Raw genomic sequence first — 72,089 nt, forward strand, 5'->3', positions numbered from 1 at the left:
ACAGGCACCTTTCTTCTTCTGAACTGCCTCAACACCGCCAGGTTGTATTTATCCAAATCCTTCAATAGAAATTGCCGCTCAAGTGTCAAGGATTATCCACTAATATCTTCTTTTTCTTCGATCTCTCCACACTCGTGGATGTACCATCTCCCCCCTCTACCATCATTGGGGATATCCTATATAACCTATGTATCTGTGTCTAGGATCACTGCTGGCTTAGAGGTTTAACTAGCTCTTTCCGACCCCTAGGAAGTGTTGTGAGATGAAGAGACCTCATCCATGAGCTAGAATCGCACATGTGGCCTAGACTGTGCGGTTGTTTGCTCCTCCTTAATAGAGGCTGATTTGCCCTCTGAAGCTTCCCTAGACGGGACATAGGAACTTATGGATGGAAATGGTGATGATAATGTAGATTTGGCTGCAAGGGAAGCAACCTAACAATGAGAAAAAGTTGCACAGGATGCTGAGGAAGCAGCTATTAGAGATGCATAGATTATCTATCAAGAAGAGAGGGGTCGGAGAATTGCTCAAAATCAACCCTTAGCTGCAAACCAGTTCGGGAATATAGCTCCCATTCCTGGGAGATCACTGGGCGATTATGCTAGAGCGATGTACAATCAAGGCTTATCAAGTGTTAGACCACCTCAAATTGTAGCTAACAATTTTGAGTTGAAGTGAGGGTTGCTTCAAACCATTCAGAACTATTGTGTCTTCATAGGAAAGATGAGCGAAGATCCAAACACACATCTAATGAATTTCGAGAAGATTATAAACAGTTTTCAATACAATGGGGTGTCACAAGATGCAGTGTACTTAAGGGCATTCCCCTTTTCACTTAAAGATGATACAAAGAAGTGGCTTCAAAGCTTGCCCACGGGATCGATCAGAACATGGGAGGAGATGACCAGGAAATTTCTTGATAAATATTTCTCCTCATCTAAAATGGGCAAGTTTAGAAGAGAAATCTATAACTTTTGTTAGAAAGAGACTGAAACTGTTTTTGAAGCATGTGAGAGGTTTAAGGAGATTGTTAGAAAGTGTCAACACAGTGGAATTGAATTCTGGATGCAACTCCAGGACTTTTGGGATGGATTGACACCGGACTCGTGTAGAATATTGAGAAATGCAGTTGGAGGCCCTTTGATGAAGAAGACTCCAGAGGAGATAGTTACAATTCTTGATGAGTTATCTGAATATGCTAATCAGTGGCCCTCGGGGAGTGCTGAAAGAAGAAGATCAACTGGTGTTCACCAAGTTGATGCTAATACATCTGTGCAGGCATAACTTGATACTATGACTAAAGAAATCCGGAAGTTGACCTTAGCCACGATACAAAGTGAGCCTCATGTAGCCTATGATATATGTGGAAGAGGATACCCTACTCATGAGTGTCAAGCCTCAACTAAGGAAGTGAATGCTGTGGAAAATTATAATTTTAATGTAATGGGTCAGAAGCACCCCAGTTTTTCATGGAGTTCACCTGGGGGTAGCAAATGCATGGCAATAAAACAACCCCAGATTTCAGGGATAATGAGCTCCTGGTTTTATGAATCAGCCGTGGCAGCAGTTTCAGCTTTAACAGCCCAATAAACCTAGTCTAGAAGATTTCATAAAGGCCTTCATTGTGAAAATTGATGAAAGATTTGAAGTACAAAGGGCAGCAATTAAAAATTTAGAGAAGTAGGTGGGACAAATTGAAACAATATTATTTGAGAGGGTTCCATGCACTCTCCCTGCTGATACTGAAAGAAATCCTAAAGAAACAGTGAATGTTGTAACCTTGAGAAGTGGACAAGTGCTGAAAGTCCCCACCTCGATCCAAAAAGATGTGATACTTGAAAAAGAAAGTGGGGAGCAGCTGAAAAGTGATGATGACAAGAAGAAGAAAGGCCTAATGAAAGCTGAGAAAAAGAAGGAAAAAAAATCGAGAAGGGAGGAACATGAGGAGAGCAAGCATATGCCTGCGCTACCTTTCCCTCAAAATCTATGTAGAGAAACGCCGGACAAGTAGTTTGAGAGATTTCTGGATGTGCTGAAACAAGTTCATGTAAACTCACCATTCATAGAAGTGCTCTCACAAATGCCTTCTTATGCTAAATTCTTGAAAGAGATCCTTACGAAGAAGAGGAAAATAGAGGAGACCTCTGTGGTCAAGCTCACAGAGCATTGCAACATGATATTGCAAAATAAACTCCCACAAAAGTGTGGAGATCCAGGGAATTTTACTATACCTTGCTCTTTAGGAACTATTAATTTTGATAAGTCTTTATGTGATTCTGGTGCCTCAATTAATTTAATGCCTCTATCTATTTACAGGAAATATGAGAGATAAGGTATGCACCAATATCATTATAGCTGGCAGACCAAACGACTTTAATACCCGAGGGGATAGTGAAAGATATGTTAGTTCGGGTGGATAAGTTCATAGTTCCTGTGGATTTTATAGTGGTTAATATGGAGAAAAACAAGCAGGCCCCCCTCATCCTAGGAAGACCATTCTTAGTGACGGACAGGGCGATATTAGATATACATGAGAGGAAACTCATGCTTAGAGTGGATGAGGAGACTGTGACTTTCAAGATGGATGTATAAAAGGGGGTGCAAAAAGGAAAACCAGCTCCAAGTGTTGAGTGGAAAGTAAAGGGCTCGAAAGAGAAGACTGCAGTGAGCGAGAAAGATAAGTGTGGGGTGTTCCCTGAAAAGGCTGAGAAGAAGCTGTTTGCATGGAGCCCGACTTTGGCTCAGACCCCGACTAGATATTCAGGGAAGTTTTCTTTATCTTATGCTTTTTAATTGTGTGTCATGGGGAAATGCCACAACTTAAATGTGGGGTGGGGGATATTTGTATATATGTATATTAGTTTTTTTGTTAGTTGTAGTTAGTAGAGATAGAAAAAAAAAAGAGAAATATTTTAAAATTTTCGATTTTTCCTGATGATGGATACCATCGATGGGTTTCTTGAGGGATTAAAGTCGAAAGAAAAAAGACAAAAAGAATTTCGTTTGTAGGTAGTGTAATAATTCTCCCTTGATGTTTTCTTTGTACCGTTGTTTTTTCCAAGAGGTTTGTTTGAATCGGGTGTAGTTAGTTTTTATTTTAGGAGAAGGAAACCTTGTGTTGTGATTTGAATTGAAGGCAATATGTCATGACTTTATTATACCTTTAGAATAGTGAGTGCTTTAATTGTGACGCTTAGGCTCAGTTTTTTACTCTTGTATAAATACCTTAAATTGTATGATCTTAACTTTGCTTAATTGCTTTGACTAGAGTGTGTTGATAGTCCAATCCTGAGTGAGTTATGTGCCATGTATGTGTGAGTTTTTGTGTATTCTGTGCATTGCATTTGATGCCTAGAACTTGCCCCGTGTGTTTGCAAAGCAAAATAGTAGTTTTATTCAGTCTTGGAAGTGATATAGGCATTTCTTTGTTGAGCCATATGTATGCTTTTACCCGCCTAATTGTTGTGTATCTTAGTTAACCCTGTTGAGCATTTAATCCTTTTTCTTTGGCAACCACATTTCAAGCCTGACCCATTTGTTTAAATTGACCATCTATTTGAACCTTTTACCTCTCGTGAGCACTTGAATTTGTCATGAACTTTGTAAAAGTTGAAGTGTGGGGTATTGGTTTGGCTTTTGAGTGGAACTATTGAAATAAAGAGAAAGGTGCACTGCTTTGAAAAAGTAAGAGCCACTTGAATTGAAAAATAAATGAAAAAATAGTTGTATTATTATGCAAAATATTCCTTGATATTGGTGACTCTTATGTATTTGTGCTTAAAGAAGTAGGGAGTTAATGTATATTCATGTGAAGGTAGAGTTATGGTTTGACATATGTGTGGGGTATTGAACGATTAAGTGTATGTATTAAAGTGCTTAGGGAGGTGTAGTCACTCTTATATCCAAATGTATCCTACCCATCTCGCAACCTACATTACAACCAAATAAAGTCCTACTTGATCCTTGACTGAATGAGCTCAATTAATAGAGTAGTACATTACAGGCAAACCTATGGTACGTCTGTTGTGGCACATGAATGTTGTTTCTGAGAGTGAGTGAATTCTTTCTATCTTGAGTTCCTAATTGTTCTTAAATTTTATTGTGTGTGGAACTACTCTCTATTACTGTGTGATGGCACTTGATTCGTGAAGGAAAGGTAATGTCGTTGATCTCTGTGTTGGAGTAAGTGAGTGGTTGTGAAAAATGCGTGGTGCTTTTGAGTCAAACCTGTTTTAAATATTCTTGGTATGATGAGTTATGAGAGTTGTTGAAAAAGGTCGTGCCTATATGAAGTGTAGTTTGATTTCTCGAGGACGAGCAATGGTTTAAGTGTGGGGTGTTGATGGTAGGCTATAATATGGTGTTTTAGTCGCTTATTTCACTCTAATTCACTGTACTTTACTTGTGTTGAGCTTTAATTAGTAGTGTTTTGCACTTATTATGTATTTTATGCCTTGTAGATGTGATTTCGAGCTATTTAGATGTTGTGGAGGTAATTCGATCTATTTGGAGCTTTAAAGTATGAGTAAAAGCCCAAGGGATTAAGCCGGTATCATGATCAGGGGTCGAGGACCAAGTCTAGACGTCAAAAATCACGCAAAAAGAAACACTCTGAGAAATTTGCACTGCTTCAGCGCGTGGTGCGCCGCAACAATGTATTTTTGTTGCCTGGTGAATTGTTGAGCTCTCTGGATTTCCCCAGTAATTCCCTGCATGGCGCGTCGCCCCATGTGGCGCGCGTGTGCAAGTTTTACAGAGTGAAAGTCCTATTTCGGCTAGGAAAGGGTGATATCGTCTGGGGCCGACCCTATTTGGTATAAATACATGGAAAAACACTATTTTCTAGACTTTTAGACATACTTCGGACCTAAAGAGGAGTTGGAAGAACACAAGCACAAGGATTTCATCATTCCTTCCTCACTCAAGACCCTAGTTTGGATTGAATTTATGTTTTCCTATACTTTAATTTTATTTGTGATGAATTTCTCCATATCTATGGAGTAGTTACATTTAGGGTTTAATGGATTTGGTGTATTGATGATTGTTTGTAGATTATAACTCTAGTTTTATGTATTGAATCGTTTTCAGATGAATTAAATGTTACATCTATATTCACTTTTTTCATGTAATCGAAAGAGACATAACTTGTGATATCTTTGCATTATATTTTTGGTTGAGTTCATAGATTCTTCTAAGTAATCGAAAGAGGCTAGTTGAATCATTGATTAGACCTAGTTAGGAGAATAATCGAAAGAGGTTTTCCTAAAGACCAATCCATTATGCACTCTTGCATATCTTCATGTGCTTAGTTCCAAGGTTTAAAGCTTAAGTTAAAATAGTGTCCGGATGTCGATTTATGTGTAAATGACCCCGAAATAGAGTTTTAATTATTCCAATAGCTCCATATGGTGATTTTGGACTTAGGAGCGTGTCCGAAAAAGTATTTGGAAGCCCGTAGCTAAATTAGGCATTGCACCTTAGTCGTGCTTGGTAGCGCATGGCACTAGTCGTCTCCCCAGGGTTATATTCATACACTTGGAGTGCTTGTGGTCAACATTCGGGCATTTCCTAAGTATAAGCATTTCGGTGTGATGGGTGGTTCCTTATTGATTGTTATGTGTAGATCGGGTGGCACGCTGCCATAGGTATATTGGTTTGGATCAGGTGGCACGCTGCCATGGGTATATTGTTTGGATCGGGTGGCACGCCGCCACAGATATATTGTTTGGATCATGTGGCATACTGCCACATGTATGTTGTGTCGATCGGGTTGCGTGTTGCAATGATGTCATATTTGGATCGGGTTGCATGCCACAACAATGTCTTGTTTGGATCGAGTTACACGCTGCAACAATGTCATATTTGGATCGGGTTGCACGTCGCAACAGTGAGATGTTAAGTACGGTTCCTTATACTTATTTTGTGTGTCTTGTTTCTTATCTCTAAGATGGATCCATAACATCGGTTTGGCCGTTTTATTCGCTACGCGTGCTGGATGGTTGTTTGCCTGAGTTCGTTCTTCCCTATGGGTCACATTCGAGTTGTAGCTTGTTGGCGTTTTGATGGCACTATATGAGATTTTAGACAGTGTATGAGGTGGCTTATTGCCCGAGCAACTTGTACTGGGTGAGACAAGGTTATTTGACCTGAGATCATTGCGATCGAATTATATTAAAGAGAAAATATCGTTATTCACTTCAAAATGAGGTAATGATACTTGACAGGTGGAGAGACTCCATGATTTATTGATTTGACAGGTGGTTATGAGTTTCTGCACATCTCTTTCGTCGTGGAAGTATTGCGAGAGTTGGAACATGACATATATGTATTATGAGGTGTATTACGGGCACCAGATTTGTGAAATTGTAGCGATTTTGGTCGGAAGATGTTATTATGTGCAAACGACTTATGTGGTGCAAGGTGTGATTTCAACATAGGTGCATGATTATGTTTAGGTCCAGTGTATAGTGATTGATGCGGTGTTTGTATGTTAGAATAGGGTCTCGTGGAGAATTCCAGATGTTGGAATTTGGTTCTAAGGCTTGTTAGCTAAGGTTATAGGAAGGATCTTCAATCTGGCTCGAGCTAATTTGCTCACATGGGTCATGGTGGCACGGGTAGGCGCACGAGGTGTTAAATAGGGATTTTGGACAACTCTGGGATGATTCTTGGCATGTTCAAGGACGGACGTATGTTTAAGTGGGGAGAATGTAACGACCCGAACAGTCATTTTGAGCTCTAGTGCATCGTTCGGTGGTTTGCGGTCTAGAGTAGCTTCACTTCATGTTTTGTGACTTGTACGTGTGGTCAGAATTGAATTTCGGGAAGTTCGAAATTGTTTCGGACGGAAAATTATCAATTCAGATGCTTTAAGTTGGAAGAGTTGACTAAAGTTTGACTTTTGAGTAAACGACCTCGAAATCGGGATTTGAAGGTCCTGATAGGTCTGTATGATGATTTCAAACTTGGGCATATGTTCGGGTTGAGTATCGGGTAGTCCGGGAGGATTTCAGCGCTCAATTTGGAAAGTCAGCATTTTGAAAGTTTTAGAATTTCATAAGTTTGGTTTGAAGTTGATTTTGATGTTATCGATGTCTGTTTGGGATTCAGAGCCTTAGAATAGGTTCGTATTGTGATTTATGACTTGTGCGTAAAGTTAGCGTCATTACGGAATGTTTAAGTACGAATCAGATGCGTTCGTCGAAGTTTGAATGTTTAAATGTTGAGAGGAAGGTTTTGATCGTTGATTCGTAGTTTTGATGTTGTTTGGTATGATTTGAGGCCTCGAGCAGGTTCGTGTTATGTTTTGGGACTGGTTGGTGTGATTGGATGGGGTCCCAGGGGCCTCGGGTGTGATTTGGAGTGGTTTCAGACCATATTTTCTTGTTTTGCAACTACTGGTGCTGGTGTCTGGTTTTGTTCTTCGCGAACGCTAAGGGTCTCATGCGTTCGCGAAGAAGGATTTTTGGGCTATTGGGATTTGCTCATCGCGAACGCGGCACAGAGGTCGCGAATGCAGAGAAGAGCAGAGGCAACCTACGCGAACGCGACACGAAGGTCGCGACCGCGAAGAAGTTTGGGTGGCTGCGAGGCAGAAGGCCTTTGCAAATGCGAGGGGCAAAGCGGGAATGCGAAGGGCAGGGGAAGCTGGGCATCGCAAACGCGATCAGGTGATCGCGAATGTGAAGAAGAGCGGGCCTGGGTAGACTTGATACTTATACGGGATTTGGTTCGAGGGGATATTTTCGTCATCTACGGCAAGGTAGGTAATTCCCACATAATGTTAGTTAATTACATGGATTCTACAAGGATTTAAACATGAAATTTTGTAGAAATTGTGGGATTTTGAAGAAAACCTAAAATTTGGTATTTTTAGATTTTTGCCACGAAATTGGACATGGAATTAGAAATAAATTATATATTTGAGTTCGTGATATTATGGGTAATGATTATCTTCAAGAAGTTTCGAAATCCGGGTACGTGGGCACGAGGGTTGACTTTGTTGACTTTTCGAGTGGAGTTGGAAATTATTATAAATTATTAAATTATACGCATTTGGAGTATATTTTGATTGAATTGCACATTGTATGACTAGTTTCGGATCGTTTGGCTTTGAATTAAAGAGTTAGAGAGGCATTGCAGCCGGTTATGGAACTTCGGAGCGAGATACATCTTTTGTCTAACCTTGTGAGGTAAAAACTACCTCTAGGTGATGTACTTATTATGTGCTACTTATTGTGGGTGCTACGTACGCACGAGGTGACGAGAGTCCGTATGTAGCTAAAGTATGTTTATGTCCGGGTAGACTTAAGACTTTATCATGTAATATTTGTATTATTTGAACTCATTTTTGCTAGCTTAATTAAGTGAATTTATAATTGAAATTGATTTAGGAATATACATTAGGCCGAACCTTATCAACTTGAGTTGTTGGAAAAATATCTGATAAACGGTAAATGGTATATCCACTTTATGCTCATGTACTGTATTGTAAGCATGTGTCTCGTAATTTGATAAGTTCCTTCTTTTCTTATGGAGCGGGCCGAACGTCTCAGCAGTATAATGAAATGCATCTCTAGTTCGTGCCGGTCGACCCTCGGCAGTGTACACACCACTCTGGATCGGGTCGTACGATCTCAGCATAATCGTGCGTTATATCGCTAGCAATTTGAATATTCACGATTATCCTTCCACTGATGCCTGGCATTTTATATGGTATTCCTTATCCGTTTGATATTGGAACTTGATATTTTCTGAGTTGTTGAGAGATATGATACGAGATTGAGAAATTTATATCGTAAAAAGAAATTTTGAAAGATCATGTTAGTTACATGTGTTACCTCACTGCTACTATTGTGCTTGATATCTGTTTATGAATTATCATACTGATTTATTGGACCACTAGTAAGTGTCGATGTCGACCCCTTGTCACTACTTCTACGGGGTTAGACTAGATACTTACTGGGTACGCATTGATTTACGTACTCATGCAGCACTTCTATACTAAATGTGTAGGATCTGACAGGTTCATCTGGCGGACATATTGGCGCGTAGGCGCAACTGCTGAGGAGACTTTATGGTAAGCTGCATTCCAGATTACGTATCGCAGCCCACAGAGTCTCCATCGCACTATTAACTTTATCTGTCTTATTTGCATTCCAGACACAAATGATGTATTATTATTGTACTCAGTAAATGCTTATCCACTTGTGACACCGGGTTTTAGGATATTCTAGTTGATGCTTACGAATTTGCATATTATTATCACCCTTTATTTTTATGCATTACTAATTATGTATTTACCCGTGATTTTAAAGGTGTAAATTTCTTTACTTAATAAAATTTATGATTTTGAAAGTAATAAAATGAATAATTAACGTGATAGTTCACCGTTGGCTTGCCTAACGACGACGTTTGGCGCCATCACAGTCTATAGTAGGTTTTGGCGTTTCTCTTGATCTTATATACAGAAAGGAAACAAATTACTTTTAAGTGATTCTTGTAAAAATAAAATAAAGACATTGATTATCGGCAGAGGCGGGGTCGAGATTTGAAATTTATGGGTTCTGATTTTGTCATCGAACCCACAACTCATTTTAGTTACTGGATTCGTAATTAAATATTAATACATATTTACTAAAAAATTTAATACAAATATAATATTTAATCAAAAGTTATTAGATTCATCCGAACTTGTAGTTAATCATCTAGCTCCGTCTTTGATCATCGGGGAAGACATATCCTTACAAACTAAAAAGAGGGTAAATGCAATAACAAAAAGGTTTTAAGACTTTAAGGTGGAAAGATGTCATATAAAAACTCCCCGGGTACATTCAGTTACTGCGACATAAATTAAACTTTACAGTAGATAAGATAAAATATACGAAAATTATCGTACTATATCATTATCTGTCTTGAAATCAAGTTAAGCTTTTGATAAAAATATATTCATGCTAGAGCTGGCATCTATAGTCCTTACCTATAAATTAGCACAAAATTATTAAAAAAATTAAAAAGTACTGTAAAAAACCTCATTCATTCTTCCAATCTTTTAGATTTTAATAAGCTCATTCTACTAACAATATATTACTTTGCATATTTGTTCCTCTTAATGGTAGTGAAGATACATTTTATGATTATTGAATCCCGACTTGCTATTCTAGAAAATTTTCTGTCTCTTCTTCTGGAAAATCTAGAGATAGAACCATCCTTCTTAAGAAATATGCCATATTTTTCTTTATTTAATTCTTATGTAACTTTATTATTTGTAACCGTATGATCCACTACAACAATTTATTTCACGAAAATTCCCATATTCTGATACAATTCTTGCAATTTCTTCATATCTTATAATTTATATATGTTATTTAACTTTTATGATTCATAACTCATCAATATCTAAACTTAATTATCACCACCTAATTTCTCAAGCTAAGACACTATTATTATCCAACTATTATCATAATTGGCTTCTCCTTAGGTTACAACTCAAAAGTAAATGCAAAACATGATTGTCTTTAGGTTACAACTCAAAAAAAATAATTACGTATAGTATGTCTAATATGGGCAAATATCTCCTTTTCTCACTCACCATCATTTATTCTTAAAATAATCTTACTTTCTTAATTAATTATTATTTATCCCTTCTAGTTAGCTGCATAAAAACCAATCAATAGATAGAAGGGTTGACAATTGTAACAAACAATCAAGTTATTACTTATAAAGGGATAACTCAGAAAAAAGTTTGACTTTCACAAGTAATATATATACCTTATTGTTTTAATAATGCCAACTAGGGTGAATTGAGTATCATATTATCAATCCATTAAAAGGATAAGAATTTCTAACTCTCAAATCAACACATTACATAGAAACAATAGTAAAATTATTTTAAAGACAGCAAGTTTGAGAGTACTCCAAAGCACCTTTAAATAGTCCATATTTTTTACTTTGAATGTTAACTCAAAAACCACAAGAATTATCTCTAGTATTCTTTAGTTTCAGCCATGGCAAAGAAACCTAGCATTGGTCGTCAAAAGATCAAAATTGCCAAAATAGAGGTGAAAAATTATCTCCAAGTTACCTTCTCAAAACGTCGTTCTGGACTTTTCAAGAAAGCTAGCGAACTATGCACACTTTGTGGTGTTGAAATAGCTATCATAGTTTTTTCTCCTGCAAGAAAAGTTTTTTCTTTTGGTCACCTTAATGTTGAGTCCATTATCGAAAGATTCCTGTCAAGAAATCATAATCCAATTTCTAATTCATCACTTCATCTTGTTGAGGCTCATCGAAATGCTAGTATTCGTGAGCTCAATTTGCAATTAACTCAGATTCTTGCTGAGCTTGAAATTGAGAAGAAAAGAGGAGAATCACTTGATCAAATGAGGAAAATTAGTCAAAGTCAATATTGGCGGGAAGCTCATATAAGTCAACTTGGTTTGCATGAACTTGAACAATTAAAGGAATCCATGGAGATTTTAAAAAATAATATGACAAATCAAGCAAGCAAGTTTATGGTTGAGATTACAGCTAACTCTTCTTTTTATTTTGGTGTTAATGGTAATGGAATATTTGACAACTATGATATCAAGCCAGCTCAAATTATGGTTGCTTCAAATAATCTTCATAACCATAACTTTGGTTTTGATTCAGCTGGATTATTTTAATTATGTTCTAGTTTCCCTCTTATTATTAACTAAAGCCAACGAGTACCTCACTAGTTGATCTTTGATACAAGTTTTTCAAGTTCTCAGTTTGTGTATTGATTGCCTATATATGAGCAACAATAAATGGTTGCCCTTATAAATCAATATGTTAGTAATTGCATAATATTTTGCAATCCTTCTATTGCTATTATCATGTTATTACTTCCCCAGCAATTACCTTCATCCATTGCTTTTCATTAACAAAATCATGTCTTTATTTCTTAGTGTGAAGTTGAGTTCTACCTTCCCTAATTTATACAAATAATATATATCCGTCAAATAATTTCTCTGAAAGAACATATATCAAGCATTCTTACCATGTAAAATAATTAATGTGGAAAAGATGAATACATTTTCTTGTAAGCAGAATAATAAAACATACGGTTGTTATTACAATTATAAGCTTAAGTAATAAACCAAATAAAAATCATATTAAAGCTTTAGTAAATCAATGGAAAGTGGCACTAACGTGTGACCTCACTGTCAATAAAAGGTGGAATAAAGACTATAAGAAACCACATTCAAATTTTAACAATGAAATAAAATACTAAGAAAATGTAAAATAAAGATTGCAACATGACCGGTTTAGTTTTAGCAATCTTTCTCAGCTTCTTCACCTTGACTTTGGCAGCAATATTATTCCTTCTCTTCTGATGTCGCTCTTCCTTAAACTTCTCCCGGGTCTCAACTCTTTCTTTCCATTTCTCCCTACTTTTCTCATTCCTCCTCGTCTCCTTCTTCATACTTTGCTTCGGTTTAGAAGGGTTATCATACGCTTCCACTCCCATTGCCCTCTTTGCTGCTGCCTTCCATAATTCCCTCTCTGCTACCTTCCGATTCTCCCTCTTTACCTTTTTCTGCCTCTTCACTCTTTTTAATTCTTTCGCTTTTGATGCTTTCCTCTTCTTCTTCTTATCATCACCATCGTCTCAGATTTTGACTTTTCCAAACTCTATTTCCTTGCCATTCACTCCTCTTTCTCTTCTTCGATTTTGCATTATTTTCAACTCTATGGCTATTAGGTTTGTTGTTCTTGCCAGTACCTCGGTTGTTACCAAAGAGCATTTCGATCTTTTTGCGTAGCCTTTGCATCATCTGTTCGCGAGTAACACATGAGGGATTAGGGTTACCATTAATACTATTAGGCTTATTGGTTTTTTCAGTTTCTGAAGGGAGTGAATGAGGAGTCGGAGGATGGAGAACTGATTTTTCTTATCAAGGTCAAGAAGGTTGCGATGGGCGATTTTGAGGTATGCTTTATTTCGTTTCTTTAAGGAGGCCTTTTCAACTTTGGAGAGGTCGCCTTGGTGCTGCAGTTTGCTGTGGGAGACAGGAGTGAAAACTCAAGGACAATGTGTCCTAATGAAAATTACTTGAATGAAGTTTTATATTCCAATTCCTATTGAATGTATACAATTCATGAGTACCAGCTCACTCTCTACGAACTCTCTCGCTAAGAGTACTTCCAAAATTCACGACAAAAGAACTCTGTAATCCAAACCCTAAATCTTAACATTATTTGAATAAATTTTGAATTTTCTGTTGTATATAGGTTAGTAAGATAACTTCGGACTATGTCAAAATCTTTATTTTGATCAAGGGTCTAGTGCAATGTCTTTGATGCTAACTATCCTTTCTTCCTTCTTTGCATTGTTGCTGCATGAAAGAATTTAGTATTTACATCTTGTATATGGTCGAAGTCGAGCTCGATTTCGATTTCGTAGATTAGGTTTGAAACATGATAACCACGGACTGAAGACCGACCTCGAGTCTCACCGAGCTAGTACCCGAGGTCGGAAAACCTGCCTTCGAGGAAAATTGAGTCTGGTGTCGACCTTTGCCTCGAACGAGCTCAGGGATAAATAATAGAATACCAAAATATCTGCGAACCAGACGAATATTACGGCGAGAATCTCGGCACGTATCAGCAAGAAACCGGTAATCAGCAAATCAAGAGATTTTTACCTTTTATAGAAATGTACCTAGAATAGGACTCATTTACTATATAAAGGGGGTCTGATAATTCATTCAAGAAAGTCAAACTCTTTGAAGTGTCTTTGGTTCCAGGCTAAAATACAAAAATGTCAAACTCTCAATCAGTAGTTATTCATGTTGACAACGAGTCCGGTCACCAAGGTGAAAATAACAACATAGCGCCTAGTAACGAGATACCACCTCCTGATCCCGTTGGAATTCCGATCGCAGATCCGATTGACGCTAATTCACATGTGGCTATCGATATAAACTTGCCTACTGACCCCGAAAATAGCGTTCGTGGTGTAGCCCGATCGGCAACTCGAAACATGCAAAACGCTGAAGGAGACGGGATCAGTCTACGAGTGATCTTCGAAATGTTGCAGGCTCAACATGCGGTGATAGCTTAGTTATAGAACTAAAGCCATCCACCGAGTAGGGTTGAGCCCGATCCTCCCCAGGAAGTCACCTGCAGGGATGAACCAGTCATAGAAAAGTCGAACGAATACGAATAGGGGGCTAACCCCGAGATCATAAAAATGCTCGAGGAGATGACAAAACAGATAGAATTAGGGGAGAAGAAGATCGTGGCTAACGACAAAAAGGTGGAAACCTACAATTCCAGGGTAGACCAAATCCCAGGAGCACCTCCGATATTGAAGGGCCTGGATTCCAGAAAGTTCGTGCATAAACCTTTTCCACCGAGCGCGCTCCGAAGCCGATCCCCAAGAAGTTCCGTATGCCCGAAATACCCAAGTATAATAGAACGACCGACCCAAACGAGCATGTAACCTCTAATACATATGCTATCAAAGGGAATGACCTGGAGGACGATGAGATCGAGTCTGTTCTGTTGAAAACATTAGGGGAGACCCTGTCGAAGTGAGCTATGATATGGTATCACAATTTACCTCCTAATTCTATTGACTCATTTGCTATGCTTGCATATTCTTTCGTAAAAGCACACGCAGGTGCCATCAAGGTCGAGACTAGGAAATCAGACCTTTTCAAAGTCAAATAGAAGGATAACGAGATGCTTAAAGAGTTCGTGTCTCGTTTTCAAATGGAACGAATGGATCTGTCGTCGGTCCCTGATGATTGGATTGTTCAAGCTTTCACTCAGGGACTTAATATTCGAAGCTTGGTGGTTTCACAGCAGCTGAAGCAAAACTTAATAGAATACCCGGATGTTACATGGGCCGACATGCATAACCGATATCAATCGAAAATCAGAGTCGAAGATGATCAACTCGGGGCTCCTTCGAGGTTTGTCTATCCTGTCAGAACCCTCGACGGAGTCAAGAGAGATGTCGATCGCGAACTGATGCCAAACTTGAATCAGTATCAGCCATATAACGGAGATCTTAGAAGCAGCGGGTCCGGGCAACTCCATGAGAAATGAAAGGAAAAATGAGCGAGGTCAAAGCAGCCGGGGACTTATAAACAAAAATGGCTTCGACAGGTCAAAAGACGCACAGAGGCTATCAGAATATAACTTCAATGTCAATGTTTCCATCATTATATCAACTATCGGGTGCATCAAAGATACCAAATGGACTCGACCTCTACAGTCTGATCCAACCCAAAGGGATCCTTACCAGATGTGCAAATATCATGCCATTCACGGTCACAGAACAAAAAATTATCGACAGTTAAGAGAGAAAGTTGCCCGTCTATTTAACAATGGGCACTTTCGGGAGTTCTTGAGCTACCGAGCCAAGAATCATTTCAGGAACATGGATTCTAACAAACAGACAGATCAAGAAGAACCTCAACATGTCATTAACATGATCATTGGAGGGGTTGATATCTCATAGGGGCCGATGTTGAAACGCACCAAAGTATCCATCACTAGGGAGAAACAAACTCGAGACTACTTATCGGAGGGAACTTTATCTTTCAACGACAAGGATGCGGAAGGGATCATGCAGCCCCACAACGATGCACTGGTAATATTTGTACTCGTAAATAAAATTCGGGTTAAACGTATGTTAATTGATCCATGTAGCTCAGCCAACATCATTCGATCATGGGTCATGAAGCAGCTCGGTCTACAAGACCAAATCGTGCTTGTAGTTTGAGTTCTGAACGGATTCAACATGGCATGTAAGACTACTAAGGGTGAAATAATGTTACTTGTAAACACCGTCGGGACCATCCAGGAGACTAAATTTTATGTGATCAAAGGGGACATGAGGTATAACGCTTTATTCGGGAGGCCATGGATCCACAACATGAGGGCGGTACCCTCGACAATACATCAGGCACTAAAATTCCCAACACATGATAGAGTCAAAAGAGTCTATGGATAATAGCCGGTTGCGAAGGAAATGTTCGCGGTCGCGGAGGTGATACCGACATCTACAATTTCAACATCTAAGGGCCCAAACCAGATGGTAAATAACGGGGCCAAATAGAAGTCACTGATACTATCTTCTACAGATTCGGACAAACAAAAGGAAGTCGAGGATGATGATTATGGGGTTTCCAGATCTTTCATAGCCCCCGATGATTCCGATGCCACTAAATCGATGGTCGAGGAGTTGGACCAAGTCATATTGAGAGAAAGCTTGCCCGATCGAAAGGTATACCTGGGCACGGAGCTAAGCTCCGAGCTAAGGGAAAAACTCATTCAATTTCTTATAACTAATGAAGATTGTTTCGCTTGGTCCCACCTCAATATGACAGGAATCCCGCCGGAGATAACCACTCACAAGCTAAGCCTGGACCCAAACTTTCACCCTGTTAAACAGAAGAGGAGACCCAGTCCGAGATCAAGCATGCTTTTATCAAGGATGATGTATCTAAACTTCTTAAAATAGGGTATATTCGGGAGGTTAAATACCCGGATTGATTAGCAAACATAGTGGTAGTCCCTAAAAATAGGAATAAACTAAGAATGTGTGTAGAATACAAAGATTTGAATAAGGCATGCCCGAAAGACTCTTTTCCTTTGCCCAACATAGACCGTACGATCGATGCCACGGCCGGCCACGAGATCCTCAGTTTTCTCGACACCTATTCCGGGTACAACCAAATATGGATGGACTCGGGTGATCAGGAAAAAACTTCCTTCATAACTAAATAGGGCACATACTGTTATAACGTAATGTCGTTTGGATTAAAAAATACTGGTGCTACTTACCAACGCCTAGTAAATTGGATGTTCGAGGAACAAATAGGAAAATCAATGGAAGCTTACATTGATGATATGTTAGTTAAGTCCCTGCAAGTAGAGGACCATTTAAAATATTTGCAAGAAACCTTCAGCGTACTGAAGCAGTACAATATGAAGCTGAACCCAGAAAAATGTGCGTTTGGAGTAGGGTCAGGTAAGTTCCTCGGATTCATGGTATCCAATTGGGGAATCGAGATCAATCCCGATAAAATCAAAGCCATTGAAGATATCACGGTTGTGGACAGCGTAAAGGCTGTGCAAAGGTTAACCGGACAAATAGCCGCCCTGGGGCAATTTATTTCGAGGTCGTCTGACAAGAGCCATCGAATCTTCGCATTGTTGAAGAAGAAGAACAACTTCTCGTGGACCCCGGAATCCCAACAAGCTTTGGAGGAACTTGAGGTATTTATCGAGCCCGCCCCTACTTTACATACCGAAGACAGACGAACAACTGTACTTGTACTTTGCGGTCAAGGAGATAGCGTTAAGTAGAGTCCTAGTTCGGGAAGAGCAAAGTACGCAATTTCCAATTTACTATGTTAGTAGGACCTTAGGTGAGGCCGAAACTAGGTACCCTCACCTGGAAAAACTGGTGCTCGCTTTGCTAAGAGCCTCTAGGAAGCTAAAATCGTACTTTCAATGTTAACCCATATGTATCGTAACTACTTACCTATTGAGGAACGTTATGCATAAGCCCGAACTCTCGGGCCGATTGGACAAATGGTCCATAGAAATAAGTGGGTACGATATTGAGTATCAACCTCGGACCGCCATTAAGTCTAAAATTTTGGCAGACTTTGTGGCCGACTTTACACCGGCCCTAATACCCGAGGTCGAAAGAGTGTTATTAGTTAACTCAGGAACTTCCTCGAGAATTTGGCCTCTTCATGGACGGTGCCTCAAACGCAAAAGGGTCTGGACTTGGCATCGTACTAAAGCCACCAACAGGTAATATAATTAAACAATCTACTAAGACTGTGAAATTGACTAACAACGAGGTCGAATATGAGGCTATGATTGCAGGCCTTGAACTAGCCAAGATCTTGGGGGCAGAGGTGATCAAAGCCAAGTGCGACTCCCTCCTTGTGGTAAAACAAGTCAATGGAACATTCGAGATCAGAGAAGAACGAATGCAAAGATACTTGGAATAATTACAGGTGACATTACATCGGTTCAAATAATGGACTTTACAACACGTACCTCGGGATCAAAACAGTGATGCCCATGCGCTCGCTAACTTAGGGTCGTCGGTCGAAGACGACGAGTTCAACTCGGGAGAAGTCGTACAACTTATGAGATCGGTGGTGGAAGAAGGCCACGCCGAGATCAACTTGACGAGCCTAACTTGGGACTAGAGGAATAAGTACATGGAATATCTCAGATCTGGTAAACTGCCCTCGGATCCAAAAAAGTCGATGGCCCTACGTACAAAGGCGACCCGATTTAGCCTTTCCAAAGACAAAACCTTGTTTAGAAGAACATCTGATGGTCCACTTGCAATATGTTTAGGGCCAGGTGATACTGAGTATGCTTTGAGGGAAATCCATGAATGTACATGTGGAAATCATCCGGGCGCCGAATCACTGGTTCGGAAAATAATCAGGCCGATTATTACTGGATCAACATGGAAAAAGATGCAAAGGAGTTCGTTCGAAAATATGATGAATGCCAAAGACACGCTCCGATGATCATTGATCCGGGGAGCTGCTGCATTCGGTTTTGTCAACATGGCCATTCATGAAGTGGGGAATGGGCATCGTTGGCCCCCTTCCATGGGCACCCGGTAAGGCTCAATTTATATTGTTTATGACGGACTATTTTTCTAAGTGGGTGGAAGCCCAAGCATACGAGAATGTCAGGGAGAAGGAAGTCATCAATTTCATTTGGGACGACATAATATTCCAATTCAGAATACCGGCCGAGATTGTATGTGACAATTGGAAACAATTCATCGGAAGCAAAGTAACCAAATTCCTTGAAGAGCACAAGATCAAAAGGATTTAGTCAACACCCTACCACCCTAGTAGGAATGGAAAAGACAAATCAACCAACAAAACCATACTCCAAAACCTTAGAAAGAGGTTAACCGATGCCAAAGAAATATGGAAGAAAATACTACCCGAAGTCCTATGGGCATACTGTATGTCCTCGAAGTCCAGTACCGGGGCTACCCCGTTCTCTTTAGGTTATGGCACCGAAGATATGATCCCGATCGAAGTAGGAGAACCAAGTATCAGACTACGATATGCAACGAAGTAATCAAACGACGAGGCTATGAGTACGAGCCTGGAGCTATTAGATGAAAGGCGCGAAGCCTCCCTTGTCCGATTGGCCTCCCAAAAACAGCGGATTGAAAGGTATTACAATCGAAGGGCCAACCTTAGACATTTGAATATTGGGGACTTGGTACTAAGGAAGGTCACACTAAGCACCCGAAACCCGAACAAAGGAAAATTGGGGCCAAACTGGGAAGGACTGTACCAAATTGTCGAGATCACCGGAAAAGGATCCTACAAACTCGGAACAATGAACAACGAGCAACTACCGAACAACTAAAATATAACTTACTTGAAGCGATATTACTGCTAAGGTACAACCCCATTCTTTTTTTATTTACATTTTAAACTAACGCTTGCAGGTAACCAACAAGGGATGATACGAGATTTTAGGTCAGAAAGCACGTGTTGCACTCTTTTTCCCTTGAACCAGTTTTCTCCCAAATGGGTTTTCCAGCAAGGTTTTTAACGTGGCAACCAGTAAATCATGCTAACTTAAAGTTGAAGACCGGCTACAAGCCGATGATAATCACAACAGCATTCAAGCCATTTCTTCGATCAACCCCGAATACTGGGGGGCATTACCCTCAGATATCGACTTTAGCATGGAAAGAGATTTCAAGATTGAAGGTTCTAGATCGATAGAATTCATTATAAGGGCCAAACGGTCAAATGAACCGTGCTCACATAGACTGCTCGGACCCTGGCACAAAGACAGTATACATGTGTAACTATTATGCACAAAAATGAAAAGAAGTCTCTTCCTTGCGCATACACCTCTTGTCCTATAAACTTTTTCTTACATTTCTCGAAGAATTTCCTACATATGAATCCCTAAAGGTATTGAGCCCAAGGGCCACCTTAATCCGCGTTCGAACAATCATGTTTACTCGGGGACTACCGCCCGAAAACAAACTCGGATGGTCCAAGCCATCAGACCTCGGGGGCATAAGCTTATTTGGCATTCCCCGAATTAAAAGGCTACAACTGTGACAAGATAATAAAATCCGAGGGCGCAAAGCTTATTTGGCATTGCCCGAATTCGAAAAGACTGATTATATTAAAATAAGTTCGGAGATGTTCGAGACTTGTAACAAAAACAAGGCCTTCAAAAAATCTTCATAACCGGTTCTAAAGGCTACCTTTGGCAAACTATAAACCTAAACTACTTTGGGAAAAAGTTTTCGGTAACATCGAATCCCCACGATGCCTTAAAACAAAATAATTTTAAAGGCAACATTTGTTCGATCCTTCAAACATAACCTAACTATTTCATGCTAAGGCATTTCGATCTTTGCGAATACAGATAAAAAAGCAAAGGAAAAATTCAAAAGCTATGAAAGGGAAAAAGCCTTATATATATATCAAAAATTCTTTTTACAAGAGCTGAATAGACCCGATACAATTCTTTTACAAAGGCGGAACGGCCTCAACAAAAAGATGATACAAAAAACAAAAGGCAAAACGCCTAAAAAGATCCTAAATGGCCTAGTCTTCATCGGGGGCCACGTCATCACCTACAGGGTCTTCGCCACTATCAGACTCACCTGAATCTTCATACCCCTCGAAGTCTTCCTCTTCCGGATAAGCCAGCTTCCTGACCTTGGCTTCATATATCTTGGCATTCTCGATTTCAGCCAATAAATCAAAATCCCGAGCATGGACTCCCTCGAGGGGCTCCCTTCGGGATTTCCACTTTGCGTGCTTCACCATATTTCTCGCTTGGTCCTGAGTCGCCTCGGCATCATCCTTGTGTTGAGCCACCCTATCATCGACCTCGACAACCTCTGACTTGGACACCTCAAGATCCTTGGCCAGATTTTCTTGATCGGACACAACCGAGTTCAGCTGAGACTGGTCCTTTTCTTATTTGTAGTTTATCTATCTTTAGTAGTTATTGTTCATTAGTTTCTTTATTTTTGTAGTTTAGTTCTTGTTTTGTTAGTAGCTTCTATTTATGTTTTTGTAGATAATAAGCCTTTGATTTTCTTAATGCTACGGTTATTTCCAACGGTAGTTTTTGTGTGAACCGGGTGACTCATCCCAACGATGGATGGCGTGACAACCTTCTTAAGGGAATGAATCTATTTTTGTGTTTAGGTAATAATAATAGTAGTAGTAATGAATAAAATGCCTAATCAAATCATTCTCGAAAAAGAGTTATTCATGCTTCATTTGGTACAACACACTTAACTACGTGCTTATGGCTTGAAACTAGATTTTTGAAAGAAATTTACTCTAGTTAGTGACTTTGAGACTCTTTAGTTGACTTTTGTAATCATCGAGTGGCTTATTGGACCATAGTGATCTTTAACTTGATTGTGGTTATTGTAGGCTCTCAATTATATCCTCTTTTATGGTCTAGTTGTGTGAGGGGTGAGGTGATTTGTTGCTAGTCCAAGTATCTGTATGAATGGTCTATAACTTGCCCCGAATGTGCTTCAAGGCGAAATCCTAAGTTTTTCTTGGTTTGGGAAATGATTGTTGGCTTTACTTGGTCCGTTTCAGCTTTCTACTGCCAACCAATGTCATTACCCCTAGTCAACCCCCTTTGGAACTCTCGCCTTTCTCATTTGATAATCATGTTATAAGCCTTTACCCGTTTTGTCGTGATCCTCTCTTGGCACCCGGACCATCCTTAACACTCTTGTGAAATAAGTGGTTTAAGGCATAAGTTTAAGAAAAGGTTGGGCAATATTCAACCAAAGAACTTATGGATGGAAATGGTGATGATAATGTAGATTTGGCTGCAAGGGAAGCAACCCAACAATGAGAAAAAGTTGCACGGGATGCTGAGGAAGCAGCTATTAGAGATGCATAGATTATCTATGAAGAAGAGAGGGGTTGGAGAATTGCTCAAAATCAACCCTTAGCTACAAACCAGTTCGGAAATATAGCTCCCATTCTTGGGAGATCACTGGGAGATTATGCTAGACCGATGTACAATCAAGGCTTATCAAGTGTTAGACCACCTCAAATTGCAGCTAACAATTTTGAGTTGAAGTGAGGGTTGCTTCAAACCGTTCAGAACTATTGTGTCTTTATAGGAAAGATGAGCGAAGATCCAAACACACATCTAATGAATTTCGAGGAGATTATTAACACTTTTCAATATAATGGGGTGTCACAAGATGCAGTGTACTTAAGGGCATTCCCCTTTTCACTTAAAGATGATACAAAGAAGTGGCTTCAAAGCTTGCCCACGGGATTGATTAGAACATGGGAGAAGATGACCGAAAAATTTCTTGATAAATATTTCTCCTCATCTAAAATGGGCAAGTTTAGAAGAGAAATCCATAACTTTTGTTAGAAAGAGACTGAAACTATTTTTGAAGCATGGGAGAGGTTTAAGGAGATTGTTAGAAAGTGTCAACACAGTGGAATTGAACTCTGGATGCAACTCCAGGACTTTTGGGATGGATTGACACCGGACTCGCGTAGAATATTGAGAAATGCAGTTGGAGGCCCTTTGATGAAGAAGACTCCAGAGGAGATAGTTACAATTCTTGATGAGTTATCTGAATATGCTAATCAGTGGCCCTCGGGGAGTGCTGAAAGAAGAAGATCAACTGGTGTTCACCAAGTTGATGCTAATACATCTGTGAAGGCATAACTTGATACTATGGCTAATGAAATCCGGAAGTAGACCTTAACCACGATACAAAGTGAGCCTCATGTAGCCTGTGATATATGTGGAAAAGGATACCCTACTCATGAGTGTCAAGCTTCAACTAAGGAAGTGAATGCTGTGGGAAATTATAATTTTAATGTAATGGGTCAGAAGCACCCCAGTTTTTCATGGAGTTCACCTGGGGGTAGCAAATGCATGGCAATAAAACAACCCCAGATTTCAGGATAATGAGCTCCTGGTTTTATGAATCAGCCGTGGCAGCAGTTTCAGCTTTAACAGCCCAATAAACCTAGTCTAGAAGATTTCATAAAGGCCTTCATTGTGAAAATTGATGAAAGATTTGAAGTACAAAGGGCAGCAATTCAAAATTTAGAGAAGTAAGTGGGACAAATTGAAATAATATTATTTTAGAGGGTTCCATGCACTCTCCCTGCTGATACTGAAAGAAATCCTAAAGAAACAGTGAATGTTGTAACCTTGAGAAGTGGACAAGTGCTGAAAGTCCCCACCTCGATCCAAAAAGATGTGATACTTGAAAAAGAAAGTGGGGAGCAGCTGAAAAGTGATGATGACAAGAAGAAGAAAGGCCCAATGAAAGCTGAGAAAAAAAATGGAAAATAAATCGAGAAGGGAGGAACATGAGGAGAGCAAGCATATGCCTGTGCTACCTTTCCCTCAAAAGCTATGTAGAGAAAAGTCGGTCAAGTAGTTTGAGAGATTTCTGGATGTGCTGAAACAGGTTCATGTAAACTTACCATTCACAGAAGTGCTCTCACAAATGCCTTCTTATGCTAAATTCTTGAAAGAGATCCTTACGAAGAAGAGGAAAATAGAGAAGACCTATGTGGTCAAGCTCACAGAGCATTGCAACATGATATTGCAAAATAAACTCCCACAAAAGTGTGGAGATCCAGGGAGTTTTACTATACCTTGCTCTTTAGGAACTATTAATTTTGATAAGTCTTTATGTGATTCTGGTGGCTCAATTAATTTAATGCCTCTATCTATTTACAGGAAACAGGAGAAGGAGATTGGAGAGATAAGGTCTGCACCAATATCATTGTAGCTGGCAGACCAAACAACTTTAATACCCGAGGGTATAGTGGAAGATGTATTAGTTCGGGTGGATAAGTTCATAGTTCCTGTGGATTTTATAGTGGTTAATATGGAGAAAAACAACCTGGCCCCCCTCATCCTAGGAAGACCATTCTTAGCGACGGACAGGGCGATATTAGATATACATGAGAGGAAACTCATGCTTAGAGTGGGTGAGGAGACTGTGACTTTCAAGATGGATGTATAAAAGGGGGTGCAAAAAGGAAAACCAGCTCCAAGTGTTGAGTGGAAAGTAAAGGGCTCGAAAGAGAAGACTGCAGTGAGCGAGAAAGATAAGTGTGGGGTGTTCCCTGAAAAGGCTGAGAAGAAGCTGTTTGCATGGAGCCCGACTTTGGCTCAGACCCCGACTAGATATTCAGGGAAGTTTTCTTTACCTTATACTTTTTAATTGTGTGTAATGGGGACATGCCACAACTTAAATGTGGGGTGGGGGACATTTGTATGTATGTATATTAGTTTTTTTGTTAGTTGTAGTTAGTAGAGATAGAAAAAAATGAGAAATGTTTTAAAATTTTCGATTTTTCCCGATGATGGATACCATCGACGGGTTTCTTGAGGGATTAAAGTCGAAAGAAAAAAGACAAAAAGAATTTCGTTTGTAGGTAGTGTAATAATTCTCCCTTGATCTTTCTTTGTACCGTTGTTTTTTTCTAAGAGGTTTGTTTGAATCAGGTGTAGTTAGTTTTTATTTTAGGAGAAGGAAACCTTGTGTTGTGATTTGAATTGAAGGCAATATGTCATGACTTTATTATACATTGAGAACAGTGAGTGCTTTAGTTGTGACGCTTAGGCTCAGTTTTTTACTCTTGTATAAATACCTTAAATTGTATGATCTTAACTTTGCTTAATTGCTTTGACTAGAGTATGTTGATAGTCCAATCCTGAGTGAGTTATGTGCCATGTATGTGTGAGTTTTTGTGTATTCTGTGCATTGTATTTGATGCCTAGAACTTGCCCCGTGTGTTTGCAAAGCAAAATAGTAGTTTTATTCAGTCTTGGAAGTGATATAGGCATTTCTTTGTTGAGCCATATGTATGCTTTTACCCGCCTAATTGTTGTGTATCTTAGTTAACCCCGTTGAGCATTTAATCCTTTTTCTTTGGCAACCACATTTCAATCCTGACCCATTTGTTTAAATTGACCATCTATTTGAATCTTTTACCTCTCGTGTGCACTTGAATTTGTCATGAACTTTGTAAAAGTTGAAGTGTGGGGTATTGGTTTGGCTTTTGAGTGGAACTATTGAAATAAAGAGAAAGGTGCACTGCTTTGAAAAAGTAAGAGCCACTTGAATTGAAAAAGAAATGAAAAAATAGTTGTATTATTATGCAAAATATTCCTTGATATTGGTGACTCTTATGTATTTGTGCTTAAAGAAGTAGGGAGTTAATGTGTATTCATGCAAAGGTAGAGTTATGGTTTGACATAAGTGTGGGGTATTGAACGATTAAGTGTATGTATTAAAGTGCTTAGGGAGGTGTAGTCACTCTTATATCCAAATGTATCCTACCCATCTCGCAACCTACATTACAACCAAATAATGTCCTATTTGATCCTTCACTGAATGAGCTCAATTAGTAGAGTAGTACATTACGGGCAAACCTATGGTACGTCTGTTGTGGCACATGAATATTGTTTCTGAGAGTGAGTGAATTCTTTCTATCTTGAGTTCCTAATTATTCTTAAATTTTATTGTGTGTGGAACTACTCTCTATTACTGTGTGATGGCACTTGATTCGTGAAGGAAAGGTAATGTCGTTGATCTCTGTGTTGGAGTAAGTGAGTGGTTGTGAAAAATGCGTGGTGCTTTTGAGTCAAACCTGTTTTAAATATTCTTGGTATGATGAGTTATGAGAGTTGTTGAAAAAGGTCGTGCCTATATGAAGTGTAGTTTGATTTCTCGAGGACGAGCAATGGTTTAAGTGTGGGGTGTTGATGGTAGGCTATAATATGGTGTTTTAGTCGCTTATTTCACTCTAATTCACTGTACTTTACTTGTGTTGAGCTTTAATTAGTGGTGTTTTGCACTTATTATGTATTTTATGCCTTGTAGATGTGATTTCGAGCTATTTAGATGTTGTGGAGGTAATTCGATCTATTTGGAGCTTTGAAGTATGAGTAAAAGCCCAAGGGATTAAGCCGGTATCATGATCAGGGGTCGAGGACCAAGTCTCGACGTAAAAAATCACGCAAAAAGCAACACTCAGAGAAATTTGCACTGCTGCGGCGCGTTGTGTGCAGCAATAGTGTATTTTTGTTCCCTGGTGAATTGTTGAGCTCTCTGGATTTCCCCACTAATTCCCCGCATGGCGCGTCGCCCTATGCGGCGCGCCTGTGCAAGTTTTACAGAGTGAAAGTCCTATTTCGGCTAGGAAAGGGTGATTTCGTCTCGGGCCGACCCTATTTGGTATAAATACATGGATAAATGCTATTTTCTAGACTTTTAGACATACTTCGGACCTAAGGAGGTGTTGGAAGAACACAAGCACAAGGATTTCATCATTCTTTCCTCACTCAATACCCTAGTTTGGATTGAATTTATGTTTTCCTATGCTTTAATTTTATTTGTGATGAATTTCTCCATATCTATGGAGTAGTTCCATTTAGGGTTTGATGGATTTGGTGTATTGATGTTTGTTTGTATATTATAACTCTAGTTTTATGTATTAAATCATTTTCAGATGAATTAAATGTTGTATCTATATTCACTTTTTTCATGTAATCGAGAGAGACATAACTTATGATATCTTTATATTATATTTTTGGTTGAGTTCATAGATTCTTTTAAGTAATCAAAATAGGCTAGTTGAATCATTGATTAAACCTAGTTAGGAGAATAATCGAAAGAGGTTTTCCTAAAGACCAATCCATTATGCACTCTTGCATATCTTCATGTGCTTAGTTACAAGGTTTAAAGCTTAAGTTAAAATAGTGTCTGGATGTCGATTTATGTGTAAACGACCCGAAATAGAGTTTTAATTATTCCAATAGCTCCATATGGTGATTTTGGACTTAGGAGCGTGTCCGAAAAAGTATTTGGAAGCCCATAGCTAAATTAGGCATTGCACCTTAGTCGTGCTTGAGTTTTTGGTAGCACATGGCACTAGTCGTCTCCCCAGGGTTATATTCATACACTTGGTGTGCTTGTTGTCAACATTCGGGCATTTCCTAAGTATAAGCATTTCGGCATGATGGGTGGTTCCTTATTGATTGTTATGTGTAGATCGGGTGGCACGCCGCCATAGGTATATTGGTTTGGATCAGGTGGCACGCCGCCATGGGTATATTGTTTGGATCAGGTGGCACGCCGCCACGGGTATATTGTTTGGATCATGTGGCATGCTGCCACATGTATGTTGTGTCGATCGGATTGTGTGTTGCAATGATGTCATGTTTGGATCGGGTTGCGCGCCACAACAATGTCTTGTTTGGATCGAGTTGCACGCCGCAACAATGTCACATTTGGATCGGGTTGCACGCCACAACAGTGAGATGTTAAGTACGGTTCCTTATGCTTATTTTGTGTGTCTTGTTTCTTATCTCTAAGATGGAGCCATAACATCGGTTTGGCCGTTTTATTCGTTACGCGGGCTGGATGGTTGTTTGCCTGAGTTCGTTCTTCCCTATGGGTCACATTCGAGTTGTAGCTTGTTGGCGTTTTGATGGCACTGTATGAGATTTTAGACAGTGTATGAGGTGGCTTATTGCCCGAGCAACTTATACTGGGTGAGACAAGGTTATTTGACCTGAGATCAGTGCGATCGGATTATATTAAAGAGAAAATATCGTTATTCAGTTCAAAATGAGGTACTGATACTTGACAGGTGGAGAGACTCCATGATTTATTGATTTGACAGGTGGTTATGAGTTTCTGCACATCTCTTTCGTCGTGGCAGTATTGCGAGAGTTGGAACATGACTTATATGTGTTATGAGGTGTATTACGGGCATCAGATTCGTGAAATTGTAGCGATTGTGGTCGGAAGATGTTATTATGTTCAAACGACTTATGTGGTGCAAGGTGTGATTTCAGCATAGGTGCATGATTATGTTTAGGTCCAGTGTATAGTGATTGATGCGGTGTTCGTATGTTAGAATAGGGTCTCGTGGAGAATTCTGGATGTTGGAATTTGGTTCTAAGGCTTGTTAGCTAAGGGTATAGGAAGGATCTTCAATCTGGCTCGAGCTAATTTGCTCACATGGGTCGTGGTGGCACGGGTAGGCGCACGAGGTGTTAAATAGGGATTTTGGACAACTCTGGGATGATTCTTGGCACGTTCAAGGACAGACGTATATTTAAGTGGGGAGAATGTAACGACCCGACCGGTCGTTTTGAGCTCTAGTGCATCGTTCTATGGTTTGCGGTCGAGAGTAGCTTCACTTCATGTTTTGTGACTTGTACGTGTGGTAAGAATTGAATTTCGGGAAGTTTGGAGTTGTTTCGGACGGAAAATTCTCAATTCGGATGCTTTAACTTGGAAGAGTTGACTAAAGTTTGACTTTTGAGTAAAGGACCTCGAAATCGGGATTTGAAGGTTCCGATAGGTCCGTATGATGATTTCAAACTTGGGCATATGTTCGGGTTGAGTATCGGGTAGTCTGGGAGGATTTCAGCGCTCAATTTGGAAAGTCGGCATTTTGAAAGTTTTAGAATTTCATAAGTTTGGTTTGAAGTTGATTTTGATGTTATCGATGTCTGTTTGGGATTCAGAGCCTTAGAATAGGTTCGTATTGTGATTTATGACTTGTGCGTAAAGTTTAGCGTCATTCCGGAATGTTTACATACGAATCAGATGCGTTCGTCGAAGTTTGAATGTTTGAACGTTGAGAGGAAGGTTTCGATCGTTGATTCGTAATTTTGATGTTGTTTGGTATGATTTGAGGCCTCGAGTAGGTTCATGTTATGTTTTGGGACTGGTTGGTGTGATTGGATGGTGTCCCGGGGGCCTCGGGTGTGATTTGGAGTGGTTTCAGACCATATTTTCTTGTTTTGCAACTACTGCTGCTGGTGTCTGGTTTTGTTCTTCGCGAACGCTAAGGGTCTCATGCGTTCGTGAAGAAAAATTTTGGGCTATTGGGATTTGCTCATCGCGAACGCAACACAGAGGTCGCGAATGCGGAGAAGAGCAGAGGCAACCTACGTGAACGTGACACGAAGGTTGCGAACGCAAAGAAGGTTAGGTGGCTGTGAGGCATAAGGCCTTCGCAAATGCGAGGGGCAAAGCGGGAATGCGAAGGGCAGGGGAAGCTAGGCATCGCAAACGCAATCAGGTAGTCGCGAATGTGAAGAAGAGCGGGCCTGGACAGACTTGATACTTATACAGGATTTGGTTCTAGGGGACATTTTCGTCATCTACGGCAAGGTAGGTAATTCCCACATAATGTTAGTTAATTACATGGATTCTAAAAGGATTTAAACATGAAATTTTGTAGAAATTGTGGGATTTTGAAGAAAACCTAAAATTTGGTATTTTTAGATTTTTGCCACGAAATTGGACATAGAATTAGAAATAAATTATATATTTGAGTTCGTGATATTATGGGTAATGATTATCTTCAAGAATTTTCGAAATTCGGGTACGTGGGCACGAGGGTTGACTTTGTTGACTTTTCGAGCGGAGTTGAAAATTATTATAAATTATTAAATTATACGCATTTGGAGTATATTTTTATTGAATTGCACATTGTATGACTAGTTTCGGATCGTTTGGCTTTGAATTAAAGACTTAGAGAGGCATTGCAGCCGGTTATGGAACTTCGGAGCGAGATACGTCTTCTGTCTAACCTTGTGAGGGAAAAACTACCCCCTAGGTGATGTAATTATTATGTGCTACTTATTGTGGGTGATACGTACGCACGAGGTGACGAGAGTCCGTATGTAGCTAAAGTATGTTTATGTTCGAGTAGACTTAAGACTTTATCATGTAATATTTGGATTATTTGAACTCATTTTTGCTAGCTTAATTAAGTGAATTTATAATTGAAATTGATTTAGGAATATATATTAGGCCGAACCTTATCACCTTGAGTTGTTGGAAAAATATCTGATAAACGGTAAATGGTATATCCACTTTATGCTCATTTACTGTATTGTAAGCATGTGCCTCGTAATTCGATAAGTTCCTTCCTTTCTTGTGGAGCGGGCCGAACGCCTCAGCAGTATAATGAGATGCATCTCTAGTTCGTGCCGGTCGACCCTCGGCAGTGTACATACTACTCTGGATCGGGTCGTACGATCTCAGCAAAATCGTGCGTTATATCGCTAGCAATTCGAATATTCACGATTATCCTTCCACTGATGCCTGGTATTTTATATGGTATTCCTTATCCGTTTGATATTGGAACTTGATATTTTCCGAGTTGTCGAGAGATAGGATACGAGATTGAGAAATTTATATCGTAAAATAAAATTTTGAAAGATCATGTTAGTTACATGTTGTACCTCACTGCTACTATTGTGCTTGATATCTGTTTATGAATTATCATACTGATTTATTGGACCACTAGTAAGTGTCGATGTCGACCCCTTGTCACTACTTCTCCGGGGTTAGACTAAATACTTACTGGGTACGCGTTGATTTACGTACTCATGCTGCACTTCTATACTAAATGTGTAGGATCTGACAGGTTCATCTGGCGGACATATTGGCGCATAACTGCTGAGGAGACTTTATGCTGAGCTGCATTCCAGGTTACGTATCGCAGCCCAGAGTCTCCATCGCACTATTAACTTTACCTGTCTTATTTGCATTCCAGACACAAATGATGTATTAGTATTATACTCAGTAAATGCTTATCCACTTGTGACACCGGGTTTTGGGATATTCTAGTTGATGCTTACGGATTTGCATATTATCACCTTTTATTTTTATGCATTACTAATTATGTATGTACCCGAGATTTTAAAGGTGTAAATTTCTTTACTTAATAAAATTTATGATTTCGAAAGTAATATAATGAATAATTAACGTGATAGTTCACCGTTGGCTTGCCTAACGACGACGTTTGGCGCCATCACAGTCTATAGTAGGTTTTGGCGTTTCTCTTGATCTTATATACAGAAAGGAAACAAATTACTTTTAAGTGATTCTGGTAAAAATAAAATAAAGACATTGATTATCGGCAGAGGCAGAGTTAAGATTTAAAATTTATGGGTTCTGATGTTGTCATCGAACCCACAACTCATTTTTGTTACTGGATTCGTAATTAAATATTAATACATATTTACTAAAAAATTTAATACAAATATAATATTTAATCAAAAGTTATTGGATTCATCCGAACTTCTAGTTAATCATCTAGCTCCGTCTTTGATCATCGGGGAAGACATATTCTTACAAACTAAAAAAAGGGTAAATGCAATAACAGAAGGGTTTTAAGACTTTAAGGTGGAAATATATCATATAAAAACTCCCCGGGTACATTCAGTTACTGCGACATAAATTAAACTTTACAGTAGATAAGATAAAATATACGAAAATTATCGTCCTATATCATTATCTATCTTGAAATCAAGTTAAACTTTTGATAAAAATGTATTCATGCTGGAGCTGGCATCTATAGTCCTTACCTATAAATTAGCACAAAATCATTAAGAAAATTAAAAAGTACTGTAAAAAACCTCATTCATTCTTCTAATCTTTTAGATTTTAATAAGCTCATTCTGCTAACAATATATTACTTTGCATATTTGTTCCTCTTAATGGTAGTGAAGATACATTTTATGATTATTGAATCCCGACTTGCTATTCTAGAAAATTTTCTGTCTCTTCTTCTGGAAAATCTAGAGATAGAACCATCCTTCTTAAGAAATATGCCATATTTTTCTTTATTTAATTCTTATGTAACTTTATTATTTGTAACTGTATGATCCACTACAACAATTTATTTCACGAAAATTCCCATATTCCGACACAATTTTTGCAATTTCTTCATATCTTATAATCTATATATGTTATTTAACTTTTATGATTCATAACTCATCAATATCTAAACTTAATTATCACCACCTGATTTCTCAAGCTAAGACACTATTATTATCTAACTATTATCATAATTGGTTTCTCCTTAGGTTACAACTCAAAAGTAAATGCAAAACATGATTGTCTTTAGGTTACAAATCAAAAAAAATAATTACGTATAGTATCTCCAATATTGGCAAATATCTCCTTTTCTCACTCACCATCATTTATTCTTAAAATAATCTTACTCTCTTAATTAATTATCATTTATCCCTTCTAGCTAGCTGCATAAAAACCAATCAATAGATAGAAGGGTTGACAATTATAACAAAGAATCAAGTCATTACTTATAAAGGGATAACTCAGAAAAAAATTTGACTTTCACAAGTAATATATATACCTTATTGTTTTAATAATGCCAACTAGGGTGAATTGAGCATCATATTATCAATCCATTAAAAGGATAAGATTTTCTAACTCCCAAATCAACACATTACATAGAAACAATAGTAAAATCATTTTAAAGACAGCACGTGTGAGAGTACTCCAAAGCACCTTTAAATAGTCCATATTTTTTACTTTGAATGTTAACTCAAAAACCACAAGAATTATCTCTAATATTCTTTAGTTTCAGCCATGGCAAAGAAACCTAGCATTGGTCGTCAAAAGATCAAAACTGCCAAAATAGAGGTGAAAAATCATCTCCAAGTTACCTTCTCAAAACGTCGTTCTGGACTTTTCAAGAAAGCTAGCGAACTATGCACACTTTGTGGTGTTGAAATAGCTATCATAGTTTTTTCTCCTGCAAGAAAAGTTTTTTCTTTTGGTCACCCTAATGTTGAGTCCATTATCGATAGATTCCTGTCAAGAAATCATAATCCAATTTCTAATTCATCACTTCATCTTGTTGAGGCTCATCGAAATGCTAGTGTTCGTGAGCTCAATTTGCAATTAACTCAGATTCTTGCTGAGCTTGAAATTGAGAAGAAAAGAGGAGAATCACTTGATCAAATGAGGAAAACTAGTCAAAGTCAATATTGGTGGGAAGCTCCTATGAGTCAACTTGGTTTGCATGAACTTGAACAATTAAAGGAATCCATGGAGGTTTTAAAAAATAATGTGACCAATCAAGCAAGCAAGTTTATGGTTGAGATTACTGCTAACTCTTCTTTTTATTTTGGTATTAATGGTAATGGGATATTTGACAACTATGATATCAAGCCAGCTCAAATCATGGTTGCTTCAAATAATCTTCATAACCATAACTTTGGTTTTGATTCAGCTGGATTATTTTAATTCTGTTCTAGTTTACCTCTTATTATTAACTAAAACCAACGAGTACCTCACTAGTTGGTCTTTGATACAAGTTTTTCAAGTTCTCAGTTTGTGTATTGATTGCCTATATATGAGCAACAACAAATGGTTGCACTTATAAATCAATATGTTAGTAATTGCATAATATTTTGCAATCCTTCTATTGCTATTATCATGTTATTACTTCCCCAGCAATTACCTTCATCCATTGCTTTTCATTAACAAAATCATGTCTTTATTTCTTAGTGTGAAGTTGAGTTCTACCTTCCCTAATTTATACAAATAAAATATATCCGTCAAATAATTTCTCTGAAAGAACATATATCAAGCATTCTTACCATGTTAAATGATTAATGGGGAAAAGATGAATACATTTTCTTGTAAACAGAATAATAAAATATAGGGTTGTTGTTACAATTATAAGCTTAAGTAATAAACCAAATAAAAACCAGATTAAAGCTTTAGTAAATCATTGGAAAGTGGCATTAACGTGTGACCTCACTGTCAATAAAAGGTGGAATAAAGACTATAAGAAACCACATTCAAATTTTAACAATGAAGTAAAATACTAAGAAAATGTAAAATAAAGAGTGCAACATGACCAATTTAGTTTTAGCAATCTCTCTCAGCTTCTTCACCTTGACTTTGGCAGCAATATTATTCCTTCTCTTCTGATGTCGCTCTTCCTTAAACTTCTCCCTGTTCTCAACTCTTTATTTCCATTTCTCCCTACTTTTCTCTTTCTTCCTCGTCTCCTTCTTCATACTCTGCTTCGGTTTTGAAGGGTTATCATATGCTTCCACTCCTATTGCCCTCTTTGCTGCTGCCTTCCATAATTCCCTCTCTGCTACCTTCCGATTCTCCCTCTTTACCTTTCCCAGCCTCTTCACTCTTTTTAATTCTTTCGCTTTTGATACTTTCCTTTTCTTCTTCTTCTTCTTCTTCTTATCATCACCATCGTCTCAGATTTTGACTTTTCCAAACTCTATTTCCTTGCCATTCACTCCTCTTTCTCTTCTTCGATTTTGCATTTTTTTCAACTCTATGGCTATTAGGTTTGTTGTTCTTGCCAGTACCTTGGTTATTACCAAAGAGCATTTCGATCTTTTTGCGTAGCCTTTGCATCAGTTGTTCGCGAGTAACACATGAGAGATTAGGGTTACCATTAATACTATTAGGGTTATTGGTTTTTTGCAGTTTCTGAAGGGAGTGAATGAGGAGTCGGAGGATGGAGAACTGATTTTTCTTATCAAGGTCAAGAAGGTTATGACGGGCAATTATGAGGTATGCTTTATTTCGTTGCTTTAAGGAGGCCTTTATGACTTTGGAGAGGTAGCCTTGGTGCTGCAATTTGCTGTGGGAGACAGGAGTGAAAACTCAAGGACAATATATCCTAATAAAAATTACTTGAATGAAGTTTTACATTCCAATTCCTATTGAATGTATACAATTCATGAGTACCAGCTCACTCTCTACGGACTCTCTCGCTAAGAGTACTTCCAAAATTCACGACAAAAGAACTCTGTAATCCAAACCCTAAATCTTAACATTATTTGAATAAATTTTGAATTTTATGTTGTATATAGGTTAGTAAGATAACTTCGGACTATGTCAAAATCTTTATTTTGATCAAGGGTCTAGTGCAATGTCTTTGATGCTAACTATCCTTTCTTCCTTCTTTGCGTTGTTGCTGCATGAAAGAATTTAGATTTACGTCTTGTATACGGTCGAAGTCGAGCTCAATTTCGATTTCGTAGATTAGGTTTGAAACATGACGACCACGGACTGAAGACCGACCTCGATTCTCACCGAGCTAGTACCCGAGGTCGGAAAACCTGCCTTCGAGGAAAATTGAGTCTGGTGTCGACCTTTGCCTCGAACGAGCTCAGGGATAAATAATAGAATACCAAATTATCTGCGAACCAGACGAATATTACGGCGAGAATCTCGGCACGTATCAGCAAGAAACCGGTAATCAGCAAATCAAGAGATTTTTACCTTTTATAGAAATGTACCTAGAATAGGACTCATTTACTATATAAAGGGGGTCTGATAATTCATTCAAGAATGTCAAACTCTTTTAAGTGTCTTTGGTTCCAAGCTAAAATACAAAAATGTCAAACTCTCAATCAGTAGTTATTTATGTTGACAACGAGTCCGGTCACCAAGGTGAAAATAACAACATAACGCCTAGTAATGAGATACCACCTCCTGATCCCGTTGGAATTCCGATCGCAGATTCGATTGACGCTAATTCGCATGTGGCTATCGATATAAACTTGCCTACTGACCCCGAAAATAGCATTCGTGGTGGAGCCCAATCGGCAACTCAAAACACACAAAACGCTGAAGAAGACGGGATCAGTCTACGAGTGATCTTCGAAATGTTGCAGGCTCAACAGGCGGTGATAGCTCAGTTACAGAACTAAAGCCATCCACCGAGTAGGGTTGAGCCCGATCCTCCCCAGGAAGTCACCTGCAGGGATGAACCAGTCATAGAAAAGTCGAACGAACACGAATCGGGGGCTAACCCCGAGATCATAAAAACGCTCGAGGAGCTGACAAAACAGATAGAATCAGGGGAGAAGAAGATCGTGGCTAACGACAAAAAGGTGGAAACCTACAATTCCAGGGTAGACCAAATCCCAGGAGCACCTCCGATATTGAAGGGCCTGGATTCCAGAAAGTTCATGCATAAACCTTTTCCACCGAGCGCGGCTCTGAAGCAGATCCCCAAGAAGTTCCGTATGCCCGAAATACCCAAGTATAATAGAACGACCGACCCAAACGAGCATGTAACCTCTTATAAATATGCTATCAAAGGAAACGACCTGGAGGACGATGAGATTGAGTCTGTTCTGTTGAAAACATTAGGGGAGACCCTGTCGAAGTGAGCTATGATATGATATCACAGTTTACCTCCTAATTCTATTGACTCATTTGCTATGCTTGCAGATTCTTTCGTAAAAGCACACGCATGTGCCATCAAGGTCGAGACTAGGAAATCAGACCTTTTCAAATTCAAATAGAAGGATAACGAGATGCTTAGAGAGTTCGTGTGTCGTTTTCAAATGGAACGAAGGATCTGTCATCGGTCCCTGATGATTGGGTTGTTCAAGCTTTCACTCAGGGACTTAATATTCAAAGCTCGGTGGTTTCACAGCAGCTGAAGCAAAACTTAATAGAATACCCGGATGTTACATGGGCCGACGTGCATAACCGATATCAATCGAAAATCAGAGTCAAAGATGATCAACTCGGGGCCCCTTCGAGGTTTGTCTATCCTGTCAGAACCCTTGACAGAGTAAAGAGAGATGTCGATCGCAAACCGATGCCAAACATGGATCAGTATCAGCCATATAACGGAGATCTTAGAAGCAGCGGGTCCGGGAAACTCCATGAGAAATGAAAGGAGAAATGAGCGAGGTCAAAGCAGCCGGGGACTTATAACCAAAAATGGCTTCGACAGGTCCAAAGACGCACCGAGGCTATCAGAATATAACTTCAGTGTCGATGTTTCCATCATTATATCAACTATCGGGTGCATCAAAGATACCAAATGGACTCGACCTCTACAGTCTGATCCAACCGAAAGGGATCCTAACCAGATGTGCAAATATCATGGCATTCATGGTCATAGAACGGAAAATTGTCGACAGGTGAGAGAGAAAGTGGCCCGTCTATTCAACAATTGACACTTTCGGGAGTTCTTGAGCTACCGAGCCAAGAATCATTTCAGGAACATGGATTCCAACAAAAAGGCAGAACAAGAAGAACCTCAACATGTCATTAACATGATCATCGGAGGGGTTGATATCCCACATGGGCCGATGTTGAAACGCACCAAATTATCCATCACTAGGGAGAAATGAACTCAAGACTATATACCGGAGGGAACTTTATCTTTCAACGACAAAGATGCGGAAGGGATCATGCAGCCCCACAATGATGCACTAGTAATATTTGTACTCGTAAATAAAATTTGGGTTAAACGTGTGTTAATTGATCCATGTAGCTCCGCCAACATCATTCGATCATGGGTCATGGAGCAGCTCGTTCTACAAGACCAAATCGTGCTTGTAGTTTGAGTTCTGAACGGATTCAACATGGCATGTAAGACTACTAAGGGTGAAATAATGTTACTTGTAAACACCGCCGGGACCATCCAGGAGACTAAAGTTTATGTGATCAAAGGGGACATGAGGTATAACGCTTTATTCGGGAGGCCATGGATCCACAACATGAGGGCGGTACCCTCGACAATACATCAGGCACTAAAATTCCCAACACATGATGGAGTCAAAAAAGTCTACAGATAATAGCCGGTTGCGAAGGAAATGTTCTCGGTCGAGGAGGTGATACCGACATCTACAATTTCAACATCTAAGGGCCCAAACCAGATGGTAAATAACGGGGCCAAATAGAAGTCACTGATACCATCTTCTACAGATTCGGACAAACAAAAGGAAGTCGAGGATGATGATTATGGGGTTTCCAGATCTTTTATAGCCCCCGATGATTCCGATGCCACTAAATCCATGGTCGAGGAGTTGGAACAAGTCATACTGAGAGAAAGCTTTCCCGATCGAAAGGTATACTTGGGCACGGGGCTAAGCTCCGAGCTGAGGGTAAAACTCATTCAATTTCTTATAACTAACGAAGATTGTTTCGCTTGGTCCCACCTCAATATGATAGGAATCCCGCCGGAGATAACCACTCACAAGCTAAGCCTGGACCCAAACTTTCACCCTGTTAAACAGAAGAGGAGACCTAGTCGGAGATCAAGCATGCTTTCATCAAGGATGATGTATCTAAACTTCTTAAAATAGGGTCTATTCGGGAGGTTAAATACCCGGATTGATTAGAAAACATAGTGGTAGTCCCTAAAAATAGGAATAAACTAAGAATGTGTGTAGAATACAAAGATTTGAATAAGGCATGCCCGAAAGACTCTTTTCCTTTGCCCAACATAGACCGTATGATCGATGCCACGGCCGGCCACGAGATCCTCAGTTTTATCAATACATATTCCGGGTACAACCAAATACGGATGGACTCGGGTTATCAGGAAAAAACTTCCTTCATCACTAAATAGGGAACATACTGTTATAACGTACTGTCGTTTGGATTAAAAAATACCGGTGCTACTTACCAACGCCTAGTAAATTGGATGTTCGAGGAATAAATAGGAAAATCAATGGAAGTTTACATTGATGATATGTTTGTTAAGTCCCTATGAGCAGAGGACCATTTAAAACATTTGCAAGAAACCTTCAGTGTACTGAAGCAGTACAATATGAAGCTGAACCTAGAAAAATGTGCGTTTGGAGTTGGGTCAGGTAAGTTCCTCGGATTCATGGTATCCAATTGGGGAATCGAGATCAATCCCGATAAAATCAAAGCCATTGAAGATATCACGGTTGTGGACAACGTAAAGACTGTGCAAAGGCTAACAGGACGAATACCCGCCCTGGGGCAATTTATTTCGAGGTCATCTGACAAGCGCCACCGATTCTTCGCATTGTTGAAGAAAAAGAACAACTTCTCGTGGACCCCGGAATTCTAACGAGCTTTGAACGAACTCAAGAGGTATTTATTGAGTCCTCCCCTACTTCACATACCGAAGACAGACGAACAACTGTACTTGTACTTTCCGGTCAAGGAGATAGCGTTAAGTAGAGTCCTAGTTCGGGAAGAGCAAAGTACGTAATTTCTAATTTACTATGTTAGTAGGACCTTAGGTGAGGCCAAAACTGGGTACCCTCAGCTGGAAAAACTGGCGCTCGCTTTGCGAGGTGCCTCTAGGAAGCTAAAATCGTACTTTCAATGTCACACCATATGTATCGTAACTACTTACCTATTGAGGAACGTTATGCATAAGCCCGAAATCTCGGGCCGATTGGCCAAATAGTCCATAGAAATAAGTGGGTACGATATTGAGTATCAAACTCGGACTGCCATTAAGTCTCAAATTTTGGAAGACTTTGTGGCCGACTTTACACCGGCCCTAATACCCGAGGTTGAAAGAGAGTTATTGGTTAACTCAGGAACTTCCTCGAGAATTTGGACCGTCTTCACGGACGGTGCCTCAAACACAAAAGGGTCCGGACTTCGCATCGTACTAACGCCACCAACAGGTAATATAATTAAATAATCTACTAAGACTGTGAAATTGACTAACAACGAGGCCGAATATGAGGCTATGATTGCAGGCCTTGAACTAACCAAGATCTTGGGTGCAGAGGTGATCGAAGCCAAGTGCGACTCCCTCCTTGTGGTAAACCAAGTCAATGGAACATTCGAGATTAGAGAGGAACGAATGCAAAGTTAATTGGAATAATTACAGGTGATATTACATCTGTTCAAAGAATGGACTTTGCAACACGTACCTCGGGATCAAAACAGTGATGCCCATGCGCTCGCTAACTTAGGGTCGTCGGTCGAAGACGACGAGTTCAACTCGGGAGAAGTCATACAACTTATGAGATCGGTGGTGGAAGAAGGCCACACCGAGATCAACTCGACGAGCCTAACTTGGGACTAGAGGAATAAGTACGTGGAATATCTCAGATCCGGTAAACTACCCCTGGATCCAAAAATGTCGATGGCCCTACGTACAAAGGCGACCCGATTTATCTTGTCCAAAGACAGAACCTTGCTTAGAAGAACATCTGATGGTCCACTTGCAATATGTCTAGGGCTGGGTGATACTGAGTATGCTTTGAGGGAAATCCACGAAGGTACCTGTGGAAATCATCCAGGCGCTGAATTGCTGGTTCGAAAAATAATCAGGCCGGTTATTACTGGATCAACATGGAAAAAGACGCAAAGGAGTTCGTTCGAAAAAATGATGAATGCCAAAGACACGCTTCGGTGATCATCGACCCGGGGAGCTGCTGCCTTCGGTTTTGTCACCATGGCCATTCATGAAGTGGGGAATGAGCATCGTTGGCCCCCTTCCATGGGCACCCGGTAAGGCTCAATTTATATTGTTTATGACAGACTATTTTTCTAAGTGGGTGGAAGCCCAAGCATAAGAGAATGTCGCGGAGAAGGAAGTCATCGATTTCATTTGGGACGACATAATATTCCGATTCGGAATACCGGCCGAGATTGTATGCGACAATTGGAAACAATTCATCACAAGCAAAGTAACCAAATTCCTTGAAGACCACAAGATCAAAAGGATCTAATCAACACCCTACCACCCTAGTAGGAATGGACAAGACAAATCTACCAACAAAACCATACTCCAAAACCTTAGAAAGAGGTTAACCGATGCCAAAGAAAGATGGAAGGAAATACTACCCGAAGTCCTATGGGCATACCGTATGTCCTCGAAGTCCAGTACCGGGGCTACCCCATTCTCTTTAGGTTATGGCATCGAAGATCTGATCCCGGTCGAAGTAGGAGAACCAAGTATCAGACTACGATATGCAATGAAGGAATCAAACGACGAGGCTATGAGTACGAGCCTGGAGCTATTAGATGAAAGGCGCGAAGCCGCCCTTGTTCAATTGGCCTCCCAAAAACAGCGGATTGAAAGGTATTACAATCGAAGGGCCAACCTTAGATATTTGAATATCGGGGACTTGGTACTAAGGAAGGTCACACTAAGCACCCGAAACCCGAACAAAGGAAAATTGGGGCCAAACTAGGAAGGACCGTACCAAATTGTCGAGATCACCGGAAAAGGATCCTACAAACTCGGAATAATGAACAACGAGCAACTACCGAACAACTAAAATATAACTTACATGAAGCGATATTACTGCTAAGGTACGACCCCATTCTTTCTTTATTTACATTTTAAACTAACGCTTACAGGTAACCAACAAGGGATGATACGAGATTTTAGGTCTGAAAGCACGCGTTGCACTCTTTTTCTCTTGAACCAGTTTTCTCCCAAATGGGTTTTTCGGCAAGGTTTTTAATGTGGCAACCAGTAAATCGTGCTAACTTAAAGTTGAAGACCGGCTACAAGCCGATGATAATCACAACAGCATTCAAGCCATTTCTTCGATCAACCCTGAATACTGGGGGGCATTACCCTCAAATATCGACTTTAGCATGGAAAGAGATTTCAAGATTGAAGGGTGTAGACCGATAGAATTAATTGTAAGGGCTAAACGGTCAAATGAACCGTGCTCACATAGACTGCTCGGACCCTGGCACAAAGCCAGTATACATGTGTAACTATTATTCACAAAAAGGAAAAGAAGTCTCTTCCTGCGCATACACCTTTTGGCCTTTAAACTTTTTCTTACATTTCTCGAAGAATTTCCTACATATGATTCCCTAAAGGTATTGAGCCCAAGGGCCACCTTAATCCGCATTCGAACAATCACGCTCACTCGGGGACTGCCGCTCGAAAACAAACTCGGATGGTCCGAGCCATCAGACCTTGGGGGCATAAGCTTATTTGGCATTCCCCGAATTAAAGGGCTACGACTGTGCCAAGATAATAAAACCCAAGGGCTCAAAGCTTATTTGGCATTGCCCAAAATCGAGAAGACTATGATTATATTAAAAAAGGTTCGGAGATGTTCGAGACTTGTAACAAAAACAAGGCCTTCAAAAAATCTTCATAACCGGTTCTAAAGGCTACCTTTGGCAAACTATAAACCTAAACTACTTTGGGAAAAAGTTTTCGGTAACATCGAATCCCCACGATGCCTTAAAACAAAATAATTTTAAAGGCAAGGTTTGTTCGATCCTTCAAACATAACCTAACTATTTCATGCTAAGGCATTTCGATCTTTGCGAATACAGATAAAAAAGCAAAGGAAAAATTCAAAAGCTATGAAAGGGAAAAAGCCTTATATATATATCAAAAATTCTTTTTACAAGAGCTGAATAGACCCGATACAATTCTTTTACAAATGTGGAATGGCCTCAACAAAAAGATGATATAAAAAACAAAAGGCAAAACGCCTAAAAAGATCCTAAATGGCCTAGTCTTCATCGGGGGCCACGTCATCGCCTACAGGGTCTTCGCCACCATCAGACTCACCTGAATCTTCATACCCCTCGAAGTCTTCCTCTTCGAGATAAGCCAGCTTCCTGGCCTTGGCTTCATATATCTTGGCATTCTCGATTTCAGCCAATAAATCAAAATCCCGAGCATGGACTCCCTCAAGGGGCTCCCTTCGGGATTTCCACTTCGTGTGCTTCACCATATTTCTCGCTTGGTCCTGAGTCACCTCGGCATCATCCTTGTGTTGAGCCACCCTATCATCGACCTCGTCAACCTCTGACTTGGACGCTTCAAGATCCTTGGCCAGATTTTCTTGATCGGACACAACCGAGTTCAGCTGAGACTGGTCCTTTTCTTATTTGTAGTTTATCTATCTTTAGTAGTTATTGTTCATTAGCTTTTTTATTTTTCTAGTTTAGTTCTTATTTTGTTAGTAGTTTCTTTTTATGTTTTCGTAGATAATAAGCCTTTGATTTTCTTAATGCCACGGTTATTTCCAACGGTAGTTTTTGTGTGAACCGGGTGACTCATCCCAACGATGGATGGCGTGACAACCTTCTTAAGGGAATAAATCTGTTTTTGTGTTTAGGTAATAATAATAGTAGTAGTAATGAATAAAATGCCTAATCAAATCATTCTTCAAAAAGAGTTATTCATGCTTCATTTGGTACAACACACTTAACTATGTGCTTATGGCTTGAAACAAGGTTTTTGAAAGAAATTTACTCTAGTTAGTGACTTTGAGACTCTTTAGTTGACTTTTGTAATCATCGAGCGGCTTATTGGACCATAGTGATCTTTAACTTGATTGTGGTTGTTGTAGGCTCTCAATTATATCCTCTTTTACGTTCTAGTTGTGTGAGGGGTGAGGTGATTTGTTGCTAGTCCAAGTATCCGTATGAATGGTCTAGAACTTGCCCCGAATGTGCTTCAAGGCGAAATCCTAAGTTTTTCTTGGTTTGGGAAATGATTGTTGGCTTTCCTCGGTTCGTTTCAGCTTTCTACTGCCAACCAATGTCATTACCCCTAGTCAACCCCCTTTGGAACTCTCGCCTTTCTCATTTGATAATCATGTTATAAGCCTTTACCCGTTTTGTCGTGATCCTCTCTTGTCACTCGGACCATCATTAACACTCTTGTGAAATAAGTGGTTTAAGGCATAAGTTTAAGAAAAGGTTGGGCAATCCTCAACCAAAGAACTTATGGATGGAAATGGTGATGATAATGTAGATTTGGCTGCAAGGGAAGCAACCCAACAATAAGAAAAAGTTGCACGGGATGCTGAGGAAGCAGCTAGTAGAGATGCATAGATTATCTATGAAGAAGAGAGGGGTCGGAGAATTGCTCAAAATCAACCCTTAGCTGCAAACCAGTTCGGGAATATAGCTCCAATTCTTGGGAGATCACTGGGCGATTATGCTAGACCGATGTACAATCAAGGCTTATCAAGTGTTAGACCACCTCAAATTGTAGCTAACGATTTTGAGTTGAAGTGAGGGTTGCTTCAAACCATTCAGAACTATTGTGTCTTCATAGGAAAGATGAGCGAAGATCCAAACAAACATCTAATGAATTTCGAGGAGATTATGAACACTTTTCAATACAATGGGGTGTCACAAGATGCAGTGTACTTAAGGGCATTCCCCTTTTCACGTAAAGATGATACAAAGAAGTGGCTTCGAATCTTGCCTCCTGGATCGATCAGAATATGGGAGGAGATGACCAGGAAATTTCTTGATAAATATTTCTCCTCATCTAAAATGGGCAAGTTTAGAAGAGAAATCCGTAACTTTTGTTAGAAAGAGACTGAAACTGTTTTTGAAGCGTGGGAGAGGTTTAAGGAGATTGTTAGAAAGTGTCAACACAGTGGAATTGAACTCTGGATGCAACTCCAGGACTTTTGGGATGGATTGACACCGGACTCGCGTAGAATATTGAGAAATGCAGTTGGAGGCCCTTTGATGAAGAAGACTCCAGAGGAGATAGTTACAATTCTTGACGAGTTATCTGAATATGCTAATCAGTGGCCCTCGGGGAGTGCTGAAAGAAGAAGATCAACTGGTGTTCACCAAGTTGATGCTAATACATCTGTGCAGGCATAACTTGATACTATGGCTAAAGAAATCCGGAAGTTGACCTTTGCCACGATACAAAGTGAGCCTCATGTAGCCTGTGATATATGTGGAAGAGGATACCCTAATCATGAGTGTCAAGCCTCAACTAAGGAAGTGAATACTGTGGGAAATTATAATTTTAATGTAATGGGTCAGAAGCACCCCAGTTTTTCATGGAGTTCACCTGGGGGTAGCAAATGCATGGCAATAAAGCAACCCAAGATTTCAGGGATAATGAGCTCCTGGTTTTATGAATCAGCCGTGGCAGCAGTTTCAGCTTTAACAGCCCAATCAACCTAGTCTAGAAGATTTCATAAAGGCCTTCATTGTGAAACTTGATGAAAGATTTGAAGTACAAAGGGCAGCAATTCAAAATTTAGAGAAGTAGGTAGGACAAATTGAAACAATATTATTTGAGAGGGTTCCATGCAATCTCCCTGCTGATACTGAAAGAAATCCTAAAGAAACAGTGAATGTTGTAACCTAGAGAAGTGGACAAGTGCTGAAAGTCCCCACCTCGATCCAAAAAGATGTGATACTTGAAAAATAAAGTGGGGAGCAGCTGAAAAGTGATGATGACAAGAAGAAGAAAGGCCCAATGAAAGCTGAGAAAAAGAAGGAAAAAAAATCGAGAAGGGAGGAACATGAGGAGAGCAAGCATATGCCTGTGCTACCTTTCCCTCAAAAGTTATGTAGAGAATAGCCGGACAAGTAGTTTGAGAGATTTCTGGATGTGCTGAAACAGGTTCATGTAAACTTACCATTCACAGAAGTGCTCTCACAAATGCCTTCTTATGCTAAATTCTTGAAAGAGATCCTTACGAAGAAGAGGAAAATAGAGGAGACCTTTGTGGTCAAGCTCACAGAGCATTGCAACATGATATTGCAAAATAAACTCCTACAAAAGTGCGGAGATCCAGGGAGTTTTACTATACCTTGCTCTTTAGGAACTATTAATTTTGATAAGTCTTTATGTGGTTCTGGTGCCTCAATTAATTTAATGCCTCTATCTATTTCCAGAAAACTGGAGAAGGAGATTGGAGAGATAAGGTCTGCACCAATATCATTGTAGCTGGCAGACGAAACGACTTTAATACCCGAGGGGATAGTGGAAGATGTGTTAGTTCGGGTGGATAAGTTCATAGTTCCTGTGAATTTTATAGTGGTTAATATGGAGAAAAACAAGCAGGCCCCCTTCATCCTAGGAAGACCATTCTTAGCGACGAACAGGGCGATATTAGATATACATGAGAGGAAACTCATGCTTAGAGTAGGTGAGGAGACTGTGACTTTCAAGATGGATGTATAAAAGGGGGTGCAAAAAGGAAAACCAGCTCCAAGTGTTGAGTGGAAAGTAAAGGGCTCGAAAGAGAAGACTGCAGTGAGCGAGAAAGATAAGTGTGGGGTGTTCCCTGAAAAGGCTGAGAAGAAGCTGTCTGCATGGATGTGTGCATGGAGCGCGACTTTGACTCAGACCCCGACTAGATATTCAGGGAAGTTTTTTTTACCTTATGCTTTTTAATTGTGTGTCATGGGGACATGCCACAACTTAAATGTGGGGTGGGGGACATTTGTATGTATGTATATTAGTTTTTTTGTTAGTTGTATTTAGTAGAGATAGAAAAAAATGACAAATGTTTTAAAATTTTCGATTTTTCCCAATGATGGATACCATCGACGGATTTCTTGAGGGATTAAAGTCGAAAGAAAAAAGACAAAAAGATTTTCGTTTGTAGGTAGTGTAATAATTCTCCCTTGATGTTTCTTTGTACCATTTTTTTTCCAAGAGGTTTGTTTGAATCGGGTGTAGTTAGTTTTTATTTTAGGAGAAGGAAACCTTGTGCTGTGATTTCAATTGAAGGCAATATGTCATGACTTTATTATCCCTTGAGAATAGTGAGTGCTTTAGTTGTGACGCTTAGGCTCAGTTTTCTACTCTTGTATAAGTACCTTAAATTGTATGATCTTAACTTTGCTTAATTGCTTTGACTAGAGTATGTTGATAGTCCAATCCTGAGTGAGTTATGTGCCATGTATGTGTGAGGTTTTGTGTATTCTGTGCATTGCATTTGATGCCTAGAACTTGCCCCGTGTGTTTGCAAAGCAAAATAGTAGTTTTATTCAGTCTTGGAAGTTATATAGGCATTTCTTTGTTGAGACAGATGTATGCTTTTACCCGCCTAATTGTTGTGTATCTTAGTTAACCTCGTTGAGCATTTAATCCTCTTTCTTTGGCAACCACATTTCATGCCTGACCCATTTGTTTAAATTGACCATCTATTTGAACCTTTTACCTCGCGTGAGCACTTGAATTTGTCATGAACTTTGTAAAAGTTGAAGTGTGGGGTATTGGTTTGGCTTTTGAGTGGAACTATTGAAATAAAGAGAAAGGTACACTGCTTTGAAAAAGTAAGAGCCACATGAATTGAAAAAGAAATGAAAAAATAGTTGTATTGTTATGCAAAATATTCCTTGATATTGGTGACTCTTATGTATTTGTGCTTAAAGAAGTAGGGAGTTAATGTGTATTGATGTGAAGGTGGAGTAATGGTTTGACATAAGTGTGGGGTATTGAACGATTAAGTGTATGTATTAAAGTGCTTAGGGAGGTGTAGTCACTCTTATATCCAAATGTATCCTACCCATCTCGCAACCTACATTACAACGAAATAAAGTCCTACTTGATCCTTGACTTAATGAGCTCAATTAGTAGAGTAGTACATTACGGGCAAAACTATGGTACGTCTGTTGTGGCACATGAATGTTGTTTCTGAGAGTGAGTGAATTCTTTCTATCTTGAGTTCCTAATTGTTCTTAAATTTTATTGTGTGTGGAACTACTCTCTATTACTGTGTGATGGCACTTGATTCATGAAGGAAAGGTAATGTCGTTGATCTCTATGTTAGAGTAAGTGAGTGGTTGTAGAAAATGCATGGTGCTTTTGAGTCAAACCTGTTTTAAATATTCTTGGTATGATGAGTTATGAGAGTTGTTGAAAAAGGTCGTGCCTATATAAAGTGTAGTTAGATTGCTAGAGGACGAGCAATGGTTTAAGTATGGGGTGTTGATGGTAGGCTATAATATGGTGTTTTAGTCGCTTATTTCACTCTAATTCACTGTACTTTACTTGTGTTGAGCTTTAATTAGTGGTGTTTTGCACTTATTATGTATTTTATGCCTTGTAGATGTGATTTCGAGCTATTTAGATGTTGTGGAGCTAATCCGATCTATTTGGAGCTTTGAAGTATGAGTAAAATCCCAAGAGATTAAGCCGGTATCATGATCAGGGGTCGAGGACCAAGTCTAGAAGTCAAAAATCACGCAAAAAGCGACACTCTGAGAAATTTGCACTGCTGCGGCGCATGGTGCGCCGCAACAATGTATTTTTGTTTCCTGGTGAATTGTTGAGCTCTTTGGATTTTCCCACTAATTCCCCGCATGGCGCGTCGCCCCATGTGGCACGCCTGTGCAAGTTTTACAGAGTGAAAGTCATATTTCGGCTAGGAAAGGGTGATTTCGTCTGGGGCCGACCCTATTTGGTATAAATACATGGAAAAACGCTATTTTCTAGACTTTTAGACATACTTCGGACCTAAGGAGGAGTTGGAAGAACACAAGCACAAGGATTTCATCATTCCTTCCTCACTCAAGACCCAAGTTTGGATTGAATTTATGTTTTCCTATACTTTAATTTTATTTGTGATGAATTTCTCCATATCTATGGAGTGGTTCCATTTAGGGTTTGATGGATTTGGTGTATTGATGATTTTTTGTAGATTATAACTCTAGTTTTATGTATTGAATCATTTTCAGATGAACTAAATGTTGCATCTATATTCACTTTTTTCATGTAATCGAGAGAGACATAACTTGTGATATCTTTGCATTATATTTTTGGTTGAGTTCATAGATTCTTCTAAGTAATCGAAAGAGGCTAGTTGAATCATTGATTAGACCTAGTTAGGAGAATAATCGAAAGAGGTTTTCCTAAAGACCAATCCATTATGCATTCTTCCATATCTTCATGTGCTTAGTTCTAAGGTTTAATTATGTGTAAACGACCCCGAAATAGAGTTTTAATTATTCCAATAGCTCCATATGGTGATTTTGGACTTAGGAGCGTGTCCGAAAAAGTATTTGGAAGCCCGTAGCTAAATTAGGCATTGCACCTTAGTCATGCTTGAGTTTTTGGTAGCGCATGGCACTAGTCGTCTCCCCAAGGTTATATTCATACACTTGGAGTGCTTTGTGGTCAACATTCGGGCATTTCCTAAGTATAAGCATTTCGGCGTGATGGGTGGTTCCTTATTGATTGTTATGTGTAGATCGGGTGGCACGCCGCCATAGGTATATTAGTTTGGATCAGGTGGCACGCCGCCATGGGTATATTGTTTGGATCGGGTGGCACGCCGCCACGGGTATATTGTTTAGATTATGTGGCATGCTGCCACATGTATGTTGTGTCGATCGGGTTGTGTGTTGCAATGATGTCATGTTTGGATCGGATTGCGCGCCACAACAATGTCTTGTTTGGATCGAGTTGCACGTCGCAACAATGTCATATTTGGATCGGGTTGCACGCCGCAACAGTGAGATGTTAAGTACGGTTCCTTATACTTATTTTGTGTGTCTTGTTTCTTATCTCTAAGATGGAGCCATAACATCCGTTTGGCTGTTTTATTCGTTACGCGGGCTGGATGGTTGTTTGCATGAGTTCGTTCTTCCCTATGGGTCACATTCGAGTTGTAGCTTGTTGGTGTTTTAATGGCACTGTATGAGATTTTAGACAGTGTATGAGGTGGCTTATTGCCTGAGCAACTTGTACTGGGCGAGACAAGGTTATTTGACCTGAGATCAATGCGATCAGATTATATTATAGAGAAAATATCGTTATTCAGTTTAAAATGAGGTAATGATACTTGACAGGTGGAGAGACTTCATGATTTATTGATTTGACAGGTGGTTATGAGTTTCTGCACATCTCTTTCGTCGTGGCAGTATTGCGAGAGTTGGAACATGACTTATATGTGTTATGAGGTGTATTACGGGCATCAGATTCGTAAAATTGTAGCTATTGTGGTCGGAAGATGTTATTATGTGCAAATGACTTATGTGGTTCAAGGTGTGATTTCAGCATAGGTGCATGATTATGTTTAGGTCCAGTGTATAGTGATTGATGCTGTGTTCGTATGTTAGAATAGGGTCTCGTGGAGAATTCCGGATGTTGGAATTTGGTTCTAAGGCTTGTTAGCTAAGGTTATAGGAAGGATCTTCAATCTGGCTCGAGCTAATTTGCTCACATGGGTCGTGGTGGCACGGGTAGGCGCACGAGGTGTTAAATCAGGATTTTGGACGACTCTGGGATGATTCTTGGCACGTTCAAGGACAGACGTATGTTTAAGTGGGGAGAATGTAACGACCCGACCGGTCGTTTTGAGCTCTAGTGCATCGTTCTGTGGTTTGCGGTCGAGAGTATCTTCACTTCATGTTTTGTGACTTGTACGTGTGATCAGAATTAAATTTCGGGAAGTTTGGAGTTGTTTCGGACGGAAAATTCTCAATTCGGATGCTTTAAGTTGGAAGAGTTGACTAAAGTTTGACTTTTGAGTAAACGACCTCGAAATCGGGATTTGAAGGTTCCGATAGGTCCGTATGATGATTTCAAACTTGGGCATATGTTCGAGTTGAGTATCGGGTAGTCCGGGAGGATTTCAGCGCTCAATTTGGAAAGTCGGCATTTTGAAAGTTTTAGAATTTCATAAGTTTGGTTTGAATTTGATTTTGATGTTATCGATGTCTGTTTGGGATTCAGAGCCTTAGAATAGGTTCGTATTGTGATTTATGACTTGTGCGTAAAGTTTAGCGTCATTCCGGAATGTTTAAGTACGAATCAGATGCATTCGTCAAAGTTTGAATGTTTGAACGTTGAGAGGAAGGTTTCGATCATTGATTCATAGTTTTGATGTTGTTTGGTATGATTTGATACCTCGAGCAGGTTCGTGTTATGTTTTGGGACTAGTTAGTGTGATTGGATGGGGTCCCGGGGGCCTCGGGTGTGATTTGGAGTGGTTTCAGACCATATTTTCTTGTTTTGCAACTACTGGTGCTGGTGTCTGGTTTTGTTCTTCGCGAACGCTAAGGGTCTCATGCGTTCGCGAAGAAAGATTTTTGGGCTATTGGGATTTGCTCATCGCGAACACAACACAGAGGTCGCGAATGCGGAGAAGAGCAGAGGCAACCTACGCGAACGTGACACGAAGGTCGCGAACGCGAAGAAGGTTGGGTGGCTGCGAGGCAGAAGGCCTTCAAAAATGCGAGGGGCAAAGCGGGAATGCGAAGGGCAGGGGAAGCTGGGCATCTCAAACGCGATCAGGTGGTCGCGAATGTGAAGAAGAGCGAGCCTGGGCAGACTTGATACTTATACAGGATTCGGTTCGAGGGGATATTTTCGTCATCTACGGCAAGGTAGGTAATTCCCACATAATGTTGGTTAATTACATGGATTCTACAAGGATTTAAACATGAAATTTTGTAGAAATTGTGGGATTTTGAAGAAAACCTAAAATTTGGTATTTTTTGATTTTTACCACGAAATTGGACATGGAATTAGAAATAAATTTTATATTTGAGTTCGTGATATTATGGGTAATGATTATCTTCAAGAATTTTCGAAATTCGGGTACGTGGGCACGAGGGTTGACTTTTTTGACTTTTCGAGCGGAGTTGGAAATTATTATAAATGATTAAATTATACGCATTTGGAGTATATTTTGATTGAATTGCACATTGTATGACTAGTTTCGGATCGTTTGGCTTTGAATTAAAGAGTTAGAGAGGCATTGCAGTCGGTTATGGAACTTCGGAGTGAGATGCGTCTTCTGTCTAACCTTGTGAGGGAAAAACTACCCCCTAGGTGATATAATTATTACATGCTACTTATTGTGGGTGCTACGTACGCACGAGGTGACGAGAATCCATATGTAGCTAAAGTATGTTTATGTCCGGGTAGACTTAAGACTTTATCATGTAATATTTGGATTATTTGAACTCATTTTTGCTAGCATAATTAAGTGAATTTATAATTGAAATTGATTTAGGAATATATATTAGGCCGAACCTTATCACCTTGAGTTATTGGAAAAATATCTGATAAACGGTAAATGGTATATCCACTTTATGCTCATGTACTGTATTGTAAGCATGTGTCTCGTAATTCGATAAGTTCTTTCCTTTCTTGTGGAGCGGGCCGAACGCCTCAGCAGTATAATGAGATGCATCTCTAGTTTGTGTCGGTCGACCCTCGGCAGTGTACACACCACTCTGGATCGGGTCGTACGATCTCAGCATAATCGTGCGTTATATGCCTAGCAATTTGAATATTTACGATTATCCTTCCACTGATGCCTGGCATTTTATATGGTATTCCTTATCCGTTTGATATTGGAACTTGATATTTTCCGAGTTATTGAGAGATAGGATACGAGATTGAGAAATTTATATCGTAAAAAGAAATTTTGAAAGATCATGTTAGTTACATGTTTTACCTCACTGCTACTATTGTGCTTGATATCTGTTTATGAATTATCATACTGATTTATTGGACCACTAGTAAGTGTCGATGTCTACCCCTTTTCACTACTTCTTCGGGGTTAGACTAGATACTTACTGGGTACGCGTTGATTTACGTACTCATGCTGCACTTCTATACTAAATGTGTAGGATCTGACAAGTTCATTTGGCGGACATATTGGCGCGTAGGCGCTGCTGCTGAGGAGACTTTATGGTGAGCTGCATTCCAGGTTATGTATCGCAGCCTACGGAGTCTCCATCGCACTATTAACTTTACCTGTCTTATTTGCATTCCAGACACAAATGATGTATTATTATTGTATTCAGTAAATGCTTATCCACTTGTGACACCGGGTTTTGGGATATTCTAGTTGATGCTTACGGATTTGCATATTATTATCACCTTTTATTTTTATGCTTTACTAATTATGTATGTACCCGTGATTTTAAAGGTGTAAATTTTTTTACTTAATAAAATTTATGATTTCGAAAGTAATAAAATGAATAATTAACATGTTAGTTCACCGTTGGCTTGCCTAACGACGACGTTGGGCGCCATCACAGTCTATAGTAGGTTTTAGCGTTTCTCTTGATCTTATATACAGAAAGGAAACAAATTACTTTTAAGTGATTCTTGTAAAAATAAAATAAAGACATTGATTATCGGTAGAGGCTGAGTCAAGATTTGAAATTTATGGGTTCTGATTTTATCATCGAACCCACAATTCATTTTAGTTACTGGATTCGTAATTAAATATTAATACATATTTACTAAAAAATTTAATACAAATATAATATTTAATTAAAAGTTATTGGATTCATCCGAACTTGTAGTTAATCATCTAGCTCCGTCTTTGATCATCGGGGAAGACATATCCTTACAAACTAAAAAGAGGGTAAATGCAATAACAAAAGGGTTTTAAGACTTTAAGGTGGAAAGATGTCATATAAAAACTCCCCGGGTACATTCAGTTACTGCGACATAAATTAAACTTTATAGTAGATAAGATAAAATATACGAAAATTATCGTACTCTATCATTATCTGTCTTGAAATCAAGTTTAACTTTTGATAAAAATGTATTCATGCTAGTGCTGGCATCTATAGTCCTTACCTATAAATTAGCACAAAATCATTAAAAAAATTAAAATGTACTGTAAAAAACCTCATTCTTTCTTTAAATCTTTTAGATTTTAATAAGCTCATTCTGCTAACAATATATTACTTTGCATATTTGTTCCTCTTAATGGTAGTGAAGATACATTTTATGATTATTGAATCCCGACTTGCTATTCTAGAAAATTTTCTGTCTCTTCTTCTGGAAAATCTAGAGATAGAACCATCCTTCTTAAGAAATATTTCATATTTTTCTTTATTTAATTATTATGTAACTTTATTATTTGTAATCGTATGATCCACTACAACAATTTATTTCACGAAAATTCCCATATTCCGACACAATTTTTGCAATTTCTTCATATCTTATAATCTATATATGTTATTTAACTTTTATGATTCATAACTCATCAATATCTAAACTTAATTATCACACCTGATTTCTCAAGCTAAGACACTATTATTATCCAACTATTATCATAATTGGCTTCTCCTTAGGTTACAACTCAAAAAGTAAATGCAAAACATGATTGTCTTTAGGTTACAACTCAAAAAAAATAATTACGTATAGTATCTCTAATATTGGCAAATATCTCCTTTTCTCACTCACCATCATTTATTCTTAAAATAATCTTACTCTCTTAATTAATTATCATTTATCCCTTCTAGCTAGCTGCATATAAACCTATCAATAGATAGAAGGGTTGACAATTGTAACAAACAATCAAGTCATTACTTATAAAGGGATAACTCAGAAAAAAATTTGACTATCACAAGTAATATATATACCTTATTATTTTAATAATGCCAATTAGGGTGCATTGAGTATCATATTATCAATCCATTAAAAGGATAAGATTTTCTAACTCCCAAATCAACACATTACATAGAAATAATAGTAAAATCATTTTAAAGACAACAAGTGTGAGAGTACTCCAAAGCACCTTTAAATAGTCCATATTTTTTTTACTTAGAATGTTAACTCAAAAACCACAAGAATTATCTCTAATATTCTTTAGTTTCAGCCATGGCAAAGAAACCTAGCATTGGTCGTCAAAAGATCAAAATTGCCAAAATAGAGGTGAAAAATCATCTCCAAGTTACCTTCTCAAAACGTCGTTCTGGACTTTTCAAGAAAGCTAGCGAACTATGCACACTTTGTGGTGTTGAAATAGCTATCATAGTTTTTTCTCCTGCAAGAAAAGTTTTTTCTTTTGGTCACCCTAATGTTGAGTCCATTATCGATAGATTCCTGTCAAGAAATCATAATCCGATTTCTAATTCATCACTTCATCTTGTTGAGGCTCATCGAAATGCTAGTGTTCGTGAGCTCAATTTGCAATTAACTCAGATTCTTGCTGAGCTTGAAATTGAGAAGATAAGAGGAGAATCACTTGATCAAATGAGGAAAACGAGTCAAAGTCAATATTGGTGGGAAGCTCCTATAAGTCAACTTGGTTTGCATGAACTTGAACAATTAAAGGAATCCATGGAGGTTTTAAAAAATAATGTGACAAATCAAGAAAGCAAGTTTATAGTTGAGATTACTGCTAACTCTTCTTTTTATTTTGGTGTTAATGGTAATGGGATATTTGACAACTATGATATCAAGCCAGCTCAAATCATGGTTGCTTCAAATAATCTTCATAACCATAACTTTGGTTTTGATTCAGCTGGATTATTTTAATTCTGTTCTAGTTTACCTCTTATTATTAACTAAAACCAACGAATACCTCACTAGTTGGTCTTTGATACAAGTTTTTCAAGTTCTCAATTTGTGTATTGATTGCCTATATATGAGCAACAACAAATGGTTGCCCTTATAAATTAATATGTTGGTAATTGCGTTATATTTTGCAATCCTTCTATTGCTATTATCATGTTATTACTTCCCCAGCAATTACCTTCATCCATTGCTTTTCATTAACAAAATCATGTCTTTATTTCTTAGTGTGAAGTTGAGTTCTACCTTCCCTAATTTATACAAATAATATATATCCGTCAAATAATTTCTCTGAAAGAACATATATCAAGTATTCTTACCATGCAAAATGATTAATGGGGAAAAGATGAATACATTTTCTTGTAAGCAGAATAATAAAACATACGGTTGTTATTACAATTATAAGCTTAAGTAATAAACCAATTATTTTGATCAAGGGTCTAGTGCAATGTCTTTGATGCTAACTATCCTTTCTTCCTTCTTTGCGTTGTTGTTGCATGAAAGAATTTAGTATTTACGTCTTGTATATGTTCGAAGTCGATCTCGATTTCGATTTCGTAGATTAGGTTTGAAACATGACGACCACAGACTGAAGACCGAACTCGAGTCTCACCGAGCTAGCACCCGAGGTCGGAAAATCAGCCTTCGAGGAAGATTGAGTCTGGTGTCGACCTTTGCCTCGAACGAGCTCGAGGATAAACAATAGAAGACCGAAATATCCGCGAACCAGTCGGATATTACGGCGAGAATCTGGGCACGTATCACCAAGAAATCGGTAATCAACAAATCAAGAGATTTTAACCTTTTATAGAAATGTACCTAGAATAGGACTCATTTACTATATAAAGGGTGTTTGATAATTCATTCAAGAATGTCAAACTCTTTGAAGTGTCTTTGGTTCCAGGCTAAAATACAAAAATGTCAAACTCTCAATCAGTAGTTATTCATGTTGACAACGAGTCCGGTCACCAAGGTGAAAATAACAACATAGCGCCTAGTAACAAGATACCACCTCCTGATCCCGTTGGAAATCCGATCGCAGATCCGATTGACGCTAATTTGCATGTGGCTATCGATATAAACTTGCCTACTGACCCCGAAAATAGCGTTCGTGGTGGAGCCCGATTGGCAACTCGAAACACGCAAACCGCTGAAGGAGACGGGATCAGTCTATGAGTGATCTTCGAAATGTTGCAGGCTCAACATGCGGTGATTGCTCAGTTACAGAACTAAAGTCATCCACCGAGTAGGGTTGAGCCCGATCCTCCCCAGGAAGTCACCTGCAGGGATGAACTAGTCATAGAAAAGTCGAACGAACATGAATCGGGGGCTAACCCCGAGATCATAAAAACGCTCGAGGAACTGACAAAACAGATAGAATCAGGGGAGAAGAAGATCGTGGCTAACGACGAAAAGGTGGAAACCTACAATTCCAGGGTAGACCAAATCCCAGGAGCACCTCCGATATTGAAGGGCCTGGATTCCAGAAAGTTCGTGCATTAACCTTTTCCACCGAGCGCGGCTCCGAAGCCGATCCCCAAGAAGTTCCGTATGCCCGAAATACCCAAGTATAATAAAACGACCGACCCAAACGAGCATGTAACCTCTTATACATTTGCTATCAAAGGGAACAACCTGGAGGACGATGAGATCAAGTTTGTTCTGTTGAAAACATTAGGGGAGACCCTGTCGAAGTGAGCTATGATATGGTATCACAATTTACCTCCTAATTCTATTGACTCATTTACTATGCTTGCAGATTCTTTCGTAAAAGCACACGCAGGTGCCATCAAGGTCGAGACTAGGGAATCAGACCTTTTCAAAGTCAAACAGAAGGATAACGAGATGCTTAGAGAGTTCATGTGTCATTTTCAAATGGAACGAATGGATCTGTCGTCGGTCCCTGATGATTGGGTTGTTCAAGCTTTCACTCAGGGACTTAATATTCGAAGCTCGGTGGTTTCACAGCAGCTGAAGCAAAACTTAATAGAATACCCGGATGTTACATGGGCCGACGTGCATAACCGATATCAATCGAAAATCAGAGTCGAAGATGATCAACTCGTGGCCCCTTCGAGGTTTGTCTATCCTGTAAGAACCTTCGACAGAGTCAAGAGAGATGTCGATCGCGAACCGATGCCAAACATGGATCAGTATCAGCCATATAACGGAGATCTTAGAAGCAGCGGGTCCGGGCAACTCCATGAGAAATGAAAGAGGTCAAAGCAACCGGGGACTTATAACCAAAAATGGCTTCGACAGGTCCAAAGACGCACCGAGGCTATCAGAATATAACATCATTGTCGATGTTTCCATCATTATATCAACTATCGGGTGTATCAAAGATACCAAATTGACTCGACCTCTACAGTCTGATCCAACCCAAAGGGATCCTAACCAGATGTGCAAATATCATGGCATTCACAGTCACAGAACGAAAAATTGTCGACAATTAACACAAGGATGCGGAAGGGATCATGCAGCCCCACAATGATGCACTGGTAATATTTGTACTCATAAATAAAATTCGGGTTAAACGTGTGTTAATTGATCCATGTAGCTCAGCCAACATCATTCGATCATGGGTCATGGAGCATCTCGGTCTACAAGACCAAATCGTGCTTGTAGTTTGAGTTTTGAACGGATTCAACATGGCATGTAAGACTACTAAGGGTGAAATAATGTTACTTGTAAACACCGCCGGGACCATCCAGGAGACTAAATTTTATGTGATCAAAGGGGACATGAGGTATAATGCTTTATTCGGGAGGCCATGGATCCACAACATGAGGGCGGTACCCTCGATAATACATCAGGCACTAAAATTCCCAACACATGATGGAGTCAAAAAAGTCTACGGATAATAGCCGTTTGCGAAGGAAATGTTCGCGGTCGAAGAGGTGATACCGACATCAACAATTTCAACATCTAAAGGCCCAAACCAGATGGTAAATAACGGGGCCAAATAGAAGTCACTGATACCATCTTCTACAGATTCGGTCAAACAAAAGGAAGTCGAGGATGATGATTATGGGGTTTCCAGATCTTTTATAGCCCCCAATGATTCCGACACCACTAAGTCGATGGTCGAGGAGTTGGAACAAGTCATATTGAGAGAAAGCTTGCCCGATCGAAAGGTATACCTGGGCGCGGGGCTAAGCTCCGAGCTTAGGGAAAAACTCATTCAATTTCTTATAACTAACGAAGATTGTTTCGCTTGGTCCCACCTCAATATGACAGGAATCCCGCCGGAGATAACCACTCATAAGCTAAGCGTGGACCCAAACTTTCACCCTGTTAAACAGAACATGAGACCCAGTCCGAGATCAAGCATGCTTTCATCAAGGATGATGTATCTAAACTTCTTAAAATAGGGTCTATTCGGGAGGTTAAATACCCGGATTGATTAGCAAACATAGTGGTAGTCCCTAAAAATAGGAATAAACTAAGAATGTGTGTAGAATACAAAGATTTGAATAAGGCATGACCGAAAGACTCTTTTCCTTTGCCCAACATAGACCGTATGATCGATGCCACGGCCGGCCACGAGATCCTCAGTTTTCTCGACACCTATTCCGGGTACAACCAAATACGGATGGACTCGGGTGATCAGGAAAAAACTTCCTTCATCACTAAATAGGGCACATACTGTTATAACGTAAAGTCGTTTGGATTAAAAAATACCGGTGCTACTTACCAACGCCTAGTAAATTGGATGTTCGAGGAACAAATAGGAAAATCAATGGAAGTTTACATTGATGATATGTTAGTTAAGTCCCTGCGAGCAGAGGACCATTTAAAAAAATTGCAAGAAACCTTCAGCGTACTGAAGCAGTACAATATGAAGCTGAACCCAGAAAAATGTGCGTTTGGAGTTGGGTCAGGTAAGTTCCTAGGATTCATGGTATCCAATTGGGGAATCGAGATCAATCCCGATAAAATCAAAGCCATTGAAGATATCACGGTTGTGGACAGTGTAAAGGCTATGTAAAGGTTAACCGGATGAATAGCCGCCCTGGGGCAATTTATTTCGAGGTCGTCTAACAAGAGCCACCGATTCTTTGCATTGTTGAAGAAGAAGAACAAATTCTCGTGGACCCCGGAATTCCAACAAGCTTTGGAGGAACTCAAGAGGTATTTATCGAGCCCGCCCCTACTTCACATACCGAAGACAAATGAACAACTGTACTTGTACTTTGCGGTCAAGGAGATAGTGTTAAGTAGAGTCCTAGTTCGGGAAGAGCAAAGTACGCAATTTCCAATTTACTATGTTAGTAGGACCGTAGGTGAGGCCGAAACTAGGTACCCTCACTTGAAAAAACTGGCGCTCGCTTTACTAAGCGCCTCTAGGAAGCTAAAATCGTACTTTCAATATCACCCCATATGTATCGTAACTACTTACCTATTGAGGAATGTTATGCATAAGCCCGAACTCTCGGGCCGATTGGCCAAATGATCCATAGAAATAAGTGGGTACGGTATTGAGTATCAACCTCGGACTGCCATTAAGTCTCAAAATTTGGCAGACTTTGTGGCCGACTTTACACCGGCCCTAATACCCGAGGTCGAAAGAGAGTTATTGGTTAACTCAGGAACTTCCTCGAGAATTTGGACCCTCTTCATGGACGGTGCGTCAAACGCAAAAGGGTCCGGACTTGGCATCGTACTAAAGCCACCAACAGGTAATATAATTAAACAATCTACTAAGACTGTGAAATTGAATAACAACAAGGCCGAATATGAGGCTATGATTGCAGGCCTTGAACTAGCCAAGATCTTGGGGGTAGAGGTGATCGAAGCCAAGTGCGACTCCCTCCTTGTGGTAAATCAAGTCAATGGAACATTCGAGATCAGAGAGGAACGAATGCAAAGATACTTGGAATAATTACATGTGATATTACATCGGTTCAAAGAATGGACTTTGCAACACGTACCTCGGGATCAAAACAGTGATGCCCATGCGCTCGCTAACTTAGGGTCGTCGGTCGAAGACGACGAGTTCAACTCGGGAGAAGTCGTACAATTTATGAGATCGGTGGTGGAAGAAGGCCACGCCGAGATCAACTCGATGAGCCTAACTTGGGACTAGAGGAATAAGTACGTGGAATATCTCAGATCCGGTAAACTGCCCTCGGATCAAAAAAAGTCGATGGACCTACGTACAAAGGCGACTCGATTTAGCCTGTCCAAAGACGGAACCTTGCTTAGAAGAATATCTGATCGTCCACTTGCAATATGTCTAGGGCCGGGTGATACTGAGTGTGCTTTGAGGGAAATACACGAAGGTACCTGTGGAAATCATCCGGGTGCCGAATCGCTGGTTCGGAAAATAATCAGGCCGGTTATTATTGGATCAACATGGAAAAAGATGCAAAGGAGTTCGTTCGAAAATATGATGAATGCCAAAGACACGCTCCGGTGATCATCGACCCGGGGAGCTGCTGCACTCGGTTTTGTCACCATGGCCATTCATGAAGTGGGGAATGGGCATCGTTGGCCCCCTTCCATGGGCACCCGTTAAGGCTCAATTTATATTATTTATGACGGACTATTTTTCTAAGTAGGTGGAAGCCCAAGTATACGAGAATGTTAGGGATAAGGAAGTCATCGATTTCATTTGGGACGACATAATATTCCGATTCGGAATACCGGCCGAGATGGTATGCGACAATTGGAAACAATTCATCAGAAGCAAAGTAACCAAATTCCTTGAAGACCACAAGATCAAAAGGATTTAATCAACACCCTACCACCCTAGTAGGAATGGACAAGACAAATCTACCAACAAAACCATAATCCAAAACCTTAGAAAGAGGTTAACCGATGCCAAAGAAAGATGGAAGGAAATACTACCCGAAGTCCTATGGGCATACCGTATGTCCTCGAAGTCCAGTACCGGGGCTACCCCGTTCTCTTTAGGTTATGGCACCGAAGATCTAATCCCTGTCGAAGTAGGAGAACCAAGTATCAGACTACAATATGCAATGAAGGTATGAGTACGAGCCTGGAGCTATTAGATGAAAGGCGCGAAGCCGCCCATGTCCAATTGGCCTCCCAAAAACAGCAGATTAAAAGGTATTACAATCAAAGGGCCAACCTTAGACATTTGAATATCGGGGACTTGGTACTAAGGAAGGTCACACTAAGCGCCCGAAACCCGAACAAAGGAAAATTGGGGCCAAACTAAGAAGGACCGTACCAAATTGTCGAGATCACCGGAAAAAGGATCCTACAAACTCGGAACAATGAACAACGAGCAACTACCGAACAACTAAAATATAACTTACTTGAAGCAATATTACTGCTAAGGTACGACCCCATTCTTTCTTTATTTACATTTTAAACTAACGCTTGCAGGTAACCAACAAGGGATGATACGAGATTTTAGGTCTGAAAGCACGCGTTGCACTCTTTTTCCCTTGAACCAGTTTTCTCCCAAATGGGTTTTCCGGCAAGGTTTTTAACGTGGCAACCAGTAAATCGTGATAACTTAAAGTTGAAGACCGGCTACAAGCCAATGATAATCACAACAGCATTCAAGCCATTTCTTCGATCAACCCCGGATACTGGGGGGCATTACCCTCAGATATCGACTTTAGCATGGAAAGAGATTTCAAGATTGAAGGGTCTAGATCGATAGAATTCATTGTAAGGGCCAAACGGTCAAATGAACCGCGCTCACGTAGACTGCTCGGACCCTGGAACAAAGCCAATATGCATGTGTAACTATTATGCACAAAAATGAAAAGAAGTCTCTTCCTTGCGCATACACCTCTTGTCCTTTAAACTTTTTCTTACATTTCTCGAAGAATTTCCTACATATGATTCCCTAAAGGTATTGAGTCCAAGGGCCACCTTAATCCGCATTCGAACAATCATGCTCACTCGGGGACTGCCGCCCGAAAACAAACTCGGATGGTCCGAGCCATCAGACCTCGAGGGCATAAGCTTATTTGGCATTCCCCGAATTAAAGGGCTACAACCGTGCCAAGATAATAAAACCCGAGGGCGCAAAGCTTATTTGGTATTGCCCGAATTCGAAAAGACTTTGATTATATTAAAAAAGGTTCGGAGATGTTCGAGACTTGTAACAGAAACAAGGCCTTCAAAAAATCTTCATAACCGGTTCTAAAGGCTACCTTTGGCAAACTATAAACCTAAACTACTTTGGGAAAAAGTTTTCGGTAACATCGAATCCCCACGATGCCTTAAAACAAAATAATTTTAAAGGCAAGGTTTGTTCGATCCTTCGAACATAACCTAACTATTTCATGCTAAGGCATTTCGATCTTTGCGAATACAGATAAAAAAGCAAAGGAAAAATTCAAAAGCTATGAAAGGGAAAAAGCCTTATATATATATAAAAAAAATTCTTTTTACAAGAGCTGAATAGACCCGATACAATTCTTTTACAAAGGCGGAATGGCCTCAACAAAAAGATGATACAAAAAACAAAAGGCAAAACGCATAAAAAGATCCTAAATGGCCTAGTCTTCATCGGGGGCCACGTCATCACCTACAGGGTCTTCGCCACCATCGGACTCACCTAAATCTTCATACCTCTCGAAGTCTTCCTCTTCGGGATAAGCCAGCTTCCTGGCCTTGGCTTCATATATCTTGGCATTCTCGATTTCAGCCAATAAATCAAAATCCCGAGCATGGACTCCCTCGAGGGGCTCCCTTCGGGATTTCCACTTCGCGTGCTTCACCATATTTCTCGCTTGGTCCTGAGTCACCTCGGTATCATCCTTGTGTTGAGCCACCCTATCATCAACCTCGGCAACCTCTGACTTGGACACCTCAAGATCTTTGGCCAGATTTTCTTGATCGGAAACAACCGAGTTCAGCTGAGACTAGTCCTTTTCTTATTTGTAGTTTATCTATCTTTAGTAGTTATTGTTCATTAGCTTCTTTGTTTTTCTAGTTTAGTTCTTGTTTTGTTAGTAGCTTCTTTTTATGTTTTCGTAGATAATAAACCTATGATTTTCTTAATGCCACGGTTATTTCCAACGGTAGTTTTTGTGTGAACCGGGTGACTCATCCCAACGATGGATGGCGTGACAACCTTCTTAAGGGAATGAATCTGTTTTTGTGTTTAGGTAATAATAATAGTAGTATTAATGAATAAAATGCCTAATCAAATCATTCTCGAAAAAGAGTTATTCATGCTTCATTTGGTACAACACACTTAACTGCGTGCTTATGGCTTGAAACAAGGTTTATGAAAGAAATTTACTCTAGTTAGTGACTTTGAGACTCTTTAGTTGACTTTTGTAATCATCGAGCTGCTTATTGGACGATAGTGATCTTTAACTTGATTGTGGTTATTGTAGGCTCTCAATTATATCCTCTTTTACGGTCTAGTTGTGTGAGGGGTGAGGTGATTTGTTGCTAGTCCAAGTATCCGTATGAATGGTCTAGAACTTGCTCCGAATGTGCTTCAAGGCGAAATCCTAAGTTTTTCTTGGTTTGGGAAATGATTGTTAGCTTTCCTTGGTTTATTTCAGCTTTCTACTGCCAACCAATGTCATTACCCCTAGTCAACCCCCTTTGGAACTCTCGCCTTTCTCATTTGATAATTATGTTATAAGCCTTTACCCATTTTGTCGTGATTCTCTCTTGGTACCTGGACCTTTCTTAACACTCTTGTGAAATAAGTGGTTTAAGGCATAAGTTTAAGAAAAGGTTGGGCAATACTCAACCAAAGAACTTATGGATGGAAATGGTGATGATAATATAGATTTGGCTGCAAGGGAAGCAACCCAACAATGAGAAAAAGTTGCACGGGATGCTGAGGAAGCAGCTATTAGAGATGCATAGATTATCTATCAAGAAGAGAGGGGTCAGAGAATTGCTCAAAATCAACCCTTAGCTGCAAACCAGTTCGGGAATATAGCTCCCATTCTTGGGAGATCACTGGGCGATTATGCTAGACCGATGTACAATCAAGGCTTATCAAGTGTTAGACCACCTCAAATTGGAGCTAACAATTTTGAGTTGAAGTGAGGGTTGCTTCAAACCATTCAGAACTATTGTGTCTTCATAGGAAAGATGAGCGAAGTTCCAAACACACATCTAATGAATTTCGAGGAGATTATGAACATTTTTCAATACAATGGGGTGTCACAAGATACAGTGTACTTAAGGTCATTCCCCTTTTCACTTAAATATGATACAAAGAAGTGGTTTCGAAGCTTGCCCACGGGATCGATCAGAACATGGGAGGAGATGACCAGGAAATTTCTTGATAAATATTTCTCCTCATCTAAAATAGGCAAGTTTAGAAGAGAAATCCATAACTTTTGTTAGAAAGAAATTGAAACTATTTTTGAAGCATGGGAGAGGTTTAAGGAGATTGTTAGAAAGTGTCAACACAGTGGAATTGAACTCTGGATGCAACTCCAGGACTTTTGGGATGGATTGACACCGGACTCGCGTAGAATATTGAGAAATGCAGTTGGAGGCCCTTTGATTAAGAAGACTCCAGAGGAGATAGTTACAATTCTTGATGAGTTATCTGAATATGCTAATCAGTGGCCCTCGGGGAGTGCTGAAAGAAGAAGATCAACTGGTGTTCACCAAGTTGATGCTAATACATCTATGCAGGCATAACTTGATACTATGGCTAAAGAAATCCGGAATTTGACCTTAGCCACGATACAAAGTGAGCCTCATGTAGCCTATGATATATGTGGAAGAGGATACCCTACTCATGAGTGTCAAGCCTCAACTAAGGAAGTGAATGCTGTGGGAAATTATAATTTTAATGTAATGGGTCAGAAGCACCCTAGTTTTTCATGGAGTTCACCTGGGGTTAGCAAATGCATGGCAATAAAACAACCCCAGATTTCAGGGATAATGATCTCCTGGTTTTATGAATCAGTCGTGGCAGCAGTTTCCACTTTAACAGCCCAATCAACCTAGTCTAGAAGATTTCATAAAGGCCTTCATTGTGAAAATTGATGAAAGATTTGAAGTACAAAGGGTAGCAATTAAAAATTTTGAGACGTAGGTGGGACAAATTGAAACAATATTATTTGAGAGGGTTCCATGCACTCTCCCTGCTGATACTGAAAGAAATCCTAAAGAAATAGTGAATGTTGTAACCTTAAGAAGTGGACAAGTGCTGAAAGTCCCCACCTTGATCCAAAAAGATGTGATACTTGAAAAATAAAGTGGGGAACAGCTGAAAAGTGATGATGACAAGAATAAGAAAGGCCTAATGAAAGCTGAGAAAAAGAAGGAAAAAAAATCGAGAAGGGAGGAACATGAGGAGAGCAAGCATATGCCTGCGCTACCTTTCCCTCAAAAGCTATGTAGAGAAAAGTCGGACAAGCAGTTTGAGAGATTTTTGGATGTACTGAAACAGGTTCATGTAAACTTACCATTCACAGAAGTGCTCTCACAAATGCCTTCTTATGTTAAATTCTTGAAAGAGATCCTTACGAAGAAGAGGAAAATAGAGGAGACCTCTGTGGTCAAGCTCACAAAGCATTGCAACATGATATTGCAAAATAAACTCCCACAAATGTGTGGAGATCCAGGGAGGTTTACTATACCTTGCTCTTTAGGAACTATTAATTTTGATAAGTCTTTATGTGATTCTGGTGCCTCAATTAATTTAATGCCTCTATCTATTTACAGGAAACTGGAGAAGGAGATTGGAGAGATAAGGTCTGCATTAATATCATTGTAGCTGGCAGACCAAACGACTTTAATACCCGATGGGATAGTGGAAGATGTGTTAGTTCGGGTGGATAAGTTCATAGTTCCTATGGATTTTATAGTGGTTAATATGGAGAAAAACAAGCAGGCCCCCCTCATCCTAGGAAGACAATTCTTAGCGACGGACAGGGCGATATTAGATATACATGAGAGGAAACTCATGCTTAGAGTGGGTGAGGAGACTGTGGATTTCAAAATGGATGTATAAAAGTGGGTGCAAAAAGGAAAACCAGCTCCAAGTGGTGAGTGGAAAGTAAAGGGCTCGAAAGAGAAGACTGCACTGAGCGAGAAAGATAAGTATGGGGTGTTCCCTGAAAAGGCTGAGAAGAAGCTATCTGCATGGATGTGTGCATGGAGCCCGACTTTGACTCAGACCCCGACTAGATATTCAGGGAAGTTTTCTTTACCTTATATTTTTTAATTGTGTGTCATGGGGACATGCCACAGCTTAAATGTGGGATGGGGGACATTTGTATGTTTGTATATTAGTTTTTTTGTTAGTTGTAGTTAGTAGAGATAGAAAAAAAATGAGAGATGTTTTAAAATTTTTGATTTTTCCCGATGATGGATACCATCACGGGTTTCTTGAGGCATTAAAGTCGAAAGAAAAAAGACAAAAAGATTTTCGTTTGTAGGGAGTGTAATAATTCTCCCTTGATGTTTCTTTGTACCGTTGTTTTTTTCCAAGAGGTTTGTTTGAATTGGGTGTAGTTAGTTTTTATTTTAGGAGAAGGAAACCTTGTGCTGTGATTTGAATTGAAGGCAATATGTCATGACTTTATTATACCTTGAGAATAGTGAATGCTTTAGTTGTGACGCTTATGCTCAGTTTTTTACTCTTGTATAAGTACCTTAAATTGTATGATCTTAACTTTGCTTAATTGCTTTGACTAGAGTGTGTTGATAGTCCAATCCTAAGTGAGTTATGTGCCATGTATGTATGAGTTTTTGTGTATTCTTTGCATTGCATTTGATGCCTAGAACTTGCCCCGTGTGTTTGCAAAGCAAAATAGTAGTTTTATTCAGTCTTGGAAATGATATAGGCATTTCTTTGTTGAGCCAGATGTATGCTTTTACCCGCCTAATTGTTGTGTATCTTAGTTTAACCCCGTTGAGCATTTAATTCTTTTTCTTTGGTAACCACATTTCAAGCCTGACCCATTTGTTTAAATTGACCATCTATTTGAACCTTTTACCTCTTGTGAGCACTTGAATTTGTCATGAACTTTGTAAAAGTTGAAGTGTGGGGTATTGGTTTGGCTTTTGAGTGGAACTATTGAAATAAAGAGAAAGGTGGACTACTTTGAAAAAGTAAGAGCCACTTGAATTGAAAAAGAAATGAAAAAATAGTTGTATTGTTATGCAAAATATTCCTTGATATTGGTGACTCTTATGTATTTGTGCTTAAAGAAGTAGGGAGTTAATGTGTATTGATGTGAAGGTGGAGTTATGGTTTGACACAAGTGTGGGGTATTGAACGATTAAGTGTATGTATTAAAGTGCTTAGGGAGGTGTAGTCACTCTTATATCTAAATGTATCCTACTCATCTCGCAACCTACATTACAACCAAATAAAGTCCTACTCGATCCTTGACTGAATGAGCTCAATTAGTAGAGTAGTACATTACGGGCAAACCTATGGTACGTCTGTTGTGGCACATGAATGTTGTTTATGAGAGTGAGTGAATTCTTTCTATCTTGAGTTCCTAATTGTTCTTAAATTTTATTGTGTGTGGAACTACTCTCTATTACTGTGTGATGGCACTTTATTCGTGAAGGAAAGGTAATGTCGTTGATCTATGTGTTGGAGTAAGTGAGTGGTTGTGGAAAATGCGTGGTGCTTTTGAGTCAAACCTGTTTTATATATTCTTGGTATAATGAGTTATGAGAGTTGTTGAAAAAGGTCGTGCCTATATGAAGTGTAATTTGATTGCTCGAGGACGAGCAATAGTTTAAGTGTGGGGTGTTGATGGTAGGCTATAATATGATATTTTAGTCGCTTATTTCACTCTAATTCACTGTACTTTACTTGTGCTGAGCTTTAATTAGTGGTGTTTTGCACTTATTATGCATTTTATGCCTTGTAGATGTGATTTCGAGCTATTTATATGTTATGGAGCTAATTCGATCTATTTGGAGCTTTGAAGTATGAGTAAAAGCCCAAGGGATTAAGCCGGTATCATGATCAGGGGTCGAGGACCAAGTCTAGACATCAAAAATCACGCAAAAAGCAACAATCTGAGAAATTTGCACTGCTGCGGTGCGTGGTTCGCCGCAACAATGTATTTTTGTTGCCTGGTGAATTGTTGAGCTCTCTGGATTTCCCCACTAATTCCCCGCATGGCGCGTCGCCCCATGCGGCACGCCTGTGCAAGGTTTACAGAGTGAAAGTCCTATTTCGGCTAGGAAAGGGTGATTTCGTCTGGGGTCGACCCTATTTGATATAAATACATGGAAAACGCTATTTTCTAGACTTTTAGACATACTTCGGACCTAAGGAGGAGTTGGAAGAATACAAGCACAAGGATGTCATCATTCCTTCTTCACTCAAGACCCTAGTTTGGATTGAATTTATGTTTTCCTATACTTTAATTTTATTTGTGATGAATTTCTCCATATCTATGGAGTAGTTCCATTTAGGTTTTGATGGATTTGGTGTATTGATGATTGTTTGTCGAGTATAACTCTAGTTTTATGTATTGAATCATTTTCAGATGAATTAAATGTTGCATCTATATTCACTTTTTTCATGTAATCGAGAGAGACATAACTTGTGATATCTTTGCATTATATTTTTGGTTGAGTTCATAGATTCTTCTAAGTAATAGAAAGAGGCTAGTTTAAATAGTGTCCGGATGTCGATTTATGTGTAAACGACCTCGAAATAGAGTTTTAATTATTCCAATAGCTCCATATGGTGATTTTGGACTTAGGAGCGTGTCCGAAAAAGTATTTGGAAGCCCGTAGCTAAATTAGGCATTGCACCTTAGTCGTGCTTGAGTTTTTGGTAGTGTATGGCACTAGTCGTCTCCCCAGGGTTATATTTATACACTTGGAGTGCTTGTGGTCAACATTCGGGCATAAGCATTTCGGCGTGATGGGTGGTTCCTTATTGATTGTTATGTGTAGATCGGGTGGCACGCCGCCATAGGTATATTGGTTTGGATCAGGTGGCACGCTGCCATGGGTATATTGTTTGGATCGAGTGGCACACCGCCACGGGTATATTGTTTGGATCATGTGGCATGCTGCCACATGTATGTTGTGTCGATCGGGTTGCGTGTTGCAATGATGTCATGTTTGGATCGGGTTGCGCGCCGCAACAATGTTTGCATCGAGTTGCACGCCGCAACAATGTCATATTTGGATCGGGTTGCACGCTGCAACAGTGAGATGTTAAGTACGGTTCCTTATACTTATTTTGTGTGTCTTGTTTCTTATCTCTAAGATGGAGCCATAACATCAGTTTGGCCGTTTTATTCGTTATGCGGGCTGGATGGTTGTTTGCCTGAGTTCGTTCTTCCCTATGGGTCACATTCAAGTTGTAGCTTGTTGGAGTTTTGATGGCACTATATGATATTTTAGACAGTGTATGAGGTGGCTTATTTCCTGAGCAACTTGTACTGGGTGAGACAAGGTTATTTGACCTGAGATCAGTGCGATCGAATTATATTAAAGAGAAAATATCATTATTCAGTTCAAAATGAGGTAATGATACTTGAAAGGTGGAGAGACTCCATGATTTATTGATTTGACAGGTGGTTATGAGTTTTTGCACATCTCTTTCATCGTGGCAGTATTGCGAGAGTTGGAACATGACTTATATGTGTTATAAGGTGTATTATGGGCATCAGATTCGTGAAATTGTAGCTATTGTGGTTAGAAGATGTTATTATGTGCAAACGACTTATGTGGTGCAAGGTGTGATTTCAGCATAGGTGCATGATTATGTTTAGGTCTAGTGTATAGTGATTGATGCAGTGTTCGTATGTTAGAATAGGGTCTCGTGGAGATTGCCGGATGTTGGAATTTGGTTCTAAGGCTTATTAGCAAAGGTTATAGGAAGGATCTTCAATCTGGCTCGAGCTAATTTGCTCACATGGGTCGTGGTGGCACGGGTAGGCACACGAGGTGTTAAATAGGGATTTTGGACAACTCTGGGATGATTCTTGGCACGTTCAAGGACGGACGTATGTTTAAGTGGGGAGAATGTAACGACCCGACCGGTCATTTTGAGCTCTAGTGCATCGTTCGGTGGTTTGCGGTCGAGAGTAGCTTCACTTCATGTTTTGTGACTTGTACGTGTGGTCAGAATTGAATTTCGGGAAGTTCGAAGTTGTTTCAGACGGAAAATTCTCAATTCGGATGCTTTAAGTTGGAAGAGTTGACTAAAGTCTGACTTTTGAGTAAACGACCTCGAAATCGAGATTTGAAGGTTCCGATAGGTCCGTATGATGATTTCAAACTTGGGCATATGTTCGGGTTGAGTATCGGGTAGTCCGGGAGGATTTCAGCGCTCAATTTGGAAAGTCGGCATTTTTAAAGTATTAGAATTTCATAAGTTTAGTTTGAAGTTGATTTTGATGTTATCGATGTCTGTTTGGGATTCAGAGCCTTATAATAGGTTCGTATTGTGATTTATGACTTGTGCATAAAGTTTAGCGTCATTCCGGAATGTTTAAGTACGAATCAGATGCGTTTATCGAAGTTTGAATGTTTGAACGTTGAGAGGAAGGTTTCGATCGTTGATTCGTAGTTTTGATGTTGTTTGGTATGATTTGAGGCCTCGAGCAGGTTCGTGTTATGTTTTGGGACTGGTTGGTGTGATTGGATGGGATCCCGGGGGCCTCGGGTGTGATTTGGAGTGGTTTCAGACCATATTTTCTTGTTTTGCAACTACTGGTGCTGGTGTATGGTTTTGTTCTTCGCGAACGCTAAGGGTCTCATGCGTTCGCGAAGAAGGATTTTTGGGCTATTGGGATTTGCTCATCGCAAATATGACACAAAGGTCGCGAATGCGGAGAAGAGTAGAGGCAACCTACGTGAACACGACATGAAGGTCGCGAACGCGAAGAAGGTTGGGTGGCTGCGAGGCAGAAGGCCTTCGCAAATGCGAGGGGCAAAGCGGGAATACGAAGGGCAGGGGAAGCTGGGCATTGCAAACGCGATCAGGTGGTCGCGAAGGTGAAGAAGAGCGGGCATGGGCAGACTTGATACTTATACGGGATTTGGTTCGAGGGGATATTTTCATCATCTACGGCAAGGTAGGTAATTCCCACATAATGTTAGTTAATTATATAGATTCTACAAGGATTTAAACATGAAATTTTGTAGAAATTGTGGGATTTTGAAAAAAACCTAAAATTTGGTATTTTTAGATTTTTGCCACGAAATTGGATATGGAATTAGAAATAAATTATATATTTGAGTTCGTGATATTATGGGTAATGATTATCTTCAAGAATTTTCGAAATTCGGGTACGTGGGCACGAGGGTTGACTTTGTTGACTTTTCGAGCGGAGTTGGAAATTATTATAAATGATTAAATTATACGCATTTGGAGTATATTTTGATTGAATTGCACATTGTATGACTAGTTTCGGATCGTTTGGCTTTGAATTAAAGAGTTAGAGAGGCATTGCAGTCGGTTATGGAACTTCGGAGTGAGATACGTCTTCTGTCTAACCTTATGAGGGAAAAACTACCCCTTAGGTGATGTAATTATTACGTGCTGCTTATTGTGGGTGCTACGTACGCACGAGGTGACGAGAGTCCATATGTAGCTAAAGTATGTTTATGTCCGGGTAGACTTAAGACTTTATCATGTAATATTTGGATTATTTGAACTCATTTTTGCTAGCATAATTAAGTGAATTTATAATTGAAATTGATTTAGGAATATATATTAGGCCGAACCTTATCACCTTGAGTTGTTGGAAAAATATCTGATAAACGGTAAATGGTATATCCACTTTATGCTCATGTACTGTATTGTAAGCATGTGTCTCGTAATTCGATAAGTTCCTTCCTTTCTTGTGGAGCGGGCCGAACGCCTCAGCAGTATAATGAGATGCATCTCTAGTTCGTGTCGGTCGACCCTCGGCAGTGTACACACCACTCTGGATCGGGTCGTACGATCTCAGCATAATCGTGCGTTATATTGCTAGCAATTTGAATATTCACGATTATCCTTCCACTGATGCCTGGCATTTTATATGGTATTCCTTATCCGTTTGATATTGGAATTTGATATTTTCCGAGTTATTGAGAGATAGGATACGAGATTGAGAAATTTATATCGTAAAAAGAAATTTTGAAAGATCATGTTAGTTACATGTTGTACCTCACTGCTACTATTGTGCTTGATATCTGTTTATGAATTATCATACTGATTTATTGGACCACTAGTAAGTGTCGATGTCGACCCCTTGTCACTACTTCTCCGGGATTAGACTAGATACTTACTGGGTACGCGTTGATTTACGTACTCATGCTGCACTTCTATACTAAATGTGTAGGATCTGACAGGTTCATCTGGCGGACATATTGGCGCGTAGGCGCAGCTGCTGAGGAGACTTTATGGTGAGCTGCATTCTAGGTTACGTATCGCACCCCACGGAGTCTCCATCGCACTATTAACTTTACCTGTCTTATTTGCATTCCAGACATAAATGATGTATTATTATTGTACTCAGTAAATGCTTATCCACT

At 39.6% G+C, this 72,089-nt stretch overlaps 4 protein-coding genes and 4 non-coding genes across 8 annotated transcripts; 3 read left to right on the forward strand and 5 right to left on the reverse strand.

The window, feature by feature from the left end:
* Positions 1–948: 948 nt before the first annotated feature.
* Positions 949–1,055, reverse strand: LOC117278760 (small nucleolar RNA R71). The gene has a single exon (XR_004509110.1). It is a non-coding gene; the product is annotated as a small nucleolar RNA R71 (small nucleolar RNA).
* A 9,951-nt stretch (positions 1,056–11,006) lies between these two features.
* Positions 11,007–11,666, forward strand: LOC104098782 (agamous-like MADS-box protein AGL62). The gene has a single exon (XM_009605604.1). The coding sequence runs from the start codon at positions 11,007–11,009 to the stop codon at positions 11,664–11,666; it is 660 nt and encodes a 219-aa protein (XP_009603899.1).
* Positions 11,667–12,226: 560 nt separating this feature from the next.
* On the reverse strand, positions 12,227–20,846 carry LOC104098781 (uncharacterized). Its single transcript, XM_070180504.1, has 2 exons — positions 20,655–20,846; positions 12,227–12,616 (listed from the first exon to the last, which is right to left on the reverse strand). The coding sequence occupies exons 1-2, from the start codon at positions 20,844–20,846 to the stop codon at positions 12,227–12,229; spliced, it is 582 nt and encodes a 193-aa protein (XP_070036605.1).
* Positions 20,847–22,410: 1,564 nt separating this feature from the next.
* LOC117277357 (small nucleolar RNA R71) lies at positions 22,411–22,517 on the reverse strand. The gene has a single exon (XR_011409978.1). It is a non-coding gene; the product is annotated as a small nucleolar RNA R71 (small nucleolar RNA).
* Positions 22,518–32,476: 9,959 nt separating this feature from the next.
* LOC138895776 (agamous-like MADS-box protein AGL62) lies at positions 32,477–44,233 on the forward strand. Its single transcript, XM_070180505.1, has 3 exons — positions 32,477–33,076; positions 34,352–34,438; positions 43,931–44,233. Exons 1-3 carry the CDS (start codon positions 32,477–32,479, stop codon positions 44,231–44,233), a joined length of 990 nt encoding a protein of 329 aa, XP_070036606.1.
* Positions 43,898–44,004, reverse strand: LOC117281032 (small nucleolar RNA R71). Its single transcript, XR_004511622.1, has one exon. It is a non-coding gene; the product is annotated as a small nucleolar RNA R71 (small nucleolar RNA).
* Positions 44,234–53,957: 9,724 nt separating the features above from the next.
* Positions 53,958–54,617, forward strand: LOC138895777 (agamous-like MADS-box protein AGL62). The gene has a single exon (XM_070180506.1). The coding sequence runs from the start codon at positions 53,958–53,960 to the stop codon at positions 54,615–54,617; it is 660 nt and encodes a 219-aa protein (XP_070036607.1).
* A 9,312-nt stretch (positions 54,618–63,929) lies between these two features.
* LOC117280707 (small nucleolar RNA R71) lies at positions 63,930–64,036 on the reverse strand. Its single transcript, XR_004511278.2, has one exon. It is a non-coding gene; the product is annotated as a small nucleolar RNA R71 (small nucleolar RNA).
* Between the last annotated feature and the right edge of the window lie 8,053 nt (positions 64,037–72,089).

This window comes from Nicotiana tomentosiformis, chromosome 7 (assembly GCF_000390325.3).
Source record: "Nicotiana tomentosiformis chromosome 7, ASM39032v3, whole genome shotgun sequence".
In the NCBI taxonomy this organism is placed as follows: Eukaryota; Viridiplantae; Streptophyta; class Magnoliopsida; order Solanales; family Solanaceae; genus Nicotiana; species Nicotiana tomentosiformis.

Coding starts and splice junctions, on each gene's coding strand:
- LOC104098782 (XM_009605604.1), top strand. CDS start 11,007: ATGGCAAAGAAACCTAGCATTGGTCGTCAAAAGATCAAAATTGCCAAA.
- LOC104098781 (XM_070180504.1), bottom strand. CDS start 20,846: ATGGTGAAGCACGCAAAGTGGAAATCCCGAAGGGAGCCCCTCGAGGGA. Junction 12,617..20,654: donor CTGATAGTGGCGAAGACCCT/GTAGGTGATGAC, acceptor GGTGATGATAAG/AAGAAGAAGAGGAAAGCATC.
- LOC138895776 (XM_070180505.1), top strand. CDS start 32,477: ATGGCAAAGAAACCTAGCATTGGTCGTCAAAAGATCAAAACTGCCAAA. Junction 33,077..34,351: donor TCAAGCCAGCTCAAATCATG/GTTGCTTCAAAT, acceptor GGTTTTTTGCAG/TTTCTGAAGGGAGTGAATGA. Junction 34,439..43,930: donor TTATGACGGGCAATTATGAG/GTATGCTTTATT, acceptor AACTTTTGTTAG/AAAGAGACTGAAACTGTTTT.
- LOC138895777 (XM_070180506.1), top strand. CDS start 53,958: ATGGCAAAGAAACCTAGCATTGGTCGTCAAAAGATCAAAATTGCCAAA.